The 72,089-nt window shown below is 40.3% G+C and overlaps 1 pseudogene; it reads right to left on the bottom strand.

Annotated features, from left to right (window-relative positions):
• Positions 1 to 41,966: 41,966 nt before the first annotated feature.
• LOC114510252 lies at positions 41,967 to 51,672 on the bottom strand (annotated as a pseudogene).
• Positions 51,673 to 72,089: the final 20,417 nt, after the last annotated feature.

Raw genomic sequence — 72,089 nt, 5'->3', positions numbered from 1 at the left:
TGAAATATCATGATTATTGCTGTACTTCTCCAAAGCATCTCCTATCTGTTCTCTACATGTTAGTACTTTAAATTCCATAGAATACTCTCCACTGTCTTACTCAATTTCACCTTTGCCCTACCACTGATTACATACAACACAGGTGGGAGTTGTGAATACCAGTAAATTCTCTGGAGGAGAGAACCCATCAACAAAGGAGCCACTAACAGGTAAAGCCCAAGTACAAGAGAAGCCACACAAACAAAAGGAAGAGCAACCCTAGAGCATCCAGACAAGGACATCAAAAATATCTTACCACTGAGTCCCACAGAACACCTACAACAGAAGTTCACTCTAAAAAGACAGCCAGCAAACAACACAGCAAGAAAGGCAGAAACAAAGAGTCACCTAAAATAGGGATGCAAAGTAAGAACCCACAACCAAAATTAATAGAAGTCTCCCCAGTAAAAAAGTTAAATGAAAAGGAGGCAAGCAAACTATAAGATGTAGGATTCAAAAGAATGGTTATGAAGATGCTCAAGGAACTGACAGACAAGTACAGGAAACTGGGAACTATAACAGTGTGAAAAAGGAAATAGAAAGTATAAACAAGAACCAGGCAGAAATGAAGAATACAATTATTGAAATTAAAAAAAATACACTAGAAGGAATTACAAGCAGTCTGGATGAAGCAGTGGACTGAATTAGTGAGCTGGAAGATAAGGTAGAAAAAACACACAGGTAGAGCAGCTCTACAAAAACAGACTATAAATATGTGGAGATGGCTTAAGGGAATTTCAAGACAATGTGAAATGCACCATCATCCAAATCATAGGAATACAAGGAGAAGAAAAAGAGTAAGTGATAAAAAACACTGTTTGAAAAAATAATGACAGAAAACTTTCTGAACCTGGAGAGAGGAAAAGCCATGAAATTGCAGGAAGCACAGGGGGTCCCAACAGAGATGAATCCAAAGAGGCCTGCTCCAAGACACATCATAACTAAAATGCCAAGTTTTAAAGACAAAGAGAATCTTAAGAGTATCAAGGGAGAAACAAGAAGTAATATACAAGGGAAATCCAATAAGACTAGCAGCCGATTTCTCAACAGAAACACTACAAGCCAGAGGGAATGGCAAAAATATTCCAAATAATGAAAAGCAAAGGCCTGCAACCAACACTAACCTACCCAGCAAGGTTTTCTATTAAAATAGAAAATGAAATAAGGAGTTTCCAAAGCAAAAGCAGACTCAGCCCTGGCTGGTGTGGCTCAGTGGATTGAGTGCTGGCCTGCAAACAAAAGAGTTAGTTCCCAGTTGGGGCACATGCCTGGGTTGCAGGCCAGGTCCCTGGTAGGGGGCATGCAAGAAGCAACTACACATTGATTTTTCTATCTCTCTCTTTCTTCTTCCCTTGCTCTCTATCTAAAAATAAATAAATAAAATCTTGTAAAAAAAAAAAGTAGGCTCAAAGAATATACCACTACCAAACAAGCACTGCAAGATATGCTAAAGGGACTACTCTAAGAAGAGGAAGAAAAAGAGCAAGAGAGAGAGGAACACAGGTATGAAGGAAGTAAAATGGCAAAGATAAAATACCTATCAATTATAACCTTAAATGGAAATGGATTCAATACTCCAATCAAAAGACATAGGGTAGCTGAATGGATAAGAAAATATGACCTGCACATTGCTGCCTACAAGTAACCCACCTCATAAAAAAGGACCCACACTGACTCAAAGTAAATGGTTAGACAAAACATTCCAAGCAAGTGGGCAGGAGGGAAAAAAAAGCTGTTGTGGCAATACTTATATCAGAAAAATAGCCTTCAAAACAAAAGTCATAGAAAGGGACACTGAGGAACATTTCATAATACTCAAGGGAAGAATCCACCAAGAAGACATAAACATTATAACCATATATCACTCAACATAGGAACACTCAACTATGTAATGAAATCTTGGAGGACTTCAAGAAAGACATAGATAACAACACATTTACATTAGGGGATTTTAACACCCCACTGTCAATAATGGATAGATCTTCCAAACAAAATATCAACAAGGATATTGTGGCATTAAACAATGCCCTAGATCAAATGGACTTAACTGCTATATATATATATATATATATATATATATATCCTTCATATAACCTTATAACCTTGGGATAAACCTATATATATATATATATATATATCCTTCATATAACCTTATAACTTTGGGATAAACCTTCATCCCAAACAAGCAAAATACACATTTTTTTCAAAAGCACCTGGAACATTTCAAAGATAGAACACAGGATAGAATACAAAACAAGCCTCAACAAATTCAAAAAAATTGAAATCATATCAAGTATTTTCTCAGACCAAAAGGACCTCAAACTAGAAATCAACCTCAAGGAAAAAACTCAAAAACACTCAACTTCACAGAGATTGAATAACATGCTATTAAACAATGAGTGGGTTAATAATGAGATGGGGGAAAAATCAAAAAGTTTCTGGAAACAAATGAAAACAGACACACAAAAGTCCAAAACTTATAAGACACAGCAAAGGCAGTCCTGAGAGGTAAATTCACAGTGATACAGGCCTACCTAAAAAATATAGAAACGTTTCAAATAAACAACCTAACCCTACATCTATAAGAACTGTAGGATCAAAAACAAAGAAATCCCAGAGCAAGTAGAAGGAAGAAAATAACCAAGATCAGAGAAGAATTAAAAGAGATAGAGGCTAAAAGAACAATTCAAAGCTCCAAATAAATCCAGGGGCTAGTTCTTTGAAAATATAAACAAAATTGACAAGCCTTTAAGCTGACTCATCAAGAAAAAATACGACCTAGTGGAAAACCTAAACAGACCAATAACAGCTGGTGAAATTGAAGCAGTAATCAAAAAACTCCTGTCACACAAAAGCCATGAACCAGGCTGTTTCAAGGAGAATTTTACAAAATATTTAAGAAAGAGCTAACTCCTATCTTTCTCAGACTATTCAAAAAAATCCAAGAAGAGGGAAGACACTACACACTCTTTTTAAGAGGCCACCATCATCCTAAACCTCAAAGCAGACAAAGGCACAAGAAAGAAAGAAAACTACAGGCCAATTTCACTGATTAATATAGACACTAAAATCCTCAACAAATGACTGGCAAACCACATCCAGCAATAAATGAAAAAGATCATACACCATGATCAAGTGGGATTCATCCTAGGGGTGCAAGGATGGTTCAGTATTCATAAATCAATAAATGCAATATATCACATAAACAAAAGAAAATACAAAACTCACACGTTCATATCAACAGATGCAGAAAAAGTATGTGATAAGTTACAGCACCCATTTATGATAAAAAACCCTAAGCAAAGTGGGAGTAGAGGGAAAATACCTCAACATAATAAAGGCCATATATGAAAAACCTACAGCCAAAATCATACTCAACAGACAAACACTAAAAGCATCCCCACTAAGATTAGGAACAAGACAAGAATGTCCTCTATCAACACTCCTATTAAACATAGTATTGGAAGTCCTATCCACAGCAATCAAACAACAAAAAGAAATAAAAGGCATCCAAATTGGAAAGGAGGAAGCAAAACTGTCTTTGCTTGCAGATGACATGATAGTGTACATAGTAAATCCTATAGACTCCACCAAAAAACTACTCGACCTAATAAGTGAATTCAGCAAAGCAGCAGCATACAAGGTCGATATTCACAAATCAGGCATCTTTGTACACCAGCAGAGAAATATCAGAACAGAAATCAGGGGAAAAATCCCTTTTACTTTAGCAACAAGGAAAATAAAGCACCTAGGAATAGACCAAATCCAAGAGATGAAAGACCTTTACTCAGAAAACTACACAACACTGAAGAAAAAATTAAGGAAGAAACAAATAATTGGAAGTATACACCATGTTCACAGATTGGAAGAATTAACATCATGAAAATGTCCATACTACCCAAAGCAATTTAGAGATTCAACACAATCCCTATTAAAGTACCAATGACATATTTCACAAAAATAGAACAAATATCCCAAATATAATTCAAAAAATTATGTAGAAAAACAAATTATCTCAAATAGCCACAGCAATTTTGAGAAAGAAGAACAAAGTAAGAGGGATCACAATACCTGGCATCAAACTATATTACAAGGCCACTGTAATCAAAACAGTATGGTGCTGGCATAAGAACAGACACATAGATCAATGGAACAAAATAGAGAGCCCAGAAATAAACCCTTTCTCTATGGTCAATTAATATCTGACAAAGTGGGCAGAAGCTTAAAATGGAGTAAAAATAGCCTTTTTTAAAGATTTTATTTATTTATTTTTAGAGAGGGGAGGGAGGGAGAGAGAGAGAAACATCAATGTGTGGTTGCTGGGGGTCATGGCCTGCAACCCAGGCATGTATCCTGACTGGGAATCGAACCTGTGACACTTTGGTTCGCAGCCCGTGCTCAATCCACTGAGTTATGCCAGCCAGGGAAAAAAATAGTCTTTTAAACAAATGGTCTTGGGAGGTCTGGACAGCCACATGCAAAAAAAAAGAAATTTGACCACCAACTAACACCATACAAAAAAATAAATTCAAGATGGGTAAAAGGCTTAAATATAAGTTGTGACACCATGAAAGTCCTAAAGGAGTACATAGGCAAGAAAATCTCAGATATTTCACAGAGCAATATTTTCACCGATATGTTCGCTAGAGCAAAGGACATAAAGGAAAGAATAAACAAATGGGAGTTCATCAAAATAAAAAGCTTCTTCATGGCTAAAGAAAACAGCAGTAAAATGAAAATGGAACTAACTGTATGGGAAAATATATTTCCCATGGTACCTTGGACGAGGTTTTCATCTCCAAGATACATAAAGAACTCACACAACTTCACTCCAGGAAGACAAACAACCAAATTAGAAAATGAGCAAAGGACTTTAACAGACATTTCTCCGAGGAGGACATACAAAGGGCCCAGAGACATATGAAAGGATGTTCAGCATCACTAGCCATCAGAGAGATGAAAATTAAAACCACAATGAGGTACCACTTCACATTAGTCAGAATGGCCATTATAACCAAATCAACAAACAACAAGTGCTGGGGAGACTGTGGAGAAAAGTAAACCCTAGTACATTTTTGGTGGGAATGCAGACTGGTGCAGCCAATGTGAAAACAGTATGGAACTTCTTCAAAAGTCTAAGTCTAAAAATGGAACTGTCTCTTGACCTGGCAATTCCAGTGGTGGGATTATACCCTAAGAATCCTGAAATACCAATTCAAAAGAACCTATGCACCCCAATGTTCATAGCAACACAATTCACAATAGCCAAGTACTGGAAGCAACCTAAGTGCCCATCGGTAAATGAATGGATCAAAAAAACAAGGTACATTTACACTATGGGATATTATGCAGCAGAAAGAAAGAAGGACCTCCTACCCTTCACAACACCATGGGTTGTACTGGAGAGCATTGTGCTATGTGGAATAAGCCAGGCAGAAAAAGACAAACACCATATGATCTCTCCTATAAATGGAACCTAATCAACAAACAAACAAACAAGCAAAATATAACCAGAGACATTGAAATAAAGAACAAACTTACAGTAACCACAGGGGAGTGAGGAGGCAGATAATGGGGGAAAGAATAGGAGGGGTCATCAAGGAACATGTATAAAGGACCCTGGACAAAGCCAAAGGGGGTAGGATTGAGAGTAGGAGGTGGGGGTGGGTGGGGCAGGTGAAAGTGGTGACAGGAAAATAGAATCAATTGTACTTGAACAACAAAAAAATAGTTTAGTCTTAATTGATAGGCTTAACTGACAAATTCATGTGGAAAGCTGTAATTCCAAAATTGGGTAAATTTTGAATAAAAACTCCTTCCCTCTATCATGATATCTTTCCCTCCAGAATTTTGCCTAGAGGGTGGTGGTGGGCAAGAGGACCCCCATTTGCTGCTCAGTAACAGCAATGGCTACTCTGGTGGGCCCCTAGCTGCTTGTGGCTGGTCAACCCCAAGACTGAAACTGTGGGGTTTCCCAGTCTTTGAGAGTTCCTCTGCATGCCTGCTAGAACTGCCAGACACCTAAACACTACTGGTAGGTGGAAAGGAAAGGGTTCTGGGAGCCATGAAACAAGGTCTAGGGAGGATAGCTTTGGGGAAGCCATTGTGTGGGGACTACTGTTTGTAAGACTGTTGGCAGAAGTTTTGCTTGTGAGTACGCTTTGGAATAATGAAATTGTGGATACCAGTTTTGTTTATATGTTCTCAGGTTTCTTATATTTTTTTGGTTATAGCTTTTAGCTTGTAGGTGCAAGCCAATAAGGGCAGTGCTGTACTGGCTCCTAGAGGGAGTCCACCTGGTAGAATTTTGGTGGACTGAAGCATACACTGCTATTATCCAATGTCCAAGAAGGTATTGATGCATTATTATAATAGTGTGTGGCCTATGTATGTTTTGGATTGTGAGGAAAGGTGGCCCTTGCATGACTCCCTAAGTTTCTGTACCATAATTCAATTGAACCAGTACTGCCAATGGTTAGACAGATTAAGTCCATTTTATCAATGCATTTATGTTGTTGCACAATAGGGCTTCATCAGTAACAGAGAAAAATATGATGGTACAGAGAAAGGAAGAGGCCTCAAGACCTCTCCCTGATTGTAAGGTTCAGGAAGAAAAGGAGAATGAGGAGATAAACCTCATCAATGCTCTGAACAAAAGGGAATCAGGGTTGGTGGCAGGAGGACCTACCCTTCCACCATCCTCCCTACTAGCTACTCCTGAAATAGGGCCCATAGAGCCAAAAGCTTCACCCCTGTATGATGAGGGATGGGTCTCCCCTTCAAAGACCTGTCAGGTACCTGATTTGGCCAAAAAGCATCACTATCTGGAGCAAGACAGTTTCCTTTGAGGCAATATCCTATAGACAGAGTAACTCAGGAAAGCCAGCTTACTGGCTACTATTGGCCTCATACTCCATTTTCTACTTGAGATTTACTGAATTGGAAAAATTCTAACCCCTCATGTAGGAAGGATCCTCAAAGAATGACTAATCTCATCACCTCTATTTTTGCCACTCATCATCTGAACTGTGGATGTGTGGATCATTGGAGCTCTCTTACAGGCTGTCTACCATACTCTGTTGGACAATTTAAGGGTATTTGGAAGGAATTTGGCAAAATCGTAAGAGGAAAGAGAGTCAGAAATTCAATGTACTGGCCATGCACTACAAAACTAAAACCAAAAAGAAGGAAAGAAGTCAGTCAATCTATTAGTCACATGTCCAGTGAAGTACCACCATTTCAAAGACTTCTTTGCCACCATATTAATGTTGTTCTTCCCCCCATTATCTTGTTTACCTTCATCATTATATGACATAATCTTATTTGCTTGCTTATTTCCTGTTCCTAGCTTCTATATTGCAACTTCATTGACAACATGGACCTTGTCTGCCTCAAAACTTCAGTATACATAAATATTGATCAAAGGACTGTCAGGATCACTAGATAAATGAGAGGTCCATCTGACCTCAAAGTTCCTGAAATGTGGTTAGACAGACCAGGGTAGCAGGCAGAAATAAGTGCCATGATTTTGCTTTCATTGGTTAGAAGACTGAAAGAGCCAGTGGAGGTGCAAGAGTCAGAGGGATCTTAGTGGACAAGGAAAAGCTGAGCAGGGCTTAAACACTGGTCTGGATTTGACAAGGCAGACAGATTTCTGATTGTGAAAATGCAAGCAAGAGAAGAATTTGCTGGATAGGTAAAGTGGGTCAGATTCACAAAGCTTAAAAACCTGAGCAAGTGACCCGTAGGGAGCTCAAACCAGTCCCGATTCATCACCAGTGGCCCAGCCAACTGATACAACAGGCCAATGTGTCTATGCACTGATCAAACCAATGAACAATGCCATTTACATGGCCAGATATCTTCAAATATGTCCCCAAGTGAGAAACACATCATCAGTGTCTCTTGAGAATGATTCCCCTAGCATGAGTTAACATTCATGGAGATAACCTAATTCCCTTTATTCTGATTTTGTGTTCACCAGAAAACCTGTTGATGAGTGATTTAACAGCCCAAGCATCTTCCGCAATGACTCAGCTTAAGCCAAGTGCCTGTTCCTGGACCAGTCTCTTTAGCTAGAGTGATAGAGCTCTCTGATTAGCCAAGTCCAAACATGTGTCTTCCCTTTTGCCATGAGTGAGTTGGTAACCACCACAACAAAACCACCTGATCTAGAAAGTGAGCATGGACAGTGCCCCAAGTAAAAACTGAGGTGTCATTGCTCAGAGAATTGAATAATCTTGGGAAATCAAAAAATGGGTGCACACTACACACAATATTCTGAATTACCCTGAGCAAACCACATTGGGTTTCTGAGTACCATTCTAGGTTCCTTATGAGGAACTTTCTCACAAATGAAGATCATGTGGAAGAACAGAGCTTGCTTATACTAGAAGACAGTGAAGAAACTCCAGGACCTGTGAGAAACTATCAGATATCTCATAAAGAAGGATAATTGGGTGTTATGTATTTACCATATATCTGAAGAGTCAAATTAGAGATGTGGTAGGTACCCAATAGATTTGGTAGGTACTAAATAGATTTACAGATTTCTGCTATAAATGGCAGAAATCAAATAAGCAAAGGCAACTCTTACAGATTTTAAAAGACTTGAGAACATTTGTGTGCAAATGTATATGTTTTCTTCTCTCCATGGTAAATAGAATGGGTAGATCATGTGCAGGTGCACGAATTACTTTGCTGTGGCTGCTGTAACAAATTACCACAAACATAGTGTTTTGGGACAGGCCAAAGGTATTAGTAGGTTTGAACTTCTGGAGGTCAGGAGTTCAAAATGTGTTTGACGAGGCTAAACCGAAGTGTCAGTGGCCTTCATTGTTTCTAGGCACCTTAGAATGAATCCATTCTCTTGCCCTTTCCAGCTGCTAGAAACCACCTGCATTTGTTGACTAGTGGCTGATTCCTCTTCTTCAAAGCCAGCCATCAGGTTTTTTAAGTCTTTCTCTCTGGCCCTCCTGTCTCCCTCTTGTAAGCACCTACACTGGGCCACCCAGATAATCCAGGATGATTTTCCCATCTTAAAATCCTTAATTTAATTACATTTGCAAAATTCCTTTTTCTTTTGCAGGGAAATTGATTAGATTTTATTTTATTTTTGAAATTATTTTATTGTTATTCAATTACAGGTGTCTGCATTTTCTACTATCCCTTCCCCACCACCCCATCCAAACCCACTTCCCTCCCTTGCTTCCACCCTCCCCCTTGGTTTTGTCCATGGGGGAGGGGACAGTGGGGAGAAGGGTTTTCAGGAACTACTATAAAGGACACATGCACATGAGAAAAATTCCTTTTTCTGTATAAGGTGACATATTCACAGATTCCAGGGGTAGCATGTGACCATCTTTGAGGGCCTTTATGCTGCCAACACAGTATATATTTAACTTTTTAAGAAACTTCCAACTGTTTTTCTGAAGTGGTTGCACCATTTTACATCTCCACAAGCATTATATGAGAATTTCTCATCCTTGCCAATACTTGGTATTTAATTTTTGCATTTCTAATAGGTAAGCATTGGTATCTCATTTCTGGCTTTAATTTGCATTTCTCTCTAAGTAAAAAATGCATGTTGCATATTTTTTCATATGCTTAATTGCCACATGTATATCTTCTTCAGTGATGTGGCTGTTAAAATGTTTCCCATTTGTAATTGGGTTGTTTGTTTTCTTAATATTAAATTTTAAGTGTGATTCCTACACTCTGGATACAAGTATTGTGTTAGATATATGCTTTGCAATGTTTTCTTTCAGATTGTAGCTTATCTTTTCATTCTTTTGACAGACTTATAATAGCTAAAACCTAGAAACAATCCAAATGTTCAACACATGAATAAATAAAGTATGGTATATCCACCATAGAAAAGGCTACTCTGTAATAAAAAGCAATAAACTACTGATGCTCCCAACAATATGGATTTATCTTAAACTAATAAGTGCAAAGGAGCTAGACAATAAACAGTACATGCCATGTGATTTCATTTACATAAAACTCAAGAAAATACACACTTACCTAAAATGACGGAAAGAAAATTAGTGGTGGCATGGGATGAATGTTGGTGACATGAGATAGGGAAATACAGAGGGAAAATTACAAATAAGAACAAAGAAACTTTTGGGGTGAGAGAAAATGTTCACTGTTTTGACTGTGGTGATAGGTTCATGGTTACATAATATGTCAAAACTTATGGAAACATACACTTGAATTATGTGCAGTTCATTATATGGCAATTATACTTCAATAAGGCTGTTATTTTAAAAGGAGGTTTAAAAGATTTACTAACTAAGTGGATCTTATTTAAATCTGGATATAAACAAATCAACTCTAAGAGAAACTGAGTCAAGGAAATTTGGACATTGGGTAGATATGATATTAACAAATTAGTGTTATTTTTTGGTTATTATTGCAATTTGGTAAAGTTTTCAGTCATTATCTCTCAGTGATTTGTACTGAAATCACTAGCTGACTGGGTGATATCATCTCTGGGATTTTCTTTAAATGAAACCATGCATGTAGAAAATACAGCCAATAATATTGTAATGACTATGTATGGTGTCATAAGAGGTCACTTTGTACGTTATATGAACATTCAATCCCTATGTTGTACACCTGAAACTAATAAAATATTGTATGTCAACTGTAATTAAAAAATTTTATAACAATTTTATTTTTATTCATTTTTAGAGAGAAGGGAAGCGAGGGAAAAAGAGAGGGAGAGAAACATCAGTGTGCAAGAGAAAGATCAATTGTTGCCTCTTGCACATCCCCAACTGGGGACCTGGCCTGCAGCCCAAGCATGTGCTCTGACTGGGAACTAAACTGGCAGACTTTTGGTTCACAGGCTGGCATTCAATCCTGTGAGCCACATCAACCAGGGCTGTAATTGAAAAATGTTTTAGAGGAGTCTGTGAATGGATGGAGGGGTGAGTGGAGGGTGGATATGAAACAAGACTAGCCACACTTTGATAATTGCATAGCTGGGTGACAATGACATAAGTGTTTGTTACACTTTTTCCTCTACCTTCATGTATATCCCAAAACTTCCATCATGTACACTTAAAATATTTAAATTTTTATAGTTATATTTTTTAAATGTTTTAAACTTATTTTTTAGAGACAGGGAGAAGGAGGGAGAAAGAAAGGGAGAGAAACATCAATGTGATAGAGAAACATCAATTGGTTGCCTCTTGTTTGCAGCCTAACAGGAGGCCAAAGTCTCAAACTAGGCACATGCCCTGATCAGGAATCAAACCAATGACCTTTCACTTTGTAGAACAATGCCCAACCAACTGAGCAACACTGAATGCTGAATACAGGAAGGCATATCTTGATGTTTAAGGAGACTGATATTTTCCAAAAAACAATGCCTTTCTTAAAATGGAATGAACTCCCTTAGAATAGAGTGAGTCAGCTGGAGTCACTGGGAGGCATTCAGAGGCCAGAGGACCCTTTATGAGGGATGACAGAGTTTGATCTACAACCCGTGCACCAAATCTGGCCTTCCATTCATGAGGAAAAAATTGTAAAAGTCTTTTTAAATGATTAGAAATTAAGCAATGTATTTTGACATGTGAAAATGATATGACTTTTAATTTCAGGGTCCACAAGTAAAGTTTCATTGAACACAGCCATGGCCATTACTCTGTGTATTGCTTCTGGCTGCTTTCATTTCATAACAGCAGGGTTCAGTAATTACACAGGGACTGTGTGGCCCACAGAGTCACAAGTATTTACTATCTGGCCCTTATAGAAAAAGTCTGCTGATTCTTGATAGTGAAGATAACCTTAAACCCTGAAAGTGTTTTCCTTAACAGACAGCACTCCAGAGAAGAAGTATGAGTGGAAAAAGCAGGACACAAATGCTTCCAGCTTTAGGCTCTGTCCCTCCCACCAAAAGAGACCCCAAAGATCAGGGAAAGATGCTATACTCCTTTCAGAGCAATAAACGCAATACACACATTGTTGTTTCTAGGAACACAGTGAGTTTGGAAGTTACAAGGGTCAGGATTGGTCCCTAGTCTCAGAGTCCAGCATCCTCTTTTTGTGCACATCAATAGAGTCACAGAGGTTGAAAGAACAGAGTGTAACTCTCCACCCTTATCAATGTCTGGAACACTCATGTGTTTGCTCATTTTGTTTATTCACTGGCCCAGGACTGTGTTTGCCATGTTAAATGCCATGTTCTATGCCTAAAGCAGTTCCTGGCATCAGTGTTGAAGGACTGAAAGTCACAACATTAAATACTGTTTTCTTCTTGCACAATGTAAATGCTATGTATTCCTCTTAAGGCTTCTACACATACATATAAATATAGAACTGGGAAGTAGTATGATATGAGTATTGAGGGGATTTTTCCCACTACAATTTCCATGCAAATCAGAATTAAGTTCAGCACCCATTCAAGAAGGTAGTCACTATTCAGTTTTGCTGAGGCATATACACACACACCTTTCTTCTTTGTTATGAGGAATGTTGTGCTGTGATTGGGATGACCCTGTGATGCTGACTCTTGCTCTCTGTTCTTTGTATGTGTAAAATGGGGGGAAATCATGGGGTTGTTGTCAAGATCAAATGAGATAAATGTGAGACAACAGGACACAGTATCTGAGAACCAAACAATCTCAATTTGTCTCTGTTGTAGTGACATAACACTTTTCCACAATCTGCATAAAATTTATGGTATTAATAGCCACCATAGCCAAAATGTGGAAACAACCCAAGTATCCATCAGCAGATAAATGGATAAACAAAACAGACACAAAAGGCCATATGTTATATAATTCCATTTATATGAAATATCTAGAATGGGCAAATTCATAGGGGCAGAAAAGACATTAGAGGTTCCCAGGGACTGAGGACAGGAGGGAATGTGGAGGGACTGCTTGATGGGTACAGACTCTCTGTCTGGGGTAGTCAAAATGTATAGAAGTTGATAGTGGTGATGGTTGCACAACATCATGAATGTCCTACTGTCACTGAATTGTACACTTAAAAGTGTTTGAGATGGCAAGTTTTATTATATACATTTTATAACCCATAAAAGGCTTTGGAAACTGAAGAGCCCTAGAAATACAAGTTGCTGATTCAAGGAATCTGGAACCCAAATTCCTGGTCTTGAACCCCAGTTCTACAACCTGAGTAACATCTGACAGTTTTTTAATTTTTTTATTTTTCAGGCAGTTCTTAATAATCCTATTCAATTTCCTCATCTGAAAGTGGAAATTTGAACATAATTTTTATTTCCCACATTCTGTAGATGGTCTGAGAGCTCATTAATGTAGCACTTAAAAGATGGCTGCATATAGTAAGGACTCAGTGGTGTGCAGTTACAAGGCTACTACTGCTAAGTGATTTTATCCATGCATACTCTTAGTACATGCTTTCTCAACCTCCTCACTGGCTGCATTAGGAGTAGATAATTCTCTGTTGTGGCAGCTGCCTATGCATTGTAGGATGTTTAGCAGCATCCTTGGCCTCTTATCACTAAGTATCAAAAGCACACACCTCCCCTCCACTGAAAAGTTAGGATAATCAAAAATGCCTTGGCATTGTCAAATCTTTCTTGAAGAAAAAAATCATCCCTTGTAAAACCAGTTTTACCATCAGCAAATTGCAAAGTTGGAAGGGGTCTTAACTATTACCTATTCTAATGACTTTCAGATTCTTTGATGATATCCTATGACCCACTATACATGTAAATTTGTGTGGATTCATATTTCTCATACATACATGTATCAAAAGTTTCCCAATACAATACATAGTCTTACTGCACAATGCAAAATGTCATACACTCTATTTTCATCCTGTTGTTTTCTATATCTTTTCTTAAAACCAAAAAATTCTGGTCATGACCCTTTGAGCTGATTTTATGATCTACTTACAGGTCACAACCTACAGGTTGAAAAATACTGATCTAGTCAATTTTATTTTACCAAAAGCCAAAGAAATGTCCATACATTTCAGTCCTATGCCAGATCCACCACATCACTCAGCCTACCTACCAATGAACATTTCAGGCCAACCTTCACCAGCTCTCCAGCTTCCAAAATGGGCCCAGATCCCATGCAGTGCAGGGGAAATCAGCACCTCAACATTTCCCTAGCTTTGAATACACATGTATATGCATAATAAATATAAATATGCACACACTTGCATGGAAGTCATGAGAATAGATAATATCCAAAGCCCCTTGCAACTTTGTGATTTGGTGATGCTAAGGCAGTAGTTTTTAATGAGATAGATGTGAATTTGGAATAATGGAGGGGAAAAGTGTAATTGCAAAGGGATAGAGTCACACTCAAATTGGCTTCACATTCAAGGTATTTCCCCTCTCTCTTCCTATCCCCTTCCCCTCTCTTTTCTTTATAGCTAGCAGCAGGTTGACTGGGGCTATATCTCAGAGGTAGGTATTAGCCATACACCTGGAGATCTTCCTTTGCCAACAGGTCTCAACAATTTAACACCCTAGCACAACACCTGGAGGACAGCCAAATCCTGCCCTAGGCCAGGGTGAAAGTTTTCAGAATAAGACCTTTTAGATGCAATCAGTCAATCTATTTTTTTAATAATTTACTATTAAAGAAATCAGAGGGACAGCTAAAAAGACCTTTCACAAGAAGAGAAATATTTCTTCATGTAAAATAAAAAAGGCTGAATCATAGAATCCTTTCACAAAGCACTTCCTGCATAGTGTTTTTTTCTCCACAAAGGTTACTCACTTGAAGTTAATAGTGAATAATAACCACTGATATATTAACCACATAACACCGAGTTCTTGTTATTGGCAAAGCTCTGTATTGTCCTTTATATGATCATGCCATCACGGTAAGCATCTTTAGGAGATAGGTAGCTTATTACCATCCCCATTTTGTAGATGGAGACACTGAAATTCAAAGAGGTTAAATGACTTGCCTTCAATAACAAGACTTTCCTGTGGTGATGCTGAGAGTGAAACCTAGCAGTGTAGCCAGATGTAGCATGTAAAATATATAGATGCTTCTCACATGGGACATACTTATATTAAAAATAATTATTTGTTGTTTATATGAAATTCAAATGTACTGAACACCCTGTGTTCTATCTAGCAGGACTAAACTCAAGTGGTTTGAATCCAGAGCTCTTTTTTGAGTCACTTTGCCCAAGGTTCTCAAAGTGTGGTCCCAGGACCAGCATCATCAGCATCACACAGGAAATGGCTAGCAATGTAAGTTCTCAGTCTTTACACAGACATACCCTGACATAAATTGTGGGTAGGGCCCCCAAAATCTGGGTTTTAACAAACTCCCCAAGCAATTCCAATGGACACTCAATTTTGAGCACCACTGTAGAAGGCTGTACCATCCTCTACAATATTACAAGGCAGGTAGAGACCAGTCAGACTTTTAAAATAAGCACCCTGAACCTGAATCTCAAGATTTCCCCATGACTTCATATCACTTTCTTTTTTTCTTTCTCTTTATTTCATCAAGTCCTACATATATCAACCCTCAGTTTTTGGTGTGAACTTTAACAATATAATTGCTGAATCACATGCTAGAGTCTGTCTGGTTTTTCCTCAAAGAACTTTGTTCATTCCTTCATTACTTCATTCAGCCCCTCAGTCATTCAACAAAACTTTATTAAGTTTCTACTATGGGCTAGGCACTGTTGTAGGCACTGAGCACAATTTACTTCCTCATAAAGTTGCTTATTACCACTCATTAGTTTTCTGCATTAGATTAGGAGCTCCTGGAGAACTGGAGAAGAAGAAACAGGCTTTTTAATATCTGAGATTCTAATTCATAGTCAGGGTTCCCAAGATGTTTAATAGAATTGAATGGGGAAAATGTCCAGAGCATTCTCATTTTTAATTCAAAGTTCTCCAGGTATGGTAAGGCTACCTGGCTGCCCAAATGAAAAACATGAAAACACCCCTGTTACTCTCCAAGGCATGTATGACCACTTAGTGTTACTCGGCTCTTATGCTAAGTGGGTTTGTCTATTTGCGGTTAAGAAGGGAGAAGTGTTAATTCACGTTTCACAACCAGAAGCTCACCAGATTTTTTTCTTTCATTCAAAACAACCATCCTTACTTCCTGCTCACTGACAAAGAGCTGAGACTTGGGAAGGTTAAGAGATATAATTGGAAAATGGCACTTTTACAGCCATAAAACATACATATACGTGCATGCACGGGCAAGATATCTTTTGTACTGAAATTTTCCAAGGACCAATTACAAGCCTCTGTTAGGAAAAAGATTCAAAGAAATGATGTCAAAGTCCCTGTTAGTGGAGAAAATGCATCTTTCAGGGTTCAGGCCTGGCAGGCAAGCTGACAAAATTTGGAATAGGAGTTGCCCACAGCTGGGGTTGGAGCCAGTACTGGTTTTTGTTTGTTTGTTTTTAAAGAATAAACCAATTTTATTACCATATTTACCAAGGAACTTAGCCTATCTTCTTATGTGTAAAAGAGCAATAATTATTAAAACAGGAATTTCTCAGCACTATAATAAGGGTCAAATGAGATAATATATAGAATTAAGTTTATACATGAAACTGCATATATTTTTTATTTCATAAATATTTTTATTGTTGTTCAATTACAGTTGTCCCTATTTTCACCCATTATTCTCCCCTTCTCTACCCACCCTCAACCTGCCACATTCAATTTCCCCCATTGTCTTCATCCTTGGGTCATTTATACATGTTCCTTGACTTGACTCTTCCTGTTCTTTCCCCCATTATCCTCCTCCTCTATCCCCTCTAGTCCCCCTCAGTTTGTTTTTTTATTTCCTTGTCTCTGGTTCTATTTTGCTCACTTGTTTTGTTGATTAGGTTCCACTTGTAGGTGAGATCATATGGTGTTTGTCTTTCACCACCTGGCTTATTTCACTTAGCATAATCCTTTCCAGTTCCATCCATGCTGTCATGAAGGGTGGGAGTTCTTTCTTTCTGTTGTAGTATTCCATCATGTAAGGGTACCATAGTTTTTTGATCCACTCATTTACTGATGAACACTTAGGCTGCTTCCAGCACTTGGCTATTGTAAAAATAGTGCTGCTATGAACATTGGGGTGCATAGATGCTTTTGGATTGGCATTTCAGGATTCTTAGGGTATAACCCCAGCAGTGGAATTGCTGGGTCAAAAGTAGTTCCATTTTTAGTTTTTGGAGGAAATTCCATATTGTTTTCCATGGGAGCTGCTCAAGTCTGTATTCCCACCAACTGCGTACTAGGGTTCCCTTTTCTCCACAATCTCACCATCACTTGATTTTGTTGATATGTTTATGATGGTGATTCTGACTGGTGTGAAGTGTTATCTCATTGTGGTTTTAATTTGCATCTCTATGATGGCTAGTGATTCTGAGCATCATTTCATATGTCTCTGGGTTCTCTGTATGTCCTCCTTGGAGAATTGCCTGTTCATGTCCTTTACCCATTTTTAAGTGGGTTGTTTGTTTTTCTAGTGTGGAGTCATGTGAGTTCTTTATATATTTTGGAGGTCAAACTCTTGTTCCATATGCCATTGCTAGCACTGTTTTTTAATAGACTAATAGGACAAGTTTAAAGAGCAAACATACCATGAAAATGGCCTCTAGCCTGGAATATTCTTCATGCCCTTTTTCTCTGCCCTTTTGCTCTGATTCCTACTCTTCTTCAGATCTCAGTTTAAATATCACTCCCTGAAACCAGGCCAGATCCCATGTTTAGCCTTTCTCATGGCCTTCCTAAAAGCTGTTACAGTCAGAACCAAATTGTTGTGCAGTCCATGTTGCCTGCCTCCCAACTAGAATATAAGCATTATTCAGAGAGACAGCCTGTCCTGTTTGGCCATCATTCATTCCCTGCCCTTCACACAATAGTAGGTGAAAGGATAAAGCCAGCACCATTTTCCAAGCAGGCTTGTGACCTTTTAAACATGACTGCCATTTTGCTCTTCTGAGCTTAAGTCCCCAGGACTGGAACTTACTGGAAAGCAAGACCAGAGCATAACTAAACACCACCCACCCATCATAGCTGCTGACAAAAGATAACATTGGAGTGAACTTCAGTTTATACAAAACCAACCAAAACCTCCAGTGTTGAAATGCCCCCCACCATTTCATAATCCAGTTATAATCCAATAAAACTTAAAGCCCTTACATTTCATTGCTGGTGTATCTCTCCACACCATGCCCCTTCCCCCTCTTGGAACATGAATAAAACTTAGTTTTCTACCTTTTCTTTTCTTTTGAATTTTTTCACAGCCTATGTCACTGACCACTGTAATATTTTTGTGGCCCATACTATTCTCTATTTCTCCCTCTCCTCTGCCTACTGAGACTTGTGACTAGGGGAGCGGTGTGTAGTGGAAGCTTAACCCAGGCTAAGCCCCAAACCCTGTCTCTCGAGGTGAGGTTTGGAGAGAGGATTCTCATCCTTCTCTGTGCCTGCAGACTCTGTAGATAGCTTCCTCCACACCCCACCCTCCCTCATGGCCAGAGATCAGTAATGGATCTCAGGAAAAAAAACATTTACTTTGTTGAAAGAAATAGCTTAGCCGCTGGCATGGACACTGGCTTGCAGTGCCTGCGGCGTTATGGATGAGGTGAGACATTCACACGGACTACCGAGTCCTGTGGAGAAAAAAGGGATGGCATGGCTACTCTCTCAAGGGGAGAGTGCCCCAACCCTCACCTTGAGAGGCTTTTATTGGCTTTCTAATAGCATACATCAAAGAAGATTTTCATTCATTATACTTAGGTTTGCTTTAGGTAATTACTTTTTATAGATAGCAATGGAGGGGATGTTACTGATTACTTTTTTTAGATTAATAAGGAAAAAATGTTGCAAATGCAAGGGAATGATGAGAGTAACAGGTCTGGTTACACTTCAGTCCTTGGGAGAATTAACACAGACTTCAGGAAGTTACTTTAAAGGTATGCAGTAAGCATTTGTATCCTGAAATCAGGGTGATGGAGTTTTAGCAAGAGCAAGTCACAAAGCAGCCTAGGTATAATGCAGGCCTGATTTCCCATGGGAGAACTCTTCACGGGCATGGTCCTGAGTGCCAACTCACTTCCCACTGGTTTTCCACATGGGTGCTGAGCTACATTTCCACACCTTGCAAAGTGGTTCCCTATACCCCACACTTCCTCATGGCCAGAGATCAGTAATGAATCTCAGGACAAAAAGATTCACTTTGATGAAAGTAATAGCTTAGCCCCTGTCTTGTTGTTGTAAACCCTGGTTTACAAAACCAGGGTTTCAGTCATGAGGGATGCCTCTGACTATCTACCTGGTAAGTTCAGTCTGCTCTCCAGCTCAAGGACACCTAGCTCTGAGACAGGTCTTTGTGGTCAGTCTGCCCTCAGGTTTGGGGATGCTTGGCTCTGGCAACGTATCTCTAGGTTGCTTGAGACAGGGATGCCCTTCTCAAACCTTACCCTCCCTCCATTTGTTCATATCCTTGAGATATCCTTCCTTTATACCATGGATAATACTCAATTGACCCTGCCCAGGACTCCCCATTGAGATGTTTACTTAAGAACTTGAAGGTTCTGGGACTCACCAACCTTAAGCCCAAGTCGGTAGGTAATCGATTTTCTATTACAACATGGCCTGACCCTACAAACTGCGTGACCAGGAGGTCTGACCCGTAAATGGATCTCTTAACTATAATACTGTTCTCCAACTTGACCTTTACTGCTGCCATCTTGATCCCCTACTTAGGTTTATTCTCAAGAAAAGGAGAAAAGATTTTAACCTTCAGCAGGGATTCCAGGCCTCTTTCTCCTAACTATGACTTTTTTTTCAAATTTGCCTCACTCATAAGTTTTTTCCCTCCTTTCTCTGACCATTATATTTACATGCCTACCACCTTTCTCACTTGTGTCTATCTTGCTGCAATATTTGTTTTCCAGCTGAGAAGCTCTCTAATCCCTTAAGGCCATGCTTTTTTAATCAATATTACCCAGCAGGGGTTAATGCTATTCCTTACCTGCCTAACTCAACTCCTGAATTTAACTCCCATTTTGAATTAGGCTTGGCCCACTGTGCCCACATTAAGTGAAAACAAGTGTACAACGAGTGAGAAAGTCTTACCTCCCCTCCCAGATAGTAAAACACATTAAATTCTCCTCCTGGGGACTTTGGACCTGCTAACCTGGAAACAATAGAGCAATGGAGAGGTTTGGCCAGTCATTGACACCATTAATTTCAATGCTATCTTGCAACTGGATGTGTTTTACTATCCTCATAGGGAATAGACCACAGGTGGCAAACATAAGGCCTGTGGGCTGAATCTGGCCCTCCACCTTGTTTTATCTGGCCTGGCACCTTGTTTCTACCCAGGAGCAGCACGAAGCTCCTTGCCCCTAGTTCAGGAGTAGTTACATTTATAGAGTCCTAAAATTACATTTGGCCCTTTGAGGCTAATGTGGTTCCCAGTGAAAATGAATTTGACACCCCTGGAATAGACAGAGATTCCATATATTTAGGTCTTTATGGCTCTCAGAGATGATCCTAAGCTATATGCTGTCAGTAAACTGGAAAACTATACCCAAATGGAAAAAATATTTCCAAAAATGGATGAATGAATTTGCTAGTCCTTTACAAGCATTTAAGTGGTGATACAACTATCAAAGTATGAAATTTTTACAGGGCCAGACGTGTGGCTCAAGAACACCAAAGCCTACCAAATTCTTTTCCCTTTCCAAAAACTCCCTCTATTCATCTTAAAAGACATAGATAATTGGCTTTATGGAACCAAAGTCCTTCTAGAAGAAGCTTGCTTTTCTTTCCTACATTTTTGAAATGCAAATACCTGGTCTTCAAAAACACTTGTCTAGGCCATGTTTTAAAATACAAATTTTGGAGGGAAAATTTTTATCAAAAGGGGGAAGACCTTAGCTATATCTGAGCAAATCAATTTAATATAAGTTTACAAAGAGGCTGTAGAGTAGATTTGAAGCTATAGATAAATATCTTGTGCTTTCTTGAAAGTGAGTATGTGTTTTCCAATAGAGGAACCAATGTTCTAAAGGTCACGAAATGTGTTTATAAAAGTCAATCTAGGGAATGCTGGTTGCTTACTTTTTGGAAATTGTGGTTTCTAAGAGTTAAAAGTTCAAATTAAGTTAGAAAGAAATTGTATGGTTTTAGTAATAAAAGTCATAAAGCATGAAGATTCCATTTCAAAAGACAGTGATTGAAAGTGCATTATTCTAAAAAGTTATTTATTTTTTTCTAAAGATCAGAAGATTTATTTATTTTAGTTAAATAAATTTATTTTTTATTTTTAGTTTTTAATATTTTTTAATTTTTTAAATTGTTGTTCAAGTACAATTGTCTCCATTTTCACCCCACCATGCACTCCCATCCCACCCATACCTACCTCCCACTCTCAAACCCACCCCCTTTGGCTTTATCCATGTGTCAACACATGTTCCTTGATGGCTCCTCCATTATTCCTTATCATCCCTCTCCCTTCCTCTCTTGTTACTGTTAGATTGTTCTTTATTTCTACATCTCTGGTTCTATTTTTCTTGCTTGTTTGTTTTGTTGATTAGGTTCCACTTATAAGTGAGCTCACATGGTATTTGTCTTTCACCACCTGGCTTGTTTCACTGAGCATAATGCTTTCCAGTTTCATCCATGCTGTCATGAAGGGTAGGAGCTCCTTCATTCTTTCTACTGTGTAGTATTACGTCGTGTAAATGTACCATAGTTTTTTGATCCATTCATTTACTGATGGGCACTTAGGTTGCTTCTAGCACTTGGCTATCATGAATTGTGCTGCTATGAACATTGGGGTTCATAGGTTCTTTCAAACTGGTGTTTCAGGATCCTTAGAGTATAATCCCAGCAGTGGAATTGCTGAGTCAAAAGGCAGTTCCATTTTTAGTTTTCTGAGGAAATTCCATATTGTTTTCCACAGTGGCTGCACCAGTCTGCATTCCCACCAACACTGCACTAGGGTTCGCTTTTCTCCACAACCTCTCCAACATTTGTTGTTTGTTGAGCCATTTTGACGGATATGAAGTGGTACCTCATTTTGGTTTTAATTTTCAAAAAGATGGTTATTCATGAATGGATAATAAAGTTGCAGAATAGTTTGTAAAGACGGTAAAAGTTTTAAAGTTGTAAAGAAAAAAGCCTCAGTCAGACTCAATACTCCTTCCTCCATCTAATTTCTCTCTGGTGACATTCTTTGATGACTGATAGCACCTGAATTTGTTTTCATCACACTTTCTCTTGTCCTTGTCGATGTGGGGAAACCTACAGCTGTGGAGTAAATTTTTCATCAAGATATGTCTCATCAATGCTGAGATAGAAGGTAAGGCTGCCCTCTGGACACAGAATCACCCTACATAACTGTCTTCAGGTGACACCTTGGACACAGGGTCCAGTGAGTCAGGAACCATTCACCTCTGATGTCCAAAGAGACCCATTCCTTCCCTTTTTGGGGGGACTCTGGTCATTGGTAAGGCCACACTGAGGGCATGGTATAAACACATCCATAGGCAGCTGTGGAGTTAAGTCCCCTGAGTGGGGTAAATCCATTCCCAGGGCAACCAAACGTGATCCCTCTCCCTTTGTTTGGCTGGCATAGAGTTGGGCCCCCTGTCTGAGTGGGATAAACCCATACTTAGGACACCTGGCTGGTACCCTGGCCATTGGTAAGGCCACCTTCAAGGCATGGGGTAAACACATCCACAGGTCAAACAGGCTTTCTCTATCAAACATGATTTTTCTCTCTCTCTGCCCACGTGACTCTCTCATATTGGCTTTCTATTGAGTCCCCTGTCTGTGTGGATTACATTTATTCCCAGTGCATCTGGCTGGTGCCCGACATTGGCGGGGTCACTCTCAGACATGAGGTAAACACATCCATCTTTTTGTATTTCTCTGCTGGTGTGGACTATAAATCCAGATCCTCTATCTGGAGCATTTATCTTCTTCAGTTCAGGTTTCTGAACTTTCAGGGGCCAAAGCAGCCCCTCCCAGGCTCTCTCCTGCTGCTGAATTCCTTGGGTTGAAAATAAGACTTTCTTTATTTCCACCATTCATTAACAGTCATTGAAGCTTTTATTGAGAGTCTCAAAATGTGTTCTTGCTTGGTATTTAGGACCTTCCATCCCCCTGTCCCAGTTTTCTTAAAAGTTGTCAAAAGCAAATAAGAACATTCTTGTGTGAATGAGAAAATAAGAAACTATAATATTCTCTGGAAATTAGAATAATTCAAATTATGTTTATGGTTTTCATGTATTCAGTCTTCATGTGTGGGGTCTTTCATGATATGTATTTCTCTCTGTATTATACATGTTGCATTTTCTGCTTTCAGGTGGTACAACTAGGGTGTAATATTTTATTGGTGTTTAAAAAACACCAACTTAATTTTACAAAATTAATAATTTGTAGACTAAGATTATTTTGTATGAGCAAGGTGTTTTGCAAACACTTCTGAAATCTTTATAGGCCATGTAGACATATTCATTTCAGCATGTGATGAATGCCAATGGTGTCTGAGATAATTACTGTTCCTTTAAATATAATTTGAGTATATTTGTGAAATATGATCACTTCAGTGATTAGTTGCAGTTTAAAACCTGGCTTTGGTGTTAACTTCATGTTGTGGTGTACAAAGATATGAAGAAAAAACTCCAGTTAGTTCTTGGACATGACAGTGTTTTCTGACAGACATGCTACAGACAAAGTTAGTCTTGGTTTCAAGCTCTAGTTTAGGCTAGAGAATAATTAGTAGTTCTGCTTTTTACAGTGTTATTGCTTGTATTAAAGTTATAAAGAAGGTTTTCCTTAGCTATATTGTTCATTGTGAAGTGTAGTTAGGATTTATATGAATATTATGGTATGAATAAGCAGTTGCCCCTGGATATTGATTACCCTGTGCTCTGATAATGGCTTTGATTTGTGAATATGAGTGAAAGTTGGGGTATCTTGTGAACAGAAGAGATATGAAGGTTTGCTTGGAAGTTTAAGCAGGTTCACCTGTTAATTTCCTGGGTATGTACTGGAAACCAACGGTAACAGTGTTTTTCCACAAGTGCGAGTCAGGAATGAATACATTCCTAAAGAGCCACTAAAATCAGTGTTACACATGTAAAACAGTCAAAGATCCATATAAATATGTCAGTTTTGACACAGAAAAAGCTTCTTGTACACAGTTTCCTGTAATGTGTCCTTCCAAGCAATAAAAAGCATTTCCCAATTAGGACATGCCTGTGCACTCTGCGACATGATGTAGAGTCTACAGGTGTGGGAATCTCAAAGTGAATATGAACATAACAGACCACTTCTCCTCTCCCAAGTACATTTCACTCTGAGAAAACTGTTGTGAAATGTTTCAACACCTCAAAACCACTTTGGAATGAGGTCATTTAGTAGGAAGTGGGTTTTCTTGCAAACAGTTCTGAGTCTTTATGGGCTATGGAGACCTACTCCTTTCAGCATATAATGAATGCTGGTTGTGTCTGAGATAATAAGTACTGTTCTCTGTGAAGATCTTTTGAGTATATTTGTGAGATATGATCACTTCAGTGGTAAGTTGCAATTTAAGGCTTGGCTTTGGTGTGAACTTCATGTTGCAGTGTACAACGATATGAAAAGTGAAAATACCAGTGAGTTCTGAGATATGAGACTGCTTTCTGACAGACACATTACAGACAGCGTTAGTCTTGGTTTCAAGCTTTAGTTTAGGCAATAGAATTGACTACTAGTTCCACTTTGTACCTTGTATTAACACTTGAATGGATGTTTTCCTTAACTCTATTGAGTTTGAAGTATAGTTAAGATTTCTGTGAATATTATGGTATGAATAATCAGTTGCCTCTGGGTATTGATTATCCATTGCTCTAATGATGGCTTACAGCTGCAAGTATTACTGAAGGTTGGGGTGTCTTTGTGAGGAGAATAGATCTGTGTTTGTTAGGAATTTAAAGCAGGTTCACCTGTTAATTTCCTGAGTATATATTGGAAACCAATGATAATGGAGTTTTTCAATGAGTACAGGTCAGGAATGAATACATTCCTAAAGAGCCACTAAAATCAGTGTTACACATATAAAACTGTCAAAGGATTCATACAACTATGTCACTTTTGATACAGAATGAGCTTGTTGCACACAGTGTCCTATAATGTGTTCTTCCAAGCAGGAAAGAGTACTCCACCTAAGACATGCATGCACAGTGTGCTACAAGACGTGGACAGCACTGGTTTGTGAATATCAATGTGAATATGAACATAACAGACCACTCCTCCTCTTCCAAGTGTATTCCATTCTGAGAAAACTGTAGTAAAGTGTTTGTATACCTCAAAATGACATTGGACTGAGATTACTTCATATGAAGTGGACTTTCTGGCAAACACTTCTGAAGCCTTTATAGGCCATCTAGATATCCTTTCAGCATGTGATGAATGCTAGTGGTGTCTGAAATAATAAGAACTGTTCTGTGTAAAAATCTTTTGAGTGTATTTGTGAAATATAATCATTTTTGTGGTAAGTGGTAGTTTAAAACTTGACTTTGGTGTTAACTTAATGTTGCATTATACATCAGATTTGAAGACAAAAGCCCAGTTAGTTTGACACATGACAGCATTTTCTGACAGGCATGTTACAGACAGTGTTAGTCTTGGTTTCAAGTTTAAGTACAGGCAAGAGAATGAACTAATAGTTCTGCTTTTTATAATGTTATTTCTTGTTTTAATGTTAGAATGGAGGCCTTAGCTCTATTACTCAGTATGAATTGTAGATAGGATTTACGTAAATATTATGGTGTGAATAAGCATTTACCCCTGGATATTGATTACCCTTTACTCTAATGATGGCTTAGAATTGTATTAGTGAAGGTTGGGGTGTCTTTGTGAGGAGACAGATGGTGAGTGTTTGGAAGTTAAAACAAGTTCACCTGTTAATTTCCTGAGTATATATTGGAAACCAATGATAATAGAGTTTTTCAATGAGTACTGGCCAGGAATAAATACATTACTAAAGTGCTAATAAAATCATGGTTACATGTGTTAAACAGTCAAAGGATTCATACAAATATGTCAGTTTTGATATAGAATAAGCTTCTTGAACACAGTTTCCTATAATTTTTTCTTCCAAGTAGAAAAGCTTACCCCACCTAGGACATTCATGAAGAGTGTGTTTCCTGATGTGGACTGTACCAGTTTGTGAATATCAACCTAAGTTAGAATATAACAAACTACTAGTCCTCTTCCAAGTGCATTTCATTCTGAGAACACTTTAGTGAACTGTCTGAACACATCAAAACCACCTCTGACAGATTATTCCATAGGAAGCTCATTTTTTTTGCAAGCACTTTTGAAGCCTTTATAGGCTATGTAGACCTATTCCTTTCAGCATGTGATGAATGCTAGTGGTGTCTGAGATAATACATATGATTTTGTGTAAAGATGTTTTAAGTATCTTTGTGAAGATCTTATCACTTTAGAAGTCAAATCTCAAACATTCTTTGTAGAAATTTTTTGTCAGGTATATCTCCCCAGGCAAGGGAAACAAAAGAAAAAGTAAACAAATGGAACATAATCAAACTAAAAAGGTTTTTCATAGCAGAGTAGACCATCAAAAAAATAGAAAGACAACCCACAGAATGGAAGAACATATTTGCCACTACATCTGATAAGGGGTTAATATCCAAAATTTATAAAGTACTTATAAAGCTAAAAACTGAAAAACACATGGAGGGCAAATCACATACTACTAAACAATGAATGAATGAACAACATGATCAAAAAAGAAATCAATAAATACTTTGTTTAGAGATAGGTGAAAGCAGAGTCCACTTCCCCCTGCACGGGGGTGGGACACCTAGCCAATCTTCTGAGGAAAAGAGTGAACAGCCAACAGTATCCCAGCATATATGAAGGTTGGAGGCCCAAAACTATAGAGAACATTGAAAACTCAGATGGTAAGGAGATTGCTTTGGGACAACAAGGTCCCTGAGACCAGCATGGGGACCAGGGCGGCTGCAGCCCTAGGCTTGATGCCCACTGTGTCTGCCACAGGAATCAGGAGACAGCCAGGTTAAGGGCTCTCTCCCTTGCCAAACATGGAGGTTTGAGCAGCATCAGGGTAGACCTGGATGCTTGAAGTATCTGGGGGGAATAAAGATGAAGTGGCAAACAAACAGGGGAGGTGTGCACCTACAGAGACTGTGGACGCCAGCTGGGAAGAGTCGGGCCATGATGGACCCTGACCTGGATAGTCTCCACTCTGGTTGGAGAGTTGGACAGTGTGAGGGGAGGCATTTGTTTGGAGGGGAAGGCTTGAACAGGAACTTTATTATTGTTGTGGTTAACTCTATTCTCTCACACACTACATCTATTTTCTATCATTTACTCTCATTTTATCTCATAATCTGACCTCTCACAAGCTCACTGTTTTCTAGATCCAACTCACAATCCTTCTTCCACACTAAAAAGAGTCTTATCTTTTTTCCACCCTTGCTAAAAATTGTCGAGTTGGGTGAAATATCACAGTTACCACTATGCATATCCAAAGGATCTTCTATCTCTTCTCTATGGGTTGGTACTTTAAATACCATAGAATACACTCCCACTGTCTTAATCCCTTTTGCCTTCTCCATACAATTTATCACATAAAAGAGTAGTTGGGAACTGTGAACACCAGTATACCTGGTGGAAGGGAAAACCCACCAACAAAGGAACCACCAATAGATAATAATGGAAGAAAGTGAAGGTGTGGAGGAAACCATCCAGCAGTATCCATCTTGGCTGTAGATGTTCATCGAAACACGAGAAAAACATACACAGAGACAACCAGGGCCTGTGGGGGAATAGGGACAGAAGGGCCACTCTCTCTCATGGAGAGTGCCCTGGCCACCTTCTCTCCTGGAGGGCGCCGCTTGGCCACCCTCTCCCAAGTGGGGAGAGTGTCCTGTGTCCATCCCCAAGTAGATTTTTATTGAGAAAACAGACTTAGTTTGTGGATGTACAGTCTGGCAGAAAAGATCAAAAGATGTAGGCAACTTACAAAGGTGGGGACAGAACTCCTGCTGTGATTCTGGGCAAGGTTTGTGGTCTTTAACATATGAAAGGGCTACAGGTTCCAAAAGTTTCCTGCCTGTGCTTTTAAATTCCAAGTTAATAACATCCTCCAGCAAACAGATCTCACAGGATCTTGCATATTCTATGTCCCAGGCCTGATTACCCCGGGGGGCTCACCGTTTCTGGTCTGGGCTGCACCGCCTCTGCAATTTCCCCAGGCCTGAGAAGGGCAGAAGACAGAGGCAGCCAGGAGACTTTGATTTCTCACATCTAAGAACAAAGACACAGATTTTGACAAAGCCAAAGGGGGCAGGGGTTGATGTCAATCACCCCTTCATTTCCACAGCCCCATGAGTTTCTTCCCTCAGGCCATCCCACGTGATCACATCTGTCTTAGATTCATTCTCTTTCTTAGAGAATTGTTACCTGTCATTGACTGCTGATCATGCAAAAGAGAAGCCAGGCATTAGAACAGGCAGCGTTCATGCCAGGGAAATGAGATTTGTCTCCTCAGTGGCTCCTGGTCCGGAGGTCTTTCACTCAGCCTAAGTCACAGGGGGTTACAGCTTCCTAAGACCAGGCAGGGAGGTCCCCAACATGAAGGAGTGAGTAGAAGCCACACTAACCTCCACCCAGGACTGATCTGGGAATACAATTAAACAGTGGAGAAATTACCCAGAACAAACAACTGAACAATAGTGAGAGAGAAGACTCAAAACCTCATACAGACAGAAGAACCAGCTTCGACACATCCTGTCCACACCTATACAACACAATATAAGATGTGGTGGATAGAGCGACCCTCAGTTAACCAGCTGGAGGGAAGGACCCGCCGAAGAAAGACCCTACAAACAATCAAAACACAAAGACATACAGAGAGCCAACATAAATGACAGCCCAAGACCAGCAAGCTCAGGACATCAAAGAGATTGCACTACTGAATCTCTTCTACCATAGAAGTTCACACCATAAACCAAAGGAGTCAGAACAGAACAATTTAAGAAGCAGAGGCTAATAACATCTCTCAAAAAATGGACAAAGAAACAATCCCCAAATGAGAGAAAAGGAGGAAGCCTCCTAAAGAATGCTAACTGAAATAGAGGCAACTCCATTATCAGATATTGAGTTCAAAGCAATGGTTATCAGGAAACTCAAGGAGCTTACAGAGAATTATCAGAAACTACAGGGAAACTACAATGAACTCACTGCAAACTATATCAACATGAAAAAAAGAAATAGGAACTATCAACAAGGGCCAAGAGGAAATGAGGAATACAATTTCTGAGTTGAAGAACACAGTAGAAGGAATCAAAGGTAGGCTAGATGAAGTGGGGGATTGAATCAGTGAGCTGGAGGACAAGGTAGAAAAAAAACACCCAGAAAGAGCAAGAAAAGGAAAACAGACTAAGAAAAAATGAAGAGGGGGTAAGGGAAGTGCAGAACAACATGAAACATAATAATATCCATATAATAGGGTACCAGAAGGAGAAGAAGAAGAGAAGGGGTTAGAAAAACCTGTTTGAAAAAGTAATGATGGAAGACTTTCCTAAGTGGATGTGAGAAAAAGTCACACAAATCCAGGAAACATGGAAAGTCCCAATCAGGAGGACCCAAAGAGGCCCACTTCAAGACACATCATAATTAAAATGACAAAATTGAGAATCTTGAAGGCAGCAAGAGAAAAACAGGAAGTAACATACAAGGGAGCCCCAATAAGACTAGCAGCTGACTTCTCAATGGAAGCGCTACCAGCCAGAAGAGAAGGGCAATATATATTCCAAGTAATGAAAACTAAAGGCCTGCAACCAAGACTACTCTACCCAGCAAGGCTCTTGATTAAAAAGGAAGGCCAAATAAGGAGCTTACCAAACAAAAGAAGCCTCAAAGTATACACCTCCTCCAAACCAGCTCTGCAAGAGATACTAAAGAGTCTGCTTTAAGAACAGGAAGAAAAAGAGTGTGAGAGAGAGGAACACAGGTTCAGAAAAATGGCAATGAATAAATACCTATCAATAATAACCTTAAATGTAAATGCATTAAATGCTCCAATCAAAAGACATAGAAGAACTGAATGGGTAAGATTTCATGACCCACGCATATGCTACCTACAAGAAACCCAGCTCAAAGCAAAAGACCTACACAGATTGAAAGTGAAGGGCTGGAAACAAGTATTCTAACCAAATGGACAGGGGGCAAAAAGCTGGAGTAGCAATGCTCATATCAGACAAATAGACTTAAAAAACAAAAGAGCCATAAAAATAGATCCAGAAGGTCACTTCATAATACTCAAGAGAAGAATCCATAAATAAGATGTAACATTGTAAGAATATATGCACCCAACATAGGAGCACCCAAATACATCAATAAAATCTTAGAGGACTTCAAGAAAGATATTGACATAATTAAACTAGGGGATTTTAACACCCCACTGTCAAAAATGTACAGATCTTCCAAACAAAATATCAATAAAGATATTGTGGCATTGAATAATGCCATACATGAAATGGACTTAACTGATATATATATAAAGCCTTTCATCCCAAAGAAGCAAAATACACATTCTTCTCAAATGCACATGGAATATTTTCAAAGAGAGACCATATGATAAGACACAAAACAAGCCTCAACAAATTTAAGAAAATTGAAATTATATCAAGACTTTTCTCTGACACAAGAGACTAAAACTAGAAACCAACCTCAAGGAAAAAAGCCCAAAACACTCAAACTCATGGAGATTGAATAGCATGCTATTAAATAATGAATGGGTCAAAAATGATAAAGGAAAAAATCAAAAAGTTTCTGGAAACAAATTAAAATGAATTCACAACAACCCAAAATTTATGGGACGCAGTGAAGGCAGTCCTGGAAGGGAAGTTCATAGCAACACAGGCCTACCTAAAAATGATAGAAACATTTCAAATAAACAACCTAACCCTACACCTACGAGAACTGGAAGAACAACAAAAAATACAGCCCAGAGCAAGTAGAAGAAAGAAAATAACCAAGATCAGAGCAGAATTAAATGACAAAGATACTAACAGGACAATTCTAAAGATCAATGAATCTAGGAGTTGATTCTTTGAAAAGATAAACAAAATTGACAAGCCTTTAAGCAGATTCATCAAGAAAAAAAGAGAGGACCCAAATAAACACAATAAAAAATGAAAGAGAAGAGATTACAACTGATACCACAGAAATACAAAGGATTGTAAAAATTACTATGAAGAAGTATATGCCAAGAAATTTGTAAACCTAGGTGAAATGAAAAAATTTCTGAAAAAATATAATGTTCCAAAACTGAATGAAGAAGAAGCAGAAAGCCTGAACAGACCAATAGCAGCAAATGAAATTGAAACAGTTATCAAAAAGCTCCCAACACACAAAAGCCCTGGACCAGATGGTTTCATGGGAGAATTTTGTAAGCATTTAAGGATGAGCTAACCCTTATCCTTCACAGATTATTCCAAAAAATCCAAGAAGATGGAAAATTCCCAAACTCTTTTTATGAAGCCAACATCATCCTAATCCCCAAACCAGATAAAGACATAAAAAAAGGAAGAAAACTTCAGGCCAATATTGCTGATGAACATAGATGCTAAAATCCTGAACAAAACATTGGCAAACCACATGCAGCAATATGTTAAAAAGATCATACGCCGTGATCAAGTAGGATTTATCCCAGTGATGCAAGGATGATATAATATTTGAAAATCAATAAATGTAATGCATCACATAAACATTAGGAAACACAAAAATCACATGATCATATCAATAGATGCAGAAAAAGTATTTGATAAGGTACAGCATCCATGCATGATAAAAACACCCAGCAAAGTGGGAATATAGGGAGCATTCCTCAATATAATAAAGGCCATATACAAGAGACCTACGGCCAACATCTTACTCAATGGTCAAAAACTTAGAGCTTTCCCACTAAGATCAGGAATAAGACAAGGATACCCACTTTCATCACTCCTATTCAAACTAGTATTGGAAATCCTAGCCACAGCAATCAGATAAGAAAAAGAAATAAAAGGCATCCAAATTAGAAAGGAGGAAGTAAAACTGTCATTGTTTGCAGATGACATGATCATGTACATACAAAATCCTATAGACTCCACCAAAAACTACTTAACCTAATAAGTGAATTTGGAAAAACAGTGGGATACATAGTCAATATTCAGAAATCAAAGGCATTTTTGTATACCAGAAATGAAAAAGCAAAAACAGAAATCAGGGGAAAAAATCTCATTTGATATAGCAACAAGAAAAATAACTAGAAATAAACCTAACTAAGGATGTAAAATATCTGTACTGAGATTCTCTCTGATACTTTCTCCCAAGGGACTCTTTGACTGTTATATCAAGAATGACTGTGTGAGGTACTTCTGGCCAAGATGGAGGCATAGGTAGACACACTGTGCCTCCTCATACAACCAAAAGAAGTACCGCAACAAATTAAAAAAAAAAACAAAAAACAGAACTGACAGAAAACCAAACTGTATGGAAGGCCAACAACCAAGGAGTTAAAGAAGGAACATTCATCCGGTAGGAGTGGCGGAGGCCAGCATGAGTGTGGAGAGGACTTATGAAAAGTCAGCAGCTGAAGAAGTAGGGTGGGCAAGGCTGCACCTGGTGGACCCGGCGAGGTGGTGAATTTTGGATTGGGTGGTCCCACATTCATGTGCAGATAAACCAGGAGGAAAAACTGAAGAACGAGACAGACCACGCAACCCAGAGTTCCAGCAAGGGAATAAGGACTCAAACCTCTGACTGAAAACACTTGTGGGGATTGAGGGGGCAGCAGGAGAAACTCACAGCCTCACAGAAGAGTTGAAGAGACCCACAGGGTCCTAGAACATACACAAAACCACCCACCTCAGAAGGGCCCCAGCACCAGAAGGGCCCAATTTGATTTTGGGTAGCAGAAGAAGTGACTGAAAATGAGCAGAGAGCAGAGCAAGCAGCAGTATTCCCCCCACATATAACATTACAATGCAGCAACGTGGGTTGCCCTGTGCTGGTGAACACCTAAGACTCCACCCCTTACTACATAACAGGCACACCAAGACAAAATACAACTAAGTGACAAAGAGATGGACAATTTTTTCAGATGTACAGTTCAAAACACTCGTAGTCAGGATGCTCACAGAATTGGTTGAATATGGTCACAAATCAGATGAAAAAAATGAAGGCTATGCTAAGTGGAATAAAGGAAAATGTACAGAGAACAAACAGCGATGGGAAGGAAACCAGGACTCAAATCAATGGAGTGAACCAGAAAGGAAGAAAGGAATATTCAGCCAGAACAGAATGAAGAAATAAGAATGCAATAAAATGAGGAGAGGCTTAGGAATCTCCAAGACATCTTTAAATGTTCCAACATCTGAATCATAGGGTGCCAGAAGAAAAAAAGAAAGTCATTGAAAACTTATTTAAACAAATAATGAAGGAGAACTTCCCCAATCTGGCAAAGAAAATAGACTTCCAGGAAGTCCAGGAAGCTCAGAGTCTCAAAGACGTTGGACCCAAGGAGGAACACACCAAGGCACATCATAATTACATTACCCAAGATTAAAGATAAGGAGAGAATCTTAAAATCAGCAAGAGAAAAGGAGACAGTTACATACAAAGGAGTGACTATAAGACTGTCAGCTGATTTCTCAAAAGAAACCTTGCAGGCAAGAAGAGGCTGGAAAGAAGTATTCCAAGTCATGAAAGGCAAGGACCTACATCCAAGTTTACTCTATCCAGCAAAGCTATCATTTTGAATAGAAGGGCAGGTAAAATGCTTCCCAGATAAGGTCAAGTTAATAGAATTCATCACCATCAAACCCTTATTAAGTGAAATGTTAAAGGACCTATCTAAGAAAAAGAAGATAAGAAATATGAACAGTAAAATGACAACAAACTCACAAGTACTAACAACTGAACCTAAAACAAAAACAAAAATGAGCTAAGCAAACAACTAGAAGAGGAAGAGAATCACAGAAATGGAGATCACATGGAGGGTTATCAGTGGCGGAGTGGGTGGGAAGAGAGGGGGAAAAGGTACAGAAAATAAGTAGCATAAATGGTAGGTAGAAAATAGATGGGGGGAGGTTAAGAATAGTAAGTATAGGAAATGTAGAAGCCAAAGAACTTATATATATGAGTCATGGACATGAACTAAAGGTGGGGAATGGGGTGGAAAGATGTGTGCAGGGTGGAGGGGAATAAAAGAGGGGAAATAAGATGACTGTAATAGTATAATCGATAAAATATATTTTTAAAAAATAAGACCTGTGACCAGAAAACTATACAACACTGAAGAATGAAATTAAGGGAGACACAAATAAATGAAAGCATGTACCACGTTCATGCATAGGAAGAATTAACATCATCAAAATGTCCATACTACCCAAAGCAACTTATAGAATCAATGCAATCCCTATCAAAGTACCAATGACACATTTCACAGATTTGTAACAAACATTTCAAAATTTCTGTGGAACCATAAATGACCCCAATTGCTGTAACAGTTTTGAGAAAGAAGAACAAAGTAGGAAGGATCACAATACCTGATATCAAACTGTATTACAAGGCCACTGTAACCAAACAGCTTGGTACTAGTATAAGAACAGACACATGGACCAAAGGAAGAGACAAAGAGCCCAGGAATAAACCAAAGTCTCTATGGTCAATTAATATTCGACAAAGGGGGTAGAAGCATAAAATGGAGTAGATATAGCCTCTTCAACAAATAGCATTGGGAGACCTGGACAGCTACATGCAAAAAAATGAAACTCGGTCACCAACTTACACCATACACAAAATAAATCCAAGGTGGATAAAAGACTTAAATATAAATCATGATACCATAAAAGTCCTAGAATAAAACATAGGCAGGAAAATCTCAGACATTCTATGCAGCAATATCCTTACTGATGTCCCATAAAGCATGGGGAATAAAGGAAAGAATAAACAAATGGGACCTCATCAAGTTAAAAAGCTTCTGCATGGCTAAAGAAAACAACATTAAAATGAAAAGAAAACCAGCTGTATGGGAAACATATTTGCCAATGACAACTCAGACAAAGGTTTGATCTCCAAACTATATAAAAAACTCTCACAACTCTACTCCAGGACAAAAAACTCAAAAAAATGGGCAAAAGACTTGAACAGATACTTCTCCAAAGACACACAGAGGGCCCAGAGACATATGAAAAGATGCTCAGCATCACTAGCCATCAGAGAGATGAAAATTAAAACCAGAAGGAGATATCATTTCATACCAGAATCAACATCATAAACACATCAAAAAACAAGTGTTGGAGAGGATGTGGAGAAAAGGAAACCCTAGTGCAGTGTTGGTAGGAATGCAGACTGGTGCAGCCCCCATGGAAAACAGTATGGAATTTCCTCCAAAAACTAAAAATGGAACTACTTTTGACCCAGCAATGCCACTGCTGGGGGTATACCCTAAGAATCCTGAAATGCCAATCCAAAAGCATCTATGCACCCCAATGTTCATAGCAGCCCAATTTACAATAGCCAAGTGCTGGAAGCAGCCTAAGTGTCCATCAGTAAATGAGTGGATCAAAAAACTGGTACATTTACACAATGGAATACTACACAGCAGAGGGAAAGAAGGAGCTCCTGCCTTTTGCAACAGCATGGATGGAACTGGAGGGCATTATGCTAAGTGAAATAGTCCAGGTGGTGAAAGACAAATACCATATGATCTCACCTATAAGTGGAACCTAATCAACAACAGAAAAAAGCAAGTGAAATAATACCAGAGACATTGAAATTAAGAATAATCTGAGAGTAACCAGATGGGAGGTTGGAGGGGATAATGGGGGGAAGGGTTTTCAGGAACAACTGTAAAGGACACATGGACAAGACCAAGGTGGGGTGTGAAAGGAAGTAGCGAGGTGGGTTTGGCTGGGGTTGGGGGGAGTAGTGGGGCATAAATGCAGATAACTGTAATTGAACAACAATAAAACAATTTTTTAAAAAAGAAATACCTTGTTGAGACAGACAATGTCACTAACTGTATGAGTTTATTCACGTATGAGATATAAAACTGAAATGACAAATGAACAAACAAGTAAAACAAAAATTCATAGACACAGATGATAGTATGGTGGTTACCGGATGAAAGCAGGGTAGGGGATGATAAAGGGTAAAGGGGGAAAATATATGGCGACAGAAGATTTGACTTTGAGTGGTAAACTCACAGTGCAATATACATACACTGTATCACAGAATTGTACACTCAAAATGTACATAATTTTATTAACCAATATCACCCTAATACAGTAAATGAAAATATTTTATAAATAAAATTATGTTTAATAATTACATTAATAATTATCATTTGAATTAATAATATTTATATAATATTTAAAAATTTATTGTTATTCAGTTACAGTTGTCCCCCCATATTCCCCCATTGCTCACTCCTACCCTGCCCACCCCCACTTTCACAGCCATTCACTGGCCATCGTGTGTGCCTATGAGTCCTCTATTCTTGTTCCTTTGCTTGCCCCTTCCCCTTCTTTCTCCCATTTCCCCCCTCCCCTCTGATTGCTGTCAGTTTGTTGTTTATTTCAATGTCTCTGGTATTATTTCACTTGCTTTTTTCTGTTGTTGATTAGGTTCCACTTATAGGTGAGATCATATGGTATTTGTCTTTCACCACCTGGACTATTTCACTTAGCATAATGCCCTCCAGTTCCATCCATGCTGTTGCAAAAGGCAGGAGCTCCTTCTTTCCCTCTGCTGTGTAGTATTCCATTGTGTAAATGTACCAGTTTTTTGATCCACTCATTTACTGATGGACACTTAGGCTGCTTCCAGCACTTGGCTATTGTAAATTGGGCTGCTATGAACATTGGGGTGCATAGATGCTTTTGGATTGGCATTTCAGGATTCTTAGGGTATACCCCCAGCAGTGGCATTGCTGGGTCAAAAGTAGTTCCATTTTTAGTTTTTGGAGGAAATTCCATACTGTTTTCCATGGGGGCTGCACCAGTCTGCATTCCTACCAACACTGCACTAGGGTTTCCTTTTCTCCACATCCTCTCCAACACTTGATGTTTATGATGGCAATTCTGACTGGTATGAAGTGATATCTCCTGGTTTTAATTTCCATCTCTCTGATGGCTAGTGATGCTGAGCATCTGTCTCTGGGCCTTTGATGTTTATGATGGCGATTCTGACTGGTATGAAGTGATATCTCCTGGTTTTAATTTTCATCTCTCTGATGGCTAGTGATGCTGAGCATCTGTCTCTGGGCCTTTTGCATGTCCTTCTTAGAGAAGTGTCTGTTCAGCTCACTTATCCATTTTTTAATTGGATTGTCTGGCTTCCTGGAGTGAAGTCACATGTGTTCTTTACACAGTTTGGAGATCAAACCCTCTTCTGAGATCTCATTTGCAAAAGTATTTCCCATAGGGTTGGTTTTCTTTTCATTTTAATGTTGTTTTCTTTAGCTGTGCAGAAGCTTTTGTTTTGATGGGATCCCATTTGTTTATTCTTTCCCTTGCTTTATGGGACATATCAGTGAAGATATTGCTGCATGGAATATCTGAGATTTGCCTGCCTTATGTTCTGCTCTAGCACTTTTATGGTATTATGATTTATATTTAAGTCTTTTATCCACCTTGGATTTATTTTGTGTATGGTGTAAGTTGGTGACCGAGTTTCATTTTTTTGCATGTAGCTGTCCAGATCTCCCAATGCCATTTGTTGAAGAGGCTATTTCTACTTTATTTTATGCTTCTTCTCCCTTTGTCAAATATTAATTGGCCATAGAGACATAGGTTTATTTCTGGGCTCTCTATTCTGCTCTATTGGTATGTGTCTGGTCTTATGCCAGTTTCAGTCTGTTTTGATTACACTGGCCTTGTAATACAGTTTGATATCAGGTATTGTGATCCCTCCTGCTTTATTCTTTCTCAAAATTGCTGTGGCTATTCAGGCTCATGGATTTCCATAGAAATTTTTGAAATGTTTGTTCTATATCTGTGAAATATGTCATTGGTATTTTAATATGGATGTTAAATCTATAAATTGCTTTGGGTACTATGGACATTTTGATATGTTAATTCTTCCTATGCATGAGCCTGGTACATGCTACCATTTATTTGTGTCTTCCTTAATTTCCTTCTTCAGTGTTGTGTAATTTTCTGAGAACAGGTCTTTCACTACCTTGGTAAGGTTTATTCCTATTTTTCTCATTGTAGAGCAAATGGGATTTTTTTCCTGACTCACATATTTCATTGTTGGTGTATGAAAATGCCTTCAATTTCTAAATATTGACTTTGAATTCTGTTGTTTTGCCAAAGTCACTTATTAGGTTGAATAGTTTTTGGTGGAGTCTATAGGGTTTCCTATGCACACTGTCATATCATTTGCAAACAGTGAAAATTTTACTTCCTCCATTCCAATTTGGATGCCTTTTTTCTTTTTCTTGTCTGAGGCTAGGACTTCCAATATTATGTTGAATAGGAGTGGTGAAAGCAGGCATCCTTGTCTTTTTCTGGATCTTAGTGGGAAAGATTTTATTTTAGAAAGAATACAGCATGCGTTCATAGGTTGTCAATTAATGTCCAAAAGGCTATAGTCATGAAAAACTGAAGCCATCTATAGATATCAATCAAAGAAACATGGAAATATTTTCAGGTTGGGGTCTGCAAGACATGGATGCCAGATGGTTGTAAAGGCGTATATCATGAAGTAGGGAGTTTCGCTCTTTATGCCTGGAATTCAAACATCTGGGTTATACTGAGAAGGTTTATCACAGGGCAGAGCTGGCTTCAAAGGACCAAAATGTATATTTTAGGCCTGATTCCCATGGGACCCTCGGTGAAAGAATCGAGTCATGCATGCCACATTTGTTATTACCTGGTTTTTCAGGGAGACTTACCAGCACCTTTCAGAGCTTATTCTTGTGGGGCTATAATCTCCAAAACCACCCAGAGTGGTCCCCAACATATTGCTACCCCAGCTTTTTCCCCTGTCCATTTGCTTGGAATATTTTTTTCCAACTCTTTGCTTTCAGTCTATGTAGGTCTTTTTTTCTGAGGTGGGTCTCTTGTAGGCAGCATATGTGCAGGTCTTGTTTTCTTATCCATTCAACTACCCTATGTCTTTTGATTGGAGCATTTAATACATCAACATTTAAGGTTATTATTGATAGGTACTTGTTCATTTCCCTCCCTTGGTACCTGTGTTTCCTTCTCTCTCATTCTTTTCTTCCTCTTCTTACAGCAGTCTCTTTAGTCAATGCAATTCTTATCAAATATCAATGTCATTTTCAATATAAACTGGAAGAGGTAACCCTAAAGTCAACCTTGAGAAAGGAGAACAAAGTTGGAGGAATCACACAACCTGATATTGAAATAGAAATCCCAGAAATAAATCCACATCTATATGATCAATTAATCTATGATATAGGAGGCAAGAATATACAATGGTGTAGAAATAGCCTCTTCAATAAATGGTGTTGGAAAAACTGAAGCTAGAGAAATATAAGAAAAAATAAACAAATGGGACTACATTAAACTAAAGTTATTTGACAGTGAAGGAAACCATCAACAAAGTGAAAAGACAACCTACTGAATGGGAATAGATATTCCCCAATGATAAGTAGTTCATATCCCAAATATGTGAGGAACTCACACACCTGCACACATTATCACCAAAAATGCAAACAATCCTAAATAGATATTTCTGTAAAAAGGACATACAGATGGCTAATAGACATGTACAAAGATGTTCAACAGCACTAATTACCAGGGAAATGAAAATAAATCTACAAAGGGATATCATCTCACACCTGTCAGAATGGCTATCACCAGCAAATCAACAAACAAGTGTTGGTAAGAATGTGTAGAAAATGTAACACTTATGCACTGTTAGTGGGATTCTAAATTGGTGCAGCCACTATGGTAAATAGTTGAAATTTCCTCAAAAAAAAAAAAAAGATAGAACAATTATATGACCCACCACTTCAACCTTTGGGTATTTAGTTAAAAAGCCCAAGACAACCCTGACTGGTGTGGCTCAGTGGACTGAGTGCTAGCTTATGAACCAAAGTGTTTCCAGTTCAATTCCCAGTCATGGCACGTGCCTGGGATGCATGCCAGGTCCCTGGTAGGGGGTGTACAAGAAGCAACCACACATTGATGTTTCTCTCTGTTTCTTTCTCTCTCCCATACCCTCTCTCTAAAAATAAGTAAATAAAAATAAAAAATGTTTTTAAAGATTTTATTATAAATGACACATGAACAAAGCTAAGGGGGGTGGAATCAAGGGAGGGAGGTGGATGGTTGGGATATGGGGGAAAGGCAGAAAACTGGATTTGAACAACAATAAATTTTTTTAAAAAAAGAATCAAGCTCTGAAAAAAAATTTTAAAGGATTTTTAGAAACCCAAAACACTAATTCAAAAAGACATACACACACTTTTGTAGCATTTTTTACAATAGCCAGGATATGGAAGCAAGATAAGTGTCCACCAGTAGATTAATAGAGAAAGAGGATATGATTCATATATATATATATATATATATATATATATATATATATATATAGGAATATTACTCTGGAATAAAATGAATAAAATCTTGTTGTTTTCAACAACATGGATGGGCCTAGATGGTATTATGCTAAGTGAAATGAGTCAGACAAAGAAGACAAATACCATAGGATTTCACTTATACATGGAATCTAATAAAACAAAATAAATGAACAAGCAAAACAAAAACAAATTCAGATACAGAGAACAAATGAATGGTTGCCACAAGGAAGAGGTTGAGGAAGGTGGGTAAAAGGGGGGGATGAATTAAGATATACAAATTGCCAGATATAAAAAGGGTCATGAGGATGTAAAGTACAGCATAGAGAATATAGTGAATAATATTTTATTAAATATCATGGTGTAGGATTTATGGAGTGATCACTTTTTAAGTTATATAAATATGTAATGACTATGTTGTCCACCTGTAACTAATATACTTTTAAAGATTTTATTTATTTATTTTATAGAGAAAGGAAGGGAGGAAGAAAAGGAGAGAAACATCAATATGTGGTTGCCTCTCATGTGCCCCTTACTGGGGACCTGGCCCGAAAGCCAGGCATGTGACCTGACTGGGAATCCAATGGAAACCCTTTGATTCGCAGGCCAGCATTCAATCCATTGAATCACACCAGGCAGGGAGCTAATATAATATTTTATGTCAACTGTAATTTAAAAACAAATATAGCCCTGGCTGGGTGACTCAGTTGGATGAAGTGTTATCCAGTACACCAAAAATGTGAGGGTTTGATTCCAAGTCATGGCACATACCTAGATTGAGGGTTGGGTCCCAGGTTAGGGTGCATGCAGGAGGCAACCAATCAATGTTTCTCTTTCACATTGATGTTTCCCTCTCTCTCTCTCTTCCTCTTTTTCTAAAGTCAATAAACATATGCTTAGGTGAGGATTAAAAAATAAAAATAATAAAAATAAAAATAAACTAAAAACTAGATTTGAAACTTGAGAAAAACTATATAAGCAAATATACAAAAGCTATATGCAACTGTTAATTTTATTACAGCATTACACAACTATTTATCTGTATAAAGTATATAAAATTATTTAAATACACATACATCTATATATGTCTCCAGCTACATATATAGCTATATACAACTATTCAAGTATATGTAATTCACCTATGCATTATTCAATTATTTATATAATTATATAGTTATTCAACCATAAAAACAACTAGATACAATTACTCAACTCTATATATAACTATATACAAATGTACTACTATATGTACAGCTATATACAAATATTTAATTATATGTCTATATACAAGCATTCAACTAATATATAGCTATATACAACTTTTTGTTGTTGTTGTAATGGTAGCAGTATGGTTTATTAAACTGTGTCTTAGTACAGGTGCTGGGGCTTGCAAATGTTGCTTTTGATGTACAAAGCCCAGACATTCTGCCAGTTCTTTATGAGTAGTGACACCAGGAAACTGACAGCTAAGTGGATGTTGTACAGAAGCTCATCATCTGTCATCTTCACATGACCAACAGCCACTGCCAGACACAGCACCTTCTTCATCTGGAACTTAATTGTGGATTTGACTTCATCAACTTTGGCCACCATGTCCTCATTGTAGATCAACAAGGAAGGGAACTTGCCAGTCTTATTCAGGCCTGGCCCCAGGATTCATGGGATCTGCTTAATCAGAGATTCTGAAACCAAAAAGGCATCATACTTCTTGGCCAGCTTCTTGACCAGTTTCTTATTTTTGTTGAGTTTCTTCAGCACCTTGATGTCCATGTGGGGGATATTCATGACCTTAGCCTCATCACAGTGCTTCTGGTCCCCCAGAACACACACGGAGAACTTGAGGTGGGGAGTGACCTTAAGCCTGATGGTGCTCGAGAAGCATTTGTCCTTCTGGGGGTCAGAGTTATTCAAGCTGATCTGCAGCTCCACTGTCTCCAAAAATTTCCAGCACTTGGGCTAGTTCCTGTATCGTCTCCTAGAGGGTGTTGCGGGAGACTTTGCTGCTTATGACTCCTTACACCACAAAAACTGGAAAAGAGATATATACAACTATTAAACTAAACATACAGCAGTGATACAAAAGTATTCAACTATTTATAGAACTATATATACCTATCAACCAGATGTATAGCTACATGCAACAATTTGACTGTATGCACATCTATATAAAAATATTAAACAATATATACAGTTACATAAAAGTGTTGAACTAAATCTACAAAGGCATACACAGCAATTCATCTATTTATACAAATATAAACACTTTCCAACCATGTATACATGTACATACAACTATCCTACTATATAGAAACATATACAATATTTCAACCAAATAAAAACTGCTATATAAACTTATTCAACTCAATATACCACTGCATACAACTACTTATCTATACTTACTACTACATACAACTCTCAACCATATAGACAGCTATGTAAACTAATCAACCATTATGCACACTTATTCATCTATATATATACACAGATATCTGGGGGAACTCCTGCAAAACTGGAATTTATTTATTAAAAAGTTGTGTAGCTATTCTTCCATGTTTAAACTTTGGTCACCTTCAATATACTCACCATTGATTGCACTACACCTATAGAGACTTTTTCCCACTGCTCAAAACAGTTTTTTAAAGATTTTTTATTTATTTATTTTTAGAGAGGGAAGGGAGGGAGAAAGAGAGAGAGAGAGAGAAACATCAATGTGTGGTTGCTGGGGGCTGTGGCCTGCAACCCAGGCATGTGACCTGACTGGGAATCGAACCTGCGACACTTTGGTTCGCAGCCCGTGCTCAATCCACTGAGCTACACCAGCCAGGGCTTCAAAACAGTTTTTGAACTAGTCAATTTTGATGCCTTTTAGTGCTTCTGCTGTTTTTGGTTTCACTTCTTGCACATTGGCAAAATGTTCCCCTTTGAGGCCTTTGTTTTAGATGTTAGGTTCTTTTTTAATTATTGTTGTTCAGTTACAGTTGTCCCCATTTTCTCCCCATTACTCTCCCCTTCTGTATCCACCCCTACCTCCCACATTCACTCCTCCCCACCTTTGTCTTTGTCCATGTGTCCTTTATACATGTTCCTTGATGGCCCTTCTCCATTTCCCTCTCATTATCCCTCTTTTCCTCCCCTCTGGTTACTTTCAATTTGTTCTTTATTTCACTGTCTCTGGTTCTATTTTGCTTACTTGTTTGTTTTGTTGATTAGGTTCCACTTATAGGTGAGTACATGTGATATTTGTCTTTCACCAGCTAGCTTATTTCCCTTCACATAATGCTCTTCTGTTCCATCCAAGCTGTCATGAAGGGTAGAGTTCCTTTTTTCTTTCTGCTGCATAGTATTCTATTGTGGAAATGTACCAGTTTTTTTAATCCACTCACTTACTGATGGGCAGTTAGACTGTTTCTAGCACTGGGCTATTGTAAATTGGGCTGATACGAACATTGGGTTCCATAGGTGCTTTTGAATACAAGTGAGCCCTTTGAGAACTTTTTCCATCCAAAATAGTCACTCAGGCAAGATCAGATGAATAGGGAGTGTGGGGCATGGATGTCATTCCATTTTTGGTCAAAAACTGCAGAACACTTAGTGCAGCATGCACAGGTGTGCTCGTAAATCACCCATCATGAAGTGGGCAAAAATGTTGAAAAGTCTTCAAATAAAGTTCACTGAACCTGAATGCAGCCTCTCACAACACCACCAGCTGATACAGATGGGTTTCTAGATCACTCATCTAGAGGGGGAAATCTGTACTACAAGGGGCCCATCCTCCAAAAGATAATTCCAATTTTGTTTTTTTTGGGGGGGGTCACCCCTCATATATAAAACAATCTAACTATTTATACAACTTTATACATCTACTCAAGTTATACACAATTATTCAATTAAATATACAATAGCTATATACAATTATTCAACCCAATTATACAACTACATACAACTCTTAAAACTAATATACATAAATAAACAACTATTAAACCAAATGTATACAGCTAAATACAACCATTTAACCACATATACAGCCATATGCAACTGTTCTACTATACATACTGCTATATAAAATTATTCAGCTAGCCCTGGCTGGTATAGCTCAGTGGACTGAGCCTGCAGGGAGTGTGCAAGAGACAACCACACATTGATGTTTCTCTTCCTCTTTCTCTCTCCCTTACCCTCTCTCTAAAAATAAAGAAATAAAATCTTTAAAAAATAAACAAAATTATTCAACTAAATATACTGCAGCTATATACAACCATTCAATGATACTTACAACTATAAACAACTATTCAACTATTTAAAACTTTACACAACTATTTTACACATATATATGACTATTGAACAATATACAACTATATACAACCATTCAACTACATATATAGCTATATTAAACAGTTCATCTTTATATACACAGTTATATACAATTATTCAACTAAATTTAAAGATGCTATATACAGCTTCTCAGCTATAAGTACAACTATACATAACCATTTTACCATCTATAAAGCAATATAAATCTATTCAACCATAAATACAGCTATCAATATATATAACTATTTAACCATACATACAACTATATTCAACCACATTTGCAACTATGTGCAACTATTCAACCATATACACAGCTATATGCCATTTTTCAACTAAATGAACAACAGCAATATACAACTATTCAACTCTATATACAATTATATACAAGTATTCAACTATGTGTACAACTATATACACATCTTCAACTACATATACAGTAATAATGAACTATTCCACCATATATACAACTATATTAAACTATTTAACTACATATACATTTATATACCTATATACAACTATTCAACCACATATATTGCTACTCTATGTAACTATTAAACTATATCTATACAGTCACATTAAACTATTCAATCACATATGTTATATACAACCATTCAACTACCCACAGTGCTACAGTGCTACTACAGTGCTACATATAGGTATTCTCCTTTTTATACAACTATATACCACTATGCAACTGCATATACAGCTGTATACAATTATTTAACTACATTCAATGATTACAGTGTATGTACAGTTTAACTATACATATGATTATACAAGTATAAATAGAGCTATATGCAACTATCAAAACATATAAATAATTATATACAACTATTTGACTACATGTATGTTAATGAGAGACTATTCCATGATGTTGCTGTTGTCTGTCCTGCAACCTGGAATCAAGCTAGGCTGGCGGTTGTTTTCTGTAAGCCCCACTTAAAGACCGTCTGAACATAAACTGATGTTCATTTTGATGTACATAAGCACACTTCACTTGCCTCTTGCTATGTGCTGGCTCCTGTAACAGGCTGTTTTTCTGACCTAGTCAAGCATATAATGTAATTTCCCATATGGGAGCATTCACATGCTAGTGAGCATGACTAACCTCCCAACTCTCCTTTACTCTGTATAATTCCTTGGTGTCTGCCAAGCAGTGCAGGCATCTATTTCATCTTGCAGCTGCCCAAGATATGTCTCCTATGTAAGTTTCCCTTAAGAAACTCTACTAATAACAATACTGGAGTGGACAGCTTCTTCATTTGGTCTTTCCTTGCCCTCTGCCTACAAAACTAGGTTCTCAGTCTCAGAGTATTTTCTCAGGACTCATATAAAAATGGTATACAACTATTCAACCATATATACAATTATATGCACTTCATCAACTATATATACAGCTATATGCAACTATTCAACTATATATATACATCTTTCTCTATATAAGTATTCAACTATATATACAAACATATATAACCATTTAACTAAATATATAGCTACTGTATACAAATATTCAACTATTTATGCAACTATATAAAACTATGTACAATAGTTAAATATATGTAAAACTATATTCAATTATTCAACTAAAATAAGTTATATACTACTATTTAACTCTATAAACAACTACATAACTATTCAGCAATACATATAAGTATATAAATCTTTTCAACATATATACAGCTATATACAACTAATCAACCTCACATACAGTTATTAAGTTATGTATACAGCTGTAGACGAGTATTCAACATTATACACAGCTGTTCAACTAAATATACAGCAGTAATACACACTGTTCAACTATTTATACAACTATTCAGTAACAATTTAACTATACAACTATTTATCTAATGTACAGCTATGTACATCTATTCAACCATATACACAATTATATAGAATTATTCAATAAATATACAAGGGTTGTATACAACTATTCAACCCTATATACAACTATGCACAGGTATTAAATGATACATGCAACTATATGCAACTATTCAACTATATACATTTATATAAAATCATTTAACTTTATATACAGCTATATAAGAAAATGAAACTAAGTATACAGTAGCTATGTACGACTATTCAAAAATACACACAACTATATACAACAGTCTGATCATACATACATTTCAACCATATATACAGTTATATATGTAATTATCCAACTACATAAATAACAGCTACAAATGCCTATACAAACCCATATATAACTACATACAACTATTCAACTATATGTAGAACTATACACAACTCCTCAAGCATTTTATACAGATATATAATGAATCAACTGTTGGGAACTGCCCTGCCTGGATTCAGAAGCTGTAAGACCCCATGGCTAAGGCTGAGAAAAGGACCTTGGGACCCTAAACCACTAAGGAGATGAAGCTTATCTCCCTGACAGGGGCACCACCTCTGTCCCCTTTTACTCCACACTGCTTGGCCCCAAGCAGATGACCAGTTAGCCAATGATGGGTAAGATTCCTCAAGGGTGGGGTGACCTAAGACAGGCACGGTCATGAAGGGGCCCTTAGGGAAGGACTTGGGGGGCTACAGAAAAAGGGGTTGATGGACCCTTGCCCCTCGGCTTTGACATAGCCTGTGTCTTCATTCTGTCTGCGAGGAGTCTCTTAATCTCTTGGCTGCCTTACTTCCCCTGCCTGACTTGAGCCTGAAACAATGACGGAGGGCAGTGCATCCCTGGGCAGGAATGGGTGGTTCCCTGGGGTGATCAGGCCTAAGAAAGAATATGTAAAATCCTGTGAAACCAGCTTTGCTAAAAATGCCCTCAATTTAAATGATAAGGGTCCAGGTATGAAATGAGTTTGTTACCCAAAGTTTTATAGCCCTTTAGCTAACTGACCTTGACTCAGAATAAGACCTCATAGTTCTTTGCATGTTATCTATTGTTTGATCCTTACTGCCTGACAATGGTTTACCTGTATTCCTGTGCAAATTAAACCCAATAAAAGCCCATTGAGGAAAAGACTCCTGGCCCTTCTCCTTTGAGAGATCGGCCACCTTTCTTCCCCAAACAGATTATGTCTTGGTAGACTTATTCTCATCTGTGGTGGACAGTGGGGGCGCTGCAGGCGGAGCTCCCCCACAATCAACCTTATATTCAGATACATACAACTATTCACTATTTGTACAGTCATATACAAGTATTCAACAACATACCCAGGTATATACAGCAATTCAACTATTTATAGTACTATATATTACTACTCAACCCTATCACAACTACTTAGAACTACACATTCAACTACTTATACAACTAAATACAACTCTTCAACTATACAACTATTATAACAAATATACAGCTATATACTATTTAACTACATATACAGCTGTATACAACTATTTTAAAACATATCTTGCTATATTCAACTATATATATTGTATCTATATTCAACCATTCAACTATACATACAAATATATACAACACTTTAACTATGTACAGCTTTATACATCTATTCAACAACATATGCATCTATATATGACTATTCAAAAATATACATCTATATACAACATTCAACTATATATACAGTTATATACAACTGTTCATCTATATATATGCACAATTATATATAACTATTCAACTAAATATATAGATGCTATAACAACTATTCAATCATAAACACAACTATACATAACTATTGCACCATATATATAATTACAGCCATACAACTCTTAAAGTAAATATACAGCATTTAAAAACAACTATTAAATATTATATACAACCCTATACAATATTTAATCATATATACAATACATAAAACTATTCAACTATAGAGCTCAATTATTCAGTTATATGTACAGCTTTATATAATTGTGCAAATGTAGTAGTTATATACAACTATTTATATGTGCAACTATCTAAAACTTTTCTTCTTTTTCTTTCTTTTTTAAAATACATTTTATTGATTATGCTATTACAGTTGTCTCTCCCCCCCTTTGTTCCCCTCCCACCACCATTCCCCCACCTTAGTTCATGTACATGGGTCATATATATAAGTTTTTTGGCTTCTCCATTTCCCATACTATTCTTAAACTCCCCCTGCCTATTTTGTACCTACAAATTATGCTTCTTATTCCCTGTACCTTTTACCCCAATCTCCCTCCACCTCCTTCAAGCTGATAACACTCCAGGTGGTCTCTATTTCTGTGAATCTGTTCCTGTTCTAGTTGTTTGCTTAGTTCATTTTGGTTTTTGCTTTTATTTTTTAGGTTCAATTTTGATAATTGTGAGTTTGTTGTCATTTTACTGTTCATATTTCTTAAAAATATTTTATTTATTTACTTTTAGAGAGGGAATGGAAGGAGAAAGAGAGAGAGAGAGAGAGAGAGAGGGAGAGAGAGAGAGAGAGAGAGAGAGACGGAGAGAAACATCAATGTGTGGTTGCTGGGTGCCGTGGCCTGCAACCCAGGCATGTGCCCTGACTGGGAATCAAACCTGCGATACTTTGGTTCACAGCCCACGCTCAATCCACTGAGCTACGCCAACCTAGGGCTGTTCATATTTTTTATCTTTTTCTTGGATAAGTCCCTTTAACATTTCATATAATAAGGGCTTGGTGATGATGAACTCCTTTAACTTGACCTTATCTGGGGGGCACTTTATCTTCCCTTCGATTCTAAATGACAGCTTTGTTGGATTGAATAATCTTGGATGTAGGTCTTTGCCTTTCATGACTTGGAATACTTCTTTCTAGCCCTTTCTTGCCTGCAAGATTTCTTTTGAGAAATAAACTGGTAGTCTTATGGGAACTCCTTTATAAGCAAATGCCTCCTTTTCTCTTGCTGCTTTTAAAATTATCTCCTTATCTTTAATCTTGGGTAACCTAATTATGATGTTCCTTTTTGTGTGCTTCCTTGGGACTCTCTGAGCTTCCTGGACTTCCTGGAAGTCTATTTCCTTTGTCAGATTGGGGAAATTCTCCTTCATTATGTTTTCAAATAAGTTTTCAATTTCTTGCTCTTCCTCTTCTCCTCTGGCATCCCCATGATTCCGATGTTGGAATGCTGAAGTTGTCCCAGAGGTTCTTAAGCCTCTCCTCATTTTATTGCATTCTTGTTTCTTCATTTGTTCTTGTTGAATATTTATTTCTTCCTTCTGCTCCAAACTGCTGATTTGAGTCACCGTTTCCTTCCCTTCACTGTTGGTTCCCTGTGCATTTTCCTTTATTTCGCTTTCCATAGTCTTCATTTTTTCTTCTATTTTGCAACCATACTAAACCATTTCTGTGAGCATCCTGATTACTGGTGTTTTGAACTCTGCATCTGATAGGTTGGCTATCTCTTCATCACTTAGTTGTATTTTTTCCGGAGCTTTGATCTGTTCTTTCACTTGGGCCATATTTTTTTGTCTCGGTGTGCTTGTTATGTAGTACAGGAAGAGCTTAGGTATTCACCAGGGCAGGGCTACCCACCAGTGGCTGCATTGTGGCACTGTATGTGGGGGAGGGATCCAAGATGGAACAATGCCACAAATTGGGCCCTTCTGGTGCTGATTCCTAGGTGGGTGAGTTTGTGTATGTTCTAGGATGCTGTGGGTCTCTCTGATGAACTATCCTGTGAGGCCAGAAGTTTCTCCTGCTGCTCTCACTCCCACAGGTTTTCTTTTAGTCAGAGATTTTGAGGCCTTATTTCCCCATACTGGAACCCTAGGTTGCATAGTCTGTCTTGATCCCAGTTGTTCCTCCTGGTTTATTCACACACAAATCTGCCAGCCACCACCTTTCCCAGTCCTCCAGCCTTTGCCTTGCTGCGAGTCCTCTCCACTTTAGCTGCCTGTCTCTGTCCCTCCTACTGGTCTGGATGAATATTTCTTCTTTAACTCCTTGATTGTTGGACTTCTATACAGTTTGATTTTCTGGCAGTTCTGATTATTATTTTTTAAATTTGTTTTTGTCTTTCTTTTGGTTGAGCAAGGATGCAAAGTACATCTACCTACACCTTCATCTTGGACAGAAGTTTAAAACTTTTTAACCATACATACTGTTGTACACAATATTCAACCATATATACAGCTGTGTACAACTATTTAACTATATATACAACTATCCAATGTAATATATAGCAGCTATATGTAACTATTAATTTATAGATGCAACTATCTGCAACTCTGTAAATAAATGTATAGATATTCACAACTATTCAATTCATGTACAGCTATATACAATTACTCAACTACATATCCAGCTATAAATAACTATTCAACTAATATATAGCAGCCATATACAACTATTCAACCAAATATACAACTATTAAAGTAAACATAGATCAGGTACATACAACTATTTAACTATGTATATAATTATATACAACTGTCCAACCATATACATGTCTATATATAACTATTCAACTACAGATACAGATACAACTATGTATATATAACTTTTCACCTATAATTTATGTGTGTATACATATATAGAGAGAGACAGACAGATAGAAAGAGAGGGAGAACAGAGAACACAAGTGTATATGTACATACATATATGCAAAGACATTTTTTTCCCTCCTGTAGTCATTCCCCTCCCTTGAGTCATTCTTAGTAATTCAAGGAGACCTAATGCTACCCTTAGAGAAAAAATTCTACCCTTAGATAAAACTGTCCCGTGGATCAGTTTCAAATCCCAAACAGCTGGGGTAGTATAAAAAGTGTCATCTTAATTTTATATCCTGTAGTTTTTTCAGTGAGAAGACAGACCCTTTTGTACATACCATCCATTGCTAAAATGATTATGCATTGCTTCCATATAGAATATGATACCCTCTCCATCATCTTCCTGCCTCTTCATCCTGTTCAATTTTATTGCTTTTTCAGTTTTTCTTGTTATTTGAGATTGAGAAGGAAAACAGTGAAAGGGTGAAAAAAGGGGAAGCTTCTTTAGTCCTTCCTTAACATTTTACCAAATTTGACTTAATTGAGTTTGACCCCTTCTCAGTGATTTTTGACCAGTGTCCTTCATGCAGCATGTTTCTCTCTTGGAGGCAGAAGCCCTGAGTTTTAATCTAGCTTTGCTATTTTCTTACTGAGTGGTTTAAATCTATGATATGGTATAATTGATACTGCCCAGACTAACTGTGAGATCAAATAAGGAACAGTGGATGTGGAAGTATAATGCTCACAGAAAGTAAAATGCTGCTTTTAGAAACGAGCAAAGTTCTTCTATACTTTTAGAAATGAGCAAAGTTCTTCTATACTTTGGTACTGTTTATAGGCCTTTAGTTGTGCAGGTGAATGTCAGTGCCCCTTTTCTTACATAGGTGTAGTCAAGACGGCAGGCCTCCACAAAAATGCAGGTCTGCAGGAGAAAAAGGCTGAAAACTCTAGCTACCTACCCAAGCCAGTGTGTGCTAAAGGCCCTTGGTCCCTACACTAGAATCTGCAATCAACCACATGCCTCTGCAGTTTGCCATCCACCCCTATCCAGTCTTCCAGCCTAGATGATAACCATAACTGAGTAAATTGTATGTGAAATATCATATAGAAAATACCTGATGTTATCATGGACCAAAATTGTTTGAAGGAGAGTATCCTACCTTCATGATAAAGTTTACTTGACTCTGAACTCCAAAAGGCCAAGCCTGAATTTGCTTCTATTTTGTCTCCAGTGCCTGACACATAATGGTCACCAAATACTTCTTGAAGAATTAATTGCCATGGAGTAAATGGAAACTGAGTAGTAAATGGAAACTGAGACATGGGGTAGGAATGGATTAGGTTTTCATATTAGAAATGAGAGCAGGGGGGTGCCATGGCACCATGTGTGCAAGGGAATGCCACCCAAACCACCTAGCTGGCCATGGGCAGGTCTTGGCGGAAAAAGAGATGGACTCCCTCTTCAAGTGCTAATGTCATTTCCTGAAAGATTGGCTCTGCTTGGGTTAGGATTTTCACACATGGGCCAGTGCTGGATGAATGGAAATAGAGATTAAGAGACTTCCGGCCAAAGTAGAAGCATAGGTAAACACACTTTACCTCCATTAACAAATATAGCAAAAATTACAACTGCACTATAAAATAAACATCACCCAGATTCATCAGAAAATTGAGCTGTATAGACATCCAAAAACCAAGGATTTAAAGAAGCTGTATTCATGCAGACAGGTGCCTTTTCTACAATAGACCACACTACTATGACAGGGAGTCAAAGCAGGTCTACCTAGTACACAGAAACACTGGGAGGCTGCCAAGTTGAGGAGACAAAGAAATATGGCCCAAATGAAAGAATAGAAGAAAACTCAGCAAAAGAACTAAGTGAAATGGAAATAAGCAAACTATCAGATGCAGAGTTCAAAACACTGTTTATTAGGATGCTCAAAGAAATCATTGGGTACTGCAACAGCATAACAAAGACTCAGGCAGAAATGAAGGTTGCATTAAATGAAATGAAGAAAAATCCACAGGGAACCAACAATGGAGGGGATGAAACTGAGATTCAAATCAACAATTTGGAACATAGGAAAGAAAAAAGCATTCAATCAGGACAGCAAGATGAAAAAAGAATAATAGAAAAATGAGAATACACTAAGAAGCCTCTGGGACACCTCCAAAAAACCAACATCTGAATCACAGGGATACCAAAAGGAGAAGAGGAAGAGCAAGAAATTGAAAACTTATTTTAAAAAATAATGAAAGAAAACTTCCCTAATTTGGTGAAGGAAATAGACATGCAAGTCCACGAAGCAGACAGAGTCCTAAACAAGTTGGACCCAAACAGGATCACACCAAGACACATCATAATTAAAATGCCAAAAGTTAAAGATAAAGAGAGAATCTTAAAAGCAGAAAGAGAAAAGCAGAGAGCTACCTACAAAGGAGTTCCCATAAAACTGTCAATTGATTTTCAAAAGATACTTTGCAGGCTAGAAGGGACTGGCAAGAATTATTCAAAGTGATGAAAATCAAGGACCTATGACCTAGGTTAGTCTATCTATCATTTAGAATTTAAGGACAGATAAACTGCTTCCCAGACAGGGTAAAACTAAAGGAGTTCATCATCACCAAGCCATTATTATATGAAATGTTAAAGGGAATTGTATAAGAAAAAAAGAAGATAAAAACTCTGAGCATTAAAATGGCAACACAAGCACAGCTATCAACAACTGAACCTAAAAAACAAACTAAGCATATAAGCAGAACAGAAACAGTCATAGATAAGGAGATCATTTGGATGGTTATCAGCTGGGAGGGGAAGAGGGAGAATGGGGGAAAAATCTCGGAGAATAAGAAGCATAAATGGTAGGTACAAAATAGACAGGGAGATGTGAAGAATAGTATAGGAAATGGAGTAGCCAAAGAACTTCCATGCATGACCCATGGACATGAACTAAGGGAGAGGATTGCTAGTGGGAATGGGGGTACTGGGTAGAAGGGGACAAAGGGGGAAAATTGGGACAACTGTAATAGCAAAGTCAATAAAATATATTTTAAACAAAAGAAATGAGAGCAGTGCTGCACAATGAGAGGCACATTGCATTCAGATCAAGGATGATCCAAGTTTTCATTTTAATTTCAGTGTAAACAGTGTGCTTTATGCCTAGACTAATAAAATAGAGGTAAGAGATGTCGGGGGGAAGCTGTGTTATATAGTTGTCAAGTGGGGGTTGGGCTTTTCAACATTAGACATAATCTTTGCAGCCAGCTGGGCTTAGCAATATGCTTTTATAAGACTAGGAAGGTATGTACATTGAAACCCACATGAATGTACATTTGCTTTGGTCATAATATTAGGCAAAACCACCACTTACTTTTACTGTTTAGGGCATGAGTAAAAATCAAAGAACAGTTCTGTTTTTAATTTCAGTTCTGCTTCTAAACAGGTTCTGTTAGACACTATTCTTCAGAAATGAACCATTTATCCCTGAAACAGTTGATATGAAAGACACAGAAAATTATTTTTATTTAATATAGAGTCCGATGTTGGGGACTGCCCTGCCTGGTCTCAGGAAGCTGTAACCCCCCATGACTTAGGCTGAGTGAAAGACCTCTGGACCAGGAGCCATTAAGGAGACAAAACTTATTTCCCTGGCATGAATGCTGCCTGTTCTAATGCCTGGCTCTCATTGCATGATTGGCAGTCAATGATGGGTAACAATTCTCTAAGAAAGAGACTGAACCTAAGACAGATGCCATCATGTGGGAATGCCCTAAGGAAAGAGACGCGGGGCTACGGATATGAAGGGGTAATGGACATCAACCCCTGTCCCCTTGGCTTTGTCAAAGCCTGAGTCCTTGTGAGAAATTCAAGTCTCCTGGCTGCCTTTGTCTTCTCTGTTAACTCAGGCCTGCGAAAATAGCAGGGGCAGTACACACCAGACCAGAAACGGCCGACCCCTGGGGTAATCAGGCCTGGGACATAGAATATGCAAGATCCTGTAAGGTCTGTTTGCTGGAGGATGTTATTAACTTGGAATTTAAAGGTACGGACAGAAACCTTTGGAACCTGTAGTCCTTTCATATGTTTAAACTCCAACTGCCCAGAATCACAGCAGGAGTTCTGTCTGCACCTTTGTAAGTCACCTACCTCTTTTGATCTTTTCTGTCAGACTGTGAATCCACAAACTAAGTCTGTATTCTCAATAAAAATCTGCTTGGGAATGGACATGGCACTCCCCACTAGAGAGAGTGGCCATTCTGTTCCTATTTTCCCACAGGACCTGGTTGTCTCTGTGTATGTTTTTCTCGTGTTTCAACGAGCATCTGCAGCAGAGATGGGTACCGCTGGCTGGTATCCGCCACAGTCCAAATGTAGAATTCTGGTGGGACTGCTGCATTTTCATACTGTGTGGCAATAAGGATATTTAATCAGCCTGTTTCCTTCAACCTTCAATTGTCCCTCAAATGTGAACTCCAATTTCAGCTTATGTTTTTATAAAGGCTTCAAGTTTGGGAGGGAAAGTGGTTTTATATGGCCAGTTAGGTCATTTCATCTGGGTCTTTGGATCCACAAAAAAAGCAAATTTGATTTGCCAGAATTTCAGACCCCTGTAACCCTTCCTCCATGTTGGCTTATTTAACATTTATACTGAGCACCTATTATATCAAGCACTGTGCTGTGAATATGGGACTTTTTTTAAGTTCATACTTTCAATATGAACTTGAAATGAACCTTCAAAGGGACCTTTGGAAAAGAGACAGTAGGTAAATTTAAGAGCAAGTATCCTGCTTCACAGATGTACCTGAGACAGATACAAAGAAGGGAGAAGCTAAAAATAAGTCCAGAAGAGTAAGTTCATAGTCTGTTAGTAAAATCAGACATGAAACAAATAAATAACCATAAGCTCTAATAAGTGAAAGAGAAGTCTAGAGAAGGATGTAATTAAGTCTTTTGGAAAGGGAACAGATAGAAGCAGATTAGGAGAAAGTTTTAGAAGGAGATTCTTAAACTGAGCTTGTATATCTGTGTGTATATGCAGGATGTTGAGGATCCCAGGAAGAATTTAATGTGTTAAAGGCACAGAGGCATAACATTGGAAGACCACAAAAACCATAAGCAGTTAGGTATTGATAAAATATGAGATGGACAGTAGTGAAAAATGGGAGAATTAAGCAAGGAGTTTATATGCTGTGCTAAGGAGTTTGGACTCAATTTTACCTTATGGGCCACATGGGCCATGAACGCATTTTAAGCTAGGGTGTAAAGTAGTAAAGGTTGTTCTAGGTTCATCACTCTGGCAGTCATTTGTGGATATGTTGGAGGAAGCCAGTCTAAATGCAGGGAGATGAGTTAGAAGGCTGTGGCAATAATGGTGACATGATGATGGCATGTGCCACTAAGCAGAGTAAAGATAAGTCACCTGGCTAGTGTGCCTCACTTGGCCCCAGTGCATCCCTTGTGAACATGTGATGAAGCTAAAAAGGGATCTTTGGAAAAGACATGGTAGGTAAATTACAGAGCAAGTATTCTTTAAGGATACTGAGGCAAAACAAAGAAGGAAGAAGCTAAAAATAAATCCCTTCTTGTAGGCTACAACCACCAGAGCTCAGATCCACTAGACTTAACAATACGGCACAAGCGAATTGAACACTGTCTAGCACAGTATACCAACTGGCTGCAAGGGATGCTTCAGGTGAGAGGTTCTAGGGGAGGGAGCCCCATTTCCCAATCTTTCTGCTTTCTCACTCAAGGCAATAGCTTCAGAAATAGTTCAGTTGGGCCAGCTTCATTCCCCTCTGATATATCCTTGCTGTGGAATCCAAAAATAACCTGGACTGACCTCTCCATCTGATCCCCAACCCTAGATGAGCTTGGAAAGTTAGTTTGCCTGGAATTAAATTTGATTAGCAAGCCACTCTGGTGTCCAGAAATAAAGAAAGGGAAGAGCAAACAGTGAGTACTCACTCAAAAGAACTCAGCACCTAGTAATAGAAGAGACAGGCAAGTGGGTAGGGGGTAACCAGGGTGGGCCAAAAGGTAGGATTCTCTGACTTGTAGAGAGCTCCTTGCTTCTAGGGTCAAAGACCTTAAGAAAGGGAGAGAAAGTCAGGATTATCCTTGCAGGAAGGGGAAGATCCTCATTAGGCCACAGCCACGGCTACCTCTAGACCCATCAGCAATTTCTTTGACCTTGCCAGAAGCTCCTGCCCATTTCCCTAGTTAAGAGGACAAGCTTACCAGGTAAAAGAACAAGATGAAGCATTTCTCTTAGAATTTTTCTTCCCAAACACTTAAGCTTCTGTGGTCTTGCTGATCTTGCGTCCTTCTAGTAAAAATGGCCCGGGGATCCATGTTTGGCATTTCAGAGTTTGCAGTAACTTTAGAGATTGTCCAGTCTGCTTCTCTCAACTCTAGAGATATGGAAACTGAAGCTGAGGAGCATGAAGCAGCTTGCCCAGGACAGAGGGTTGCCCCTCACTCCTCCAGAGTACTTTCTGCTTAGTCCAGGGTGCCATGTGCCCATTTTGCAAATGAGGCCTAGTGTATGGGTTTAGAGCTAGAATTAGAAATTAGTGCTATATAGTTAATTCACCCCAGGGCATGGCTGGCTTGCAGGTGATCTTAAACTGTATCAGGTTTCCTCATTTGTAAATGCAGTTGTGTCACCTTAACATCTGCCTTGCAAACTTAATGTGAAGGTTACTGGAAACCACACTTGTGTAAGGGCTGTAGCCTTGGCACACAGTAGATGCTAAATTATGTTTTCCCTAAGAAACATTCATCAAGTCCCATGTGTGGAGGTGAGGAAGGGAAGATGGAAATCTTGTCACCCACATTCCCCTCTGCAGCCTGGGTCACAGAGGGTGGCTAGCCTTCCCCAGGGAATGCACTGTCAATGAACAGTCTAAAGTACAGCTATCTTTGTGCCAAGACCCAACTTGGTACGTCTGGGAACAAGCCCTTCACAAGGAATCTGATTAGGTTGTGGGTGCACTGACAGTTGGGTGTGGGGGTGTAGGCCCTTGAAAATGGAAGGGCTCTGTGATCAGTTCTCTTTTCTGTCTAAGGCAGAGACCCTGTGGTTTGGAAAAGAGGAACTAATGTTCATGAGGAACTAATGAGGAGGTCAGATGTCCTTAGGCCTCCTTCATCAGGATCCCACATCCCCCCAGACTCCTCCTGAGGGCAGCTGTGGAGTCATCGACAACGTGTCAGAAAGCTTGATTGCTCTCCTGGTCCTGTCACTCACTACCTTGTTCACTTGGAGGCCTGGGCTCCAGGGCTAGTACCTTCACCTCTCCTAGACTTAGGATCCTTATTCTTAACATGAGGATTACCGTTCCTCCCAAGATGATTGTATCCATTAAATAGTGCTTTGGAACTACTAAATGCAAGACGTTTTTCTTCAGCCTCCTGGAACAATTTGGTCTTTTTTCTCCCCATGAATCCTCCTGGGTCTCCATCTTCTCTACCAGTCTAACAGGGCACGCTCAGTCTCGGCGCCGTTCTCCAAAATCCCACCAGGAGGCGCCCTTTACATGCCAAAACTGGCTGGGCTACAACTCCTCAGGTTGTAGGCCGAGGGGCTGCCTGCCCCTCTGTGCAAGGCGGGGCCAGGTGCAGGCAACGCCCAGGTCCCTCTGAGGTCGGTACGCCACAGCGCTCGCCCTTCGTCCACTGGCGCCCCAGTTCCGCGTGGTTCTCACGCCGCGTCCCCGGCCGGGCGCCGGTCGCTCTGTCCAGCCCCCCGGACAGCAGCAAGTTCCCCGCCAGCCGCTGGGACCCGCCGCTGCCCCACTCCTCACGCTCCAGCACAAGGCACTGAGTGGGTGGTGACTGCCTACGGCGGCCCAGGCCAGAAAGGATCACCCCTCCCCCATTGGCCAGCTTGCACGGGTTGCCGCAGTTCCCACGCTGACCGCAGGGCGGCGCCCCTCGCCTGGGCTGCGCTCCTGCAGCGCTGCCCGCTCCAGGCTCTCGCGGTCGAGCACGACTCTACCTTCAGCTGCCGGAGGATCAGGCCAGAGCTGCCGCAGCTGCAGCAGAGAAAGAAAAAGCAAATAGCGCCCGCCCGCTGACTGGGCAGTCCGGCCCCAGACCAGCCAGAAGTGCGGAGCTACCCAGGTAAGGGCAGGGCGGGCCGCGGGGCCCCGGCCGCACCGCGGGGTACCCCGCGCCCTCGCATCCCATCCGTGTTGGGCTTCCAGCGTGTGTTCCCTCCCGCGTCCGTATCCCCTACTTTGACGTCTCTGTCGCTCCCTATCCCCTGGGGCCACTACCCTGCACCCTGCCCCTGACGTTCGGCCCCGTTCTTGCGCCCTTTATCCGCTCTCCCGCCTCCTGCCAGCCTGTCCCTGCCCTCCGATCCCCACTGGGCTCATCTCTATGGCCCTGCTTCCGTAGTTTCTCCAGCCCCCATCACCTCACCGTCTGCCCCTCCGCATCCTTTCCCTGGGCTTGAGATGCTCCCACTCTGGGCCTCCCGCTTCCCCTATGCAACTGCCAGCCTGCTTCGCCCTCTGCAGGGATGACGGCCCCTTCTCACACTCGCGCGTCTCCCCCACACCTCTTCCGTCACCCTCTGCTTCTCAGATCTCTGGTCTCCTGCTTCCGGGGCTACGGCCTCCAGTGCAGCTCAGTCCTGGATTCCCGGAAGCCCGCTCCCTCTTTTCTCACTAATATCTACCTCTACTGCCCTTTGCCCCTGCACTGGACTCTGGCCACCCCCAACCCCCGCCATCACCAGCCTACACACTGGTCGCTTGGGGGAACCCAGAGCCCTATCAGAAATGACTTTCTTTCTCTGACCTGATGGAGCTCCCATCCATCCCACCCTAGTTCATCTGAGTGGGAAGCGAGGAAGAAACTCGAGAGACCTTCCTGTGGGCAAGAGATAGGGGAAAAGGCTGAGGAGGAGAGGGGCAGGGGCGCTGATGGACAAGTTCTTCTGTGAAGACTGGCAGAGCAGTGAGTTGCTCAGACTTGTCAGGGTGGAGGGCCAGCTTGCTACACCTGGCACAGGGGTTTCAAGGCCCTGAAAGCACCTGTATCTTTCCCTGGCTCCCTAGAGCTGAAGAAAGTGAGAAGGGAGGAGTTGGATCCCCCGGAGGGTTGCCCCAGGGACTTTGGTTTGGGGCAGGAGGTACAGGGCCTTCTGGCCTGCCTGGCAGTGTATAGGGGGGAATGTGCAGAACTTCAGCCCCTTTGGACCTTTGGCTGCCCAGCTCTTGGAATCTCTGTGTTGCCATCTTCCTCCTGGTGCCGTTGTCTGGTGATGCCACGTGGTACCATCTCCCTGCCTCCCTCCAGTGGCTCTTCTGGGCATCTCTCCCAAAGGCCTGGGTTGTCTGGGAAGAGAGGAAGAGCTCTGGTCTACTAACCCTTTGCCAAATGATGGGCATCTCAGGACTGGCCAAGAATACTGGGCCCTGTTAGGAACAAAGAGAACTACCTTCCCTTAAGCTTCCTGTGCCACCAGGGCAACTGTGAGACTTCCAGGAGCACCTGCAAACCGCTGCCATCTGTTTGGGAGAGAGTCTGGCTGGGTTGGCAGTGGTCATCTGAGAGAGAAATCTGGTTTCACTTTACTTCCCTAGTGTCTGTGATCATGGGATAGAGGCAAGGGGCCTGGAGAGGTCAGCTGTGTCCAGTCCCCCACAGAAGGAATCCCCTGGAACACCACTGGGTATCATGAGGCTGGTTGTATTTGCTGAAGCTGCAGCTCATGTCTCATCATTAATCAGGTTTATTATTTTCCTCACTGGCTGGATGTGTTCGTCAAGGTTGTGACCCTTTGGAGAGTCAATCTAATAAGCACACAGTGTCTGGGTTTGTTTAATTTTCCATATTTTGTTCATTTCTTGTGAAGTGAGCCTTCTGTGGGGGCTGCGGCTCAGGCTTGGTCACCAATTTCTGTGTGTCTCACCAGCTCTGTCCCCCAGTCTTCCTCTGGACCTGCTACCCGAGACCAGAGGCACACAAAGCTGGCCCCGGAGCTCTGGGGAGTGCGTGGTGGGGAAGAGGCAGTGGTTAGTGTAGTGGGTGTTGAGAGGGGATTCTGGTTATTTGTGTTTTCTGTATTCACTACTCCAAAAAGTATCTTGATCATTGAATGACATTTTCCCCAGCACGCTTCCCAGAGACTGGGCCAATGTTTTGGTTTACTTTCCAGTTTGTTTTTCCCTGAGGATGGTGAGGGAACTTTAACCCAATGGGAAAGAAGTAGAGACTCCAGGGGGAAGGTCCCAGCTTCTAAGAGGCAGAGGCTCCCCTGATGTTGGTCTCAAACCCATCACAATGGAAGGAAGAAGACAGGATGACCTGTCTTGGGTATAGAGGAAACTGCTAGGAAGACAAGAGGAGTAGTAAGGAAGAAATGGAGGAAGCCCCTGTTGTGTGGCTGGTAGGGTGGGTAGTGGTGGTGAACATGTATGAAAACAAAGCATCTATTATTTCTAATCCTGCTGTGCCCTAAGGGCATAGTACTAATCCCTTATGTGTGTATTGAGTTCCAGTTTTCAAAATGCTTTTTAGAAAAATTACTTTATTTGATCTCTACTAAGGGCTTATCAGTATTTGATCGGTACTACCACCCATTAAGAAGGTGTTATTGATTCCCAAGAAACAGACTATTCCAAGTCTCTGCAGCTACACCGGAGCCTCTGGATTCCCAGTCCAGTGCCATTTTTGCTGCTACTTGTTGCTTTTAAAGCTATTCAGCCTCTCCTCTCCCCATCTGATGCTTCAGTTCCTTTCCATGCTTTCCAGTGTCAGATCAGCACTTTCTTCTCCTTATGGGGCTGAAGGGTTGGCCTCCCAGGGCCTGGGGTCTAGCTAATTCTTGATTCTGCACTCTTTCAGCACTTAGACTGGATGCCCCAGCACCCAGGATCTCCTGCAACCTCAACTCCAGGCCAGCTATTTCTCTTGACTTGTTCCTGCAAAAGAGTTCCAGGTTTTTCAAGGCATGAGGCCTGGCCCCTAGGGCCCCTGGGCATCTTCTTTCCTTGCCTCCTCCACTCCACTTTTCTATCCTTATCACTTCAGCCCTCTTAGCTCTTTTGAGAAGAAGAGCTTTCCCACCTTACAGTCCCCACCTCCAGTGAGGACTTTAGTGGTCCACCCCTGGGTTATGGTAATACAGTCTCTTCCCTGGGCAGCCTGAGGCCACATCTGCCTTCCTACAAAGCAAGGTGCTTGTGACCTGTGACCCAATCTCAAGGGCCCTTAGCAACCCCCTGGGATACTGGATAAAATTTCCATTTAGCAGCTTGGATGTTAAAGCCATTCACAGGCTGGCCACAGCTTTATGCCTCTGGATCAGACCCTCTGCTCACCTTCACACCACCACTTTGCACCCTCTTCAAGATTCTTTTCTTTCCTCCCTCTGGGAACATCCTCACTTCCACCCCTGTCCATCCTTAGGTCCCAACAGGAAGTATTTGCTAAGTGTTGGGGAAACCCAGGTTCCTATCCTTGTGTTGCTCCCTGAATGACTTGAATCAAATTGCTTAACCTAATTTGCCTCACCTGTAAAATGGGGATAATCTCACCTGCCTGAAAGGGTTGTTTCAGCAAGAATGTGAATGGATGGGAATGTGATGTGTCAGTGTGAAGGGCGCCCAGCAGGTACTCACTTACCAACCCTGGGCCATTCCTCCCACACTGCCTCTTTGTGGCACTGTTTTAGCTTCCTGCTTCTGCCTGATATTGATAATTATCTACCCCTGTTTGTCTCCTCACCCAGAAGGCAAATCCCTTGAGAAGCAAAGCCTTTGCCTGGTGCCTTTTCACATCCTGGACTCCTAACTGAGCACGTGCTATCCTTCCACATCCCATAAACTGGCCCCTGCTTATAGTGAAAACATAAGGAATAGTTGTTAATTGATTATAACATTTGGTTAACATAAACTAGAGTATGCCTTACATGCAAATCCAGTGTAAAAAAAAATCTTATACCATAGTGCCAGCCAAGGTAAATTATGGGAAGGAAGAAGGGAATCAATTTAATATTGCATTGTCTAAGCACTCTGCTTATTTCATTTAATCATTCCAGCTTCCTTATGAGTTAGATGTGAGCATAACCTTTCTTACAAATGAGGAACGAAGGTCCATAGGGAGCCCTACAGTATGACACCCAGTGCTACTTCACAGACCAGAGAACACTCCAGAACCTGAGTTTCTTCCCCCCATTTTTGGGTCTGAAAAAGGTAAGGAGAGGCTCTTTAAAAAAGATTCTTCACAGGTTTTTTAAACTACAGAATCCAGTAAATGTAAATGTGTCATTTACTTACAGCCCAGTGAGGATTACTTAGTTAAAAGTACTTTTGTGGGACAGGGCTTTTCCTTCTGCAGGTTTAGAATTTGAGTGGTGAGGACAGAAGGACACACCACAGAATTGGAACATGAGGCATGTATGAATGTGCACTGGTCCCCAGCAAAGGTGGGGCTGGAACTCAGTGACAGGAGTAAGGACTCTATGGGTGAGGAGGTGCTGCACAGGCAGAGTGGGGGCATGGGATGTCTGAGGACTGGGTAAGGCAAGGAAAGAAAGGGTCTAGTCTTCTGGTGGGTAGCAGAAATAATTCAATTCAGGAGGACCTTGAAAGCCAAAGAGAAGAGGTTCAAGTTGACACATCTGGTCTGGGGAGACATTGAGGATCCTTAGGCAGAATTATGAAGTGCCAAGAGAGAAGTTGAAGACCTGGGGAAGGGGATAAAAGAAGAAGGGTACCACACTGAGTAACATTTCCAAGGCAAGCAGAACATGCCGACAGATAGGAAATAGCAGATGAGGAAGCAGAAAGTGTCAGAGAGAACTTTGAGATTTCTAGCTTTGGAGACTAGAGAGAATGTGATGCCACTTTCAGAAATAGAGAAGCCAGAAGCAGATGCATTTCAGAGTGAATACTGATAAGTCTCTTGCCAGACATTCTATGAGGGAGGCTACTGGAGCATTTGGGGACAGAGCACAGTGGCTGGTGGAGTTCCTGGACAGCACTTGAGCAGTCTTGTGCAAGGGCATGCACCTCAGGCCAGGTGATGCAAAGGGGGCTGGTTCTAAGCATTTCTAATGACTGGATTTTACCTCTACAGCTACTGTGAGCCCTCTCTGCCCTCCCCTCATTGCACTGAGACCCCTGTGCCTAGCACTCACTGCTCTTGAAAGTACTCATGTGTCTGTCACCTCCAGGGGACCTAGAATGGAGCTTACTTCCAGGAGGGTCAGGACTCCACATCTGCTTTGCTTTGCTTACAGTTAGTCATATCCCAAGTGCCTTGCACAAAGTAGGTGTTAAATAAATATTTATTTTAGGTGGCCTCAACTTATATTTTACAAAGGTTTGTAACTGATATAAACCCATAGAATGTGGATGTTAGGAGAGGAGAGGAGAGGAGAGGAGAGGAGAGGAGAGGAGAGGAGAGGAGAGGAGAGGAAGGCTGCTTGGGACTTCAGCCTCCAGGATTAAGGTGTCCCAGGGTGCTTCAGTTGCTTTTTTGTTTGCTATGACTCTCTTCTTTAAAGATTTTATTTATTTATTTTTAGAGAGGGTGGAGGGAGGGAGAAAGAGAGGGAGAGAAACATCATCAATGTGTGGTTTCCTTTCACGTGCCCCCTAATGGGGACCTGGCCTGCAACCGAGGCATATGCCCTGACTGGGAACCCAACCAGTGACCCTTTGATTCGCAGGCCAGCACTCAGTCCACTGAGCCACACTGGGCTCTTCCCTCCTTTATGTCTACCCACTAGGTGCCAGCTTTTGTATCCAACTGTTCCTCAGGGGTTCTGGGGTGGGGGTCAGGTAATGAGTTCAGAAGCTGATCAGTTGGTCTCACTTTGTCACTCAATCCTGTGTTTGAGGCTGGCCTGCCATTCACTGTGGGAGGCCTCAGGCAGGTCTCTGACCCCTGTGAGCCCTTGCTGCTCACCAGGAAATCAGCCCTGTTCCTCACCTAGAAGTCAGCCTTCAGGGCCCTATCTTCTTCTCAGGCTTTTCTCAGGGAGGATTTGCTCAGAGGAAGCAGAGAAAATCAGATAGTGGTGGTTGTTGCTCTTGGGGGTGCTGTGGGGTGTTTTGGTCACAGAAGGGCTGAAACGGAAGCTGGGAGATGCAGAGAGTCTTGGGTGCTTCTCTTTGTGGGGAGGGATATGTAGTGCACCAGTGGAAAAGAGCTGGCTGGGAAACAGGAAATCTAGGCTCCTTATTACTGTCTCAGTTTCCTCTCAACATGGGCAAACAACAAACTGTACCTTTAAGAGTCCCCAGTTCAGTGAAGGGAGTCATAGTGGTGACCTTGCACAATGGCTGTGGAGTAAACACATGTTTAGAATTGGAGTTTAAGGGCCAGATTTAAAGAGAAGGATGTGATACAATGAGAAATCAATAGCCCAGAGGAGGTTAAGATGTATGAGAGACTGGCTACAAGGCACACTTAATAAAGCAGAAAAGCTTAAGAAGCTGTGGAGGATGGAGACACATCTGGGGATGCTGGGGCAGCTGGAGTGGTTTTTGCTCTCCAGCTCAGCAAGGGTTCCCAGTAGAGAGACTGAGTTCAAGGAATAAAGTGCTGCTGTCACATTTTGGGGGCAGCTATTTGCTTCTTTCTACCTTTGTGAGTGGCATGAGTAGGGCACCCCATCCTTCCCTAGAGGCTATGTGGTGCAGTTGTTGGCTGCTCCTGGATCAGATTGCTCAGGATTCCAATCTCAGCTCTTCCAGTGACTGTGGCTTTGGGTGAGGAGCTTGGTGAGCATTATACCTACCTCTGTAAATCTCAGCCAGTACCTATCTTAGGTCATTCTCAGTAACACTGAGGTACTATTATCAAAGCCATTTACAGATTTAGACGCTGAAATTCAGAGATAATTAATTATCCCAAAGTTTCATAGCTAGTAAGGAATAGAGTTGGAATTCATATCCAGAGGGTCTGTTTAAAATGCTGTTGGTAAAAATTTCTGTGTGTTATGCACTTGTGTGCACATAGGCACATACATATGAAATGTGCACTGATCCTCTCCTAATTTCCTTGACTTCCCCACTGGCTATCTCACTACTTCAATTCCTCATCTCATAGGCAAGGAAGGGACAGTGGACCCTTGATACACAATGTTGCTTCCCTTTTCTCGGCCTGATTTCTTTGACCTCTAAGTGAGAGGTCACTGACAATATTGGGGAAATGATTAAAAACCACTCCTAACAGAGCTACTGCAGTGGTCCCTGAATACTTTGCAAACCTTTTCCAACATGAATGCCACCTGGGGGAAAGTGAAATGAGGCATTGACAAAACCCCCCCATGAGCCCAAAAGATTGAACATTGGTGGAGCTCAGGTAAGGTTACAGCAGTTGCACCCTGCCCAGATGAACCAGGATCCGTCTCATCACCATCCCCCCCTAGGGCCCTGGAGTCTAGCTGGCTGGGATGACCACCCAGGAAGGTAGTCTGACTAGAGTTTGAGTTCTCTGCAGTATGATGGGGCATCTCTGGAAGAAAGCTGATGGAACATTGCTGTTACAGTCATGGTTATTATTGAGCTTTGCTGTGTTCCCTGTCATGATAAGATCATGACAGAAGAATGTCCCCATCAAGGTTGGTGACTGAATGGGAGTTTGAGCATTTCTCTTTTTGGAGGCATCAAGTCTTTTTGAAAAGTAGAGAAGACTTAAGTCAATTTAGGGAGGGCCAGAAGAACTTTATGGTGTCCTCTTCTGGGGAGAAGTGGTATAGCTTCTCACTAGTCCTCATTCACCCCAGCCTCCATCAGTACACTCTTCTCTTATGCTGGAGCTACCAATGCCACTTGCTGGTGGGTATCACACATTCAAAGACTTGACAGTGTTCTTGGTGGTTTTTGCTCCTCCTCCAAGAATCTCACAAACTTGACAGGTAGGGCAGGTAGGAATTGTTCCAGACTCTCAGGATTTTAGTAATTGGCTGAAAACAATAGAGTTATTTGATTAGGAGTTTAGATAAGGATCCAGAACTCCTTCCACTTCCCAGAGCTCTGTCAATATACCCAGCACCCTCTGTAGGCCATCAGTGGCCTGCACAAATGGTGGAGACAGTGATCCTTGGTATACCTACTCTTCCCAAGGTTGAGAATATTATACATATTAAAGCATTATTTGTCCAGCAGTGGTAATGCCTTATTTCATTGCTAGGAAAATTGAAACCGTGAGAGGTTAAGTGAATCATAGAATCTTATTCCTGGAAGGAACTTGATCAATTTATTCACCATCTCACCTGCTGCCCTCCTCTCATCTACAGAAAGAATCTCCACTGGCTAGTGATCCTGCTTCAGCTACTTCCTCCCCCACTCCCCACTCTTTCTCCCCATCTTCTAAAGGCTAATATTATTGAGCATTTACTATGTTCTAATTTTTTTTAATGTAAGGACTATCATTGTCTGATTTTCCAAATGAGTAAACTGAGGCCCAGAGAAGTTGTGTAGCTTGCCTGAGGTAACTTAATAGTAAGTGATATAAATTTTGCAGCCTGGTCCATGCTCTCGATGACTCATAAGGCAGGCCACCCCACTCCAGACAGCTGTAAACCAAGGAGTATATGGGAGTATTCAGCATACTGCCTGGCATTTGGAAGGTGCTCAGGAAATGCTAGGAATTTTCTTCAAAAAAATACCAGAAGGCTTTACCTTACATCAAGCCAAATGTACTTCTCCTGAGTCCCTGCTTTATATCCCTTCTTTGAACCCTATAAGGCACTTATACCTTTCCTTACATTGAGACCAGCCTTTGGGATATAAAGATACCACATGAAGAAGAAGGAATACCAGGATTGTCTTCTTTAAGATTCTTTACCCCAAATGGAGTCCTCTAGTCCAGAAGATGATGGTCTTGGAGATTCAGAGAAATGTCCAAGGCTAGGAGTTGTGTTATGGGCATGTTGTTGCCTGGTCCTTGGCCATACGGCTGTGTTGAAAGTTTCATACATCCATTTAACAGATAACTCTCCAGGGATCTAAGATGGCTATAGAGTAAGTGGAAGCTACACTTACTTCCTCCTGATGCTGAACCAGATTTATGGTTAAATTATAGAGCAATCAGCCTAAATAACCACCTGAAGGCTAGCTGAATAGAAGTATTATAACCAAGTTTACAGGAGAATCCACAAAGAGACTGGTGAGAAGGATGGAAACTTGGAAAGGGCTGGCCCCCACATCCACGTGTAGTGGTTGAGAAGAGGGATATCTTGGCTGCATAAGTGTCCCGTCTGAGAAGCATGCGGTCTCAACCTTATGCTCATATCCCCAACCCAGAGCACCAAAGCCAGGAAGAGAAGGTCATCTGACTATGAAAATCAGCAGGGATACTGCTTGCCTGGAAAAGAATGGAGTCTTCTAGAGACACAGGTGCTCTCTTAAAGGGTCAGTCCACAGGAACTTGCTCTCAGACACTCACCCGGGGCTCTGGTAGAGGGAAGGCAACTCAGGGCATATGATAGTCATAAAGAAAAGATCTGAGTGGTGTGACCCTGAGGAGGAATCTGTAAGGTCAGCCACTGAAGTCCCTGTGCTGAGTCCCTATCCCACACTGACCTCAGATGCCATCTTCCCAGGGTGGAGCACTCCTGTTCTAACAGCACCCACCTGGGGAGTACACTCACCTGGACCTCCATCTACTGGCAACACCACTGCCAAACTCAAGTCTTGCAGAAAGGCCTGCTGGATGCACTTAACAGGGGCCTTTGGGGTGCTCTTTTTCTGGAGAAGCTCTTGATAGGAACTTAGACAGTCATTGGGCTGTGTAGCTTTGGAATGGGGAACAGAATTTCCCTACTTGTGTGAACAGCCAGTGCCTACTTTCCCCTGCACCTGATGATTCTCTTGGCCTGTTCTTCTGATTCCTGGTGGCCCTGCCCTGTTGAGCTCAGTCCCTCAGGAAGATTGGAGTTCTGCTCAGAGCTGGGGCCTTCAGAGCACATCTCCCTGGGAGCTCTTGTCTGGGACTCAGGTGGGTGTTGGGTTGTGCGGCTCTGGTATGAAGAGGGGCATTCTCACTCCCTTTGTAAGCTCAGCCAGCATATTCCCCCACACCCATGGGAGACTCATTTAACCTGTCTTCCTACTCCTGGGGGCACTACCCTGCTAATCTTGCTCATGTAGTAGAGCTGGCTGGCTGCATCTAACCTGAACCTGTGGTGCATTCCTCCTGAGGAAGCTAGGGCTGGAGACCCTGGCAGAGACAGTATGGTTCTGGAGTATGGCCCCTTTGCCCCCATTGAGTGCCTGACTGCACTGCCCCCAAGCAGGAGACCCACTAGCCCTATCCCCTCGACCTTGGTTGCCCTGCCCTATCAAGCTCATAACTTGTGGAAGGGTCTGTGGGGTGCAGCCAACCTGGGCTACTGTACAGTCAGAGGGCTCTAGAGGGAGACTAGGCAACCTCAGGGAGTGGCAGAGTAACTGACAAGTGGAGGTGGACTTCAGAGTGCTTTGGACCTTTCACTGAACTCCTCTCTAGCTCAAAGCTGGAGGAAGCCTACCCTTGTACACAGGTTGGTTCCTCCGCTGCACACCCAGGCCCGGTAGAGGAAGCTACAAACAGGAATTGTATGGTAGCTCCAGATAAATAGTCCAAGGCTGGTTACAGACAGTGTCTTACATCAACCTGCATAGGAAACGTGCCCAAGTCGACCCAGAATCAACACAACCAGTGGTGGGCTACACACCATACCAGAATTCAACCCAACTAGACACACAAACAGCACACCCAAAGTTGGGGGATCTCAGTAGGCAACAGACCCTGCTGGAAACAACTCCACCTCAGGGGCAACTCCTGCATAGCAGCTCATACGCTGTGATCAAGGTCTGTCCTCATAGTCAGCCAGCATGAGGGTTAATGCCACTCACAAATGACCCAACAGCACTAAAGACCCAACTAGAGCAGGAGGGTACACATAAACCACACAAGAGAAATTTCTGGAGCATCCAGCTCAGATAATCTGGAAGACTGTGTAACTTTAGCCCCACAAGACACCTGTAATATACCACCACCATAACAAGTTCAGGAGTCATAGCAGATCTACCTAATACACAGAGACAGACACAAAAAGACAGACAAAATGGGGATACAAAGAAACATGCCTCAAATGAAAGGACAAGAGAAATCCCAAGAAGAAGAATTAAATGAAATGGAAGCAACCAAACTACCAGATACAGAGTTCAAGACAGTGGTTATAAGGATGCTCAAAGGACCTTAACAGAAGAATGGATGATCTCAGTGAGAACTTAAAGAGATAGTAAGCTTTATAAAGGACATAGACACCATAAAAAAGAACTAGTGAGAAATGAAGAATACAGTATCTGAAATGAAGTATATGCTAGAAAGAATCAACAGTGATTAAATGAAGGAGAGGACTGAATCAGCAACTTAGAGGACAAGATAACAGAAAACACCCAAGCAGAGCAACAAAAATTAACACAGGAATTAAAAAAAGTGAGGCCAATCTGAGGGATCTCTGGGACAACATTAAGCATAACAATATCTGCATCGCAGGGGTACCAGAATGAAAAGAGAGAGAGCAAGGGATTGAGAAACTATTTGAAGAAATAATGGCTGAAAAGTTTCCTAACCTGGAGAAAGAAAAAAACACAAAAGTCCAGGAAGCACAATAAGTCCAGGAGAATCCCAAATAAGATGAATTCAAGGAGTCCCATGCCCAGACACATCATAATTAAACTGCCAGATATTAAAGACAAAGAAAAAAATTTTTAAAGATTTTATTTATTTATTTTTAGAGAGAGGGGAAGAGAGAGAGGAGGAGAGGGAGAGAAACATCAGTGTGTGGTTGCCTTCTGTGCACCCCCATTAGGGACCTGGCCAGCAACCCAGGCATGCACCCAAACTGGGAATTGAACCAGTGACCCTTTGGTTCACAGACCAGCACTAAGTCCACTGAGCCATACCAGCCAGGGCACAAGGAGAAAATTTTCAGAGCAGCAAGAGAGAGAGTTACTTAGAAGGGAGCTCCCAAAAGACTGTCAACTGATTTCTCAACAGAAACACTTCAGGTCAGAAGGGATTGGCATAAAATATTCAAAGTGTTGCAAAGCAATGACCTACAACCAACAATACTTTACGCAGCAAGGCTATCATTTAAAAATGAAGGTGAAATAAAGAGGTTCCCAGACAAAAAAACAACAAGAAAAAGAATGTATTACCACCAAACCATTACAAAATAATGTTAAAGAGTCATCTTTAAGAAGCAGAAAGGAAGAAATAGAGCAAGAGAGGAATGTAGTTATAAAGAATAAAGAATACAGCCAAGATGGTGGCATAAGTAGACACACTGTGCCTCCTCGTACAACCAAGATAGGGACAACAACAATTTAGTTGTTGTCCCTATCTTGTAACAAAATAACAACCAGAACTGACAGAAAATTGAACTGTATGGAAGTTGGACAACCAAGAAGTTAAAATAGACCTGTTCATCCCGACCCGTAGGAGGGGCGGAGTCAGGCAGCCAGGCATGGGTGACATCATGGAGAGCAGAGAGCATTGGGACCCGGCACATAAGGCATCCGGGGCACGCAAGACCAAAGCAGGTGGACCCTGAGCTCGCAAGTGACAGCTGGCAGAGCCCGGCTGAGGGGTGGCAAATGGCAGACCCAGAGAGGTGGCGATTGTAAAGCAAGGCACTGCGCGCAACCAAGGGTCACAGCACTGGGAAATAGAGCCCTGGGACACTGATTGAAAACACCTGTGGGGGTTGAGGCACCAGGAGAGACTCCCCCACTCACAG

The sequence above is a fragment of the Phyllostomus discolor genome, chromosome 13 (genome assembly GCF_004126475.2).
Source record: "Phyllostomus discolor isolate MPI-MPIP mPhyDis1 chromosome 13, mPhyDis1.pri.v3, whole genome shotgun sequence".
Taxonomy (NCBI): Eukaryota; Metazoa; Chordata; class Mammalia; order Chiroptera; family Phyllostomidae; genus Phyllostomus; species Phyllostomus discolor.
This window is presented reverse-complemented; position numbering and strand designations above follow the sequence as displayed.